The sequence below is a fragment of the Dama dama genome, chromosome X, assembly GCF_033118175.1.
Source record: "Dama dama isolate Ldn47 chromosome X, ASM3311817v1, whole genome shotgun sequence".
Taxonomy (NCBI): Eukaryota; Metazoa; Chordata; class Mammalia; order Artiodactyla; family Cervidae; genus Dama; species Dama dama.
The window spans coordinates 99696126-99768214 of record NC_083714.1 but is presented as its reverse complement, the minus strand read 5'-3'; the positions used below and the strand labels follow the sequence as shown (position 1 = coordinate 99768214).

General features: G+C 40.9%; 1 long non-coding RNA gene and 1 pseudogene across 10 annotated transcripts; one reads left to right on the top strand and one right to left on the bottom strand.

Moving 5' to 3' along the window:
* Positions 1 to 29830: 29830 nt before the first annotated feature.
* Positions 29831 to 63632, bottom strand: LOC133053169 (uncharacterized). Of its 10 annotated transcripts, none has more exons than XR_009692101.1 (7): positions 63286 to 63632; positions 62721 to 62814; positions 56944 to 57190; positions 44142 to 44304; positions 38464 to 38561; positions 35668 to 35781; positions 29831 to 34788 (listed from the first exon to the last, which is right to left on the bottom strand). It is a non-coding gene; the product is annotated as an uncharacterized LOC133053169 (long non-coding RNA). The 10 variants fall into 10 exon arrangements; XR_009692099.1 differs by having other exon boundaries at positions 35668 to 35727; XR_009692103.1 differs by lacking the exon at positions 38464 to 38561 and having other exon boundaries at positions 35668 to 35727.
* Positions 58467 to 59988, top strand: LOC133052247 (ribosomal biogenesis factor-like; annotated as a pseudogene).
* Positions 63633 to 72089: the final 8457 nt, after the last annotated feature.

Below are 72089 nucleotides of genomic sequence, written 5' to 3'. Positions count from 1 at the left end.
TTCTTGGGGAGATTTCACCAAGACAAACTTCCGTAGGAAACCACAGATGAGGCAATGACTGGCATCCGGGCTCTATTGCCCTATACTGGATCCATAATGCTGATGAAGACGACCTACTGCCAAGAGAGAAATTGGCCCCAAATATTCTAGATAAATTCTTGAGGTCAGCCCCACTGCCCTGAAAATTTTTCCTAGCCTTTATCTTAAAATTGAGCAAAAACTTAAGATATAGAGGTATAGAGGTGCTTCAGGATGTGCTACCCCCAAACATGGCACCTTGGTGTATAGAATACTCTAAGCTGAAAGACTTTGAGAAAACAGCGGAAGCAGTGAGGTCACTCCGAACTTCCCCGCTGCCCTTCTTCCCTAAAGCAGGTCATTGAACCCTCAGGTGAGTGGTTCCCTGGCTACACCCAGACTAAAAGAGCATCCTTGTCTCAGAAAACAAAGGGACCCTAAGACACAGTTTGTGCTAAGTCTCTCCCAGTTACTAAACTTACGTCATACTCTCTGACTTATCATATTCCTCCACAACCATCCAGTCTTCATCTAACCCAGCAGAGAACTCCTCAGGTCTAACTGTTGCTTTGTGTCTTCATTCCCTTATCAAGGCTCCCACACCATGTAAAACTTACAAACTAATGTGTATGCTTTTCTTCTCTTAATCTGTCTCTGTCAGTTTAAATTTCCGCTTCAGCCAGGGACCCTAAGAAGTCAAGAAAACCTTTTTCTTCCCCCACTGTAAAGAAAGTGGGTAGCACATGCCCTGAATTAAAGTGAGTATCTTTAAAAGTTGCTACTGCTCTAGTCTTCCCTTCAGGGATCACACACCATATTGAGAGTCCCTTGGACTGCAAGGAAATCAAACTAGTCAATGTTTAAACAAATCAATACTCATTGGAAGGACTGATGCTGAACCTGAAGCTCCAATACTTTGGCAACCTGATGCAAAGAGCTGACTCATTGGAAAGGACCCTGATGCTGGGAAAGACTGAAGAAAAAAGGAGAAGGGGGCAGCAGAGTATGAGATGAATAGATAGCACCACTGACTCAATGAACATGAATTTGAGCAAACTTTGGGAGATAGTGAAGGACAGAGGAGCCTGGCATGCTGCAGTCCATGGGGTCACAAAGAGTTGGATACGAATTAGTGACTGAACAAAAGCAACAACTGCACTAGTAATACCTGAGCTAGCCAATGGGCACAGCTAGAAAGCAATATGGCCATGGCTGCAGAATCAAGGCATCCTCAAATTTGAAAGAGGTGGCATCTGTCACAAGGACCTTGCTGCCCGATACAGAGCTCTGGGCATACTGAAAACATGAGATCCTTTGGTTGAGGCCCAAGCAGCTGTTGCATTGTTCAAAACTAAACATAAAGGTAAAGACCTGCCTTCTGGCATAGAGCCGCACTCTCACTCTACACGTTGTCCCTCCCTTCCCTTGCATTCTGAAATTGGCCATTTTGAAGCAATTATTGGGGTGGAACGGGGGCTCCCAGTTCCCAAGAGTGACCAAAGGCCATACACCCCCTTCTGAGTATTCTGGAGAACTTTGGAGAAGCGAGAGACTTGGACTTTTAAGGATCTTTTGGATACATGCACCTAGACCATTCTATCTGATCTTGAGGGATGAAAAAGCACCCAGATTCAGCTGACAGGGTTGAGGTATGGATAAGTGAAAAGGAATCTAAAGTCGCCCTGTTAAGTCAATTCAACGTACACTTGACCCCTGAGCAACATGGTTTTGAGCTGTATGGGTCCAATAATGCATTTTTTTTTTTTCAAAAAATCTACTGAAAAAATTCTTGGGATTTGTAACAATTTATTTGAAAAATTTGCAGATTAATCATGTAACCTAGAAATATCAAAAAAATTAAGAAAATGTTAGGTACATCCTGAATTCATAAAATATGTGTAGATAACGGTCCCTTTTGGTGTTTACTACCATAAAATATACACAAATCTATTATAAAAAGTTAAAATTTATCAAAACTTCAAGGACACGTGTACAATACACAGCTCTGTTAACAGCCAAGAGAAATGTAAGGAATGGAAAAAGTCAGTAGGACATTATAACTGCATAAATTTAACTGTAGTCCATACCTACTACTGTAATCATTTCATAGCCAGCTCCTTGTGCAATTGCAATGAGCTCAAGACATGCAGGTATCCACTTAAAACACCATGTGATATTAATCATCTCTGTGTAAACAGTTTGTTTTTCAAAAAAATTGTGTGTTGAAGTAATAAGTCATCTCCCATGGTTTTCATGTTTATCATCATGCTTAGTGCAATACTGTAAACCTTGAATGACACCATGAACCAAACCAAACCGCTAGTGATGCTGGAAGTGCTCCCAAGAAGCAGAAAAAAGCCACAGCATTACAACAAAAGATTGAACTGCTTGATATTTGCTATAGGTTGATGGACAGGGATGCCTGGCGTGCTGCGGTTCATGGGGTCGCAAAGAGTCGGAGACAACTGAGCGACTGAACTGAACTGAGGTCTGCAGCTGTGGTTTCCCACCATTTCAAGACAAATGAATCCATCAAAAGGACTATTGCTTGAAAAAAAAGGAAATTGGTGAAGCTGTCATTGCAGCTATACCAACAGGCCTGAAAACCTTGCACATTTTGTGCAACACCGTATCTAATTTTGAAAATGCAGCTTTAATGTAGATGCAGCATTGCTCTGAGAAAGGCATGCCAAAAGCCTCTATATGATTCTAGGAAAAGCAAAGTCTTTCTACAACAACCCAAAGCAAAAGGAAGGTGAAGAATCGAAAGCTGGAGAATGTAATGTCAGCAAAGAAAGGTCAGATAATTTTAAGAGAGGTTTGTTTGGCTTTTAAAATGTCAAGATAAGAGGAGAAGCAGCTTGTACCCACCAGGGGGCAGCAGATGAGTTCCAGATACCATGCAGAAAAATCATTGAGAGGGGTATCTGCCTGAAGAGGTTTTGAATACAGACAAAAGTGCCCTATTCTGCCAGAAATATGTGGGGAAAAAACATTTATTAGTAAGGAAGACAAGCAAACACCAAGATTGAAGGCAGGGACATCAGGATTGACTGACGGGCGATCAGTCGTGTCCGACTCTTTGCAACCCCATGAACTTTATAGTTCATGGAATTCTCCAGGCCAGAATATTGGAGTGGGTAGACTTTCTCTTCTCCAGGGGATCTTTCCAACTCAGGGATCGAACCTAGGTCTCCCGCATTGCAGGTGGATTCTTTACCAGCTGAGTCACAAGGGAAGCCCAAGAATACTGGAGTGGGTAGCCTATTCCTTCTCCAGCGGATCTTCTCGACCCAGGAATCGAACCAAGGTCTCCTGCACTGCAGGTGGATTCTTTACCAACTGAACTATCAGGGAAACGTTAAAATGTCAAGATAAGAGGAGAAGCAGCTTGTACCCACCAGGGGGCAGCAGATGCGTTCCAGATACCATGTAGAAAAATCACTGGGGATAGGGATAGCTGCCTGAACAGGTTTTTAATACAGTTAAACGTGCCCTATTCTGACAGAAATATGTGAAAAAAGACATGTATTAGTAAGGAAGAGAAGCAACCACCAGAATTGAAGGCACGGATGGATAAGCTAACTCTACTGTTTTCTTCAAATGCAGTCGAGTTTATGATCTGGACTGCCCTTATCTATAAAGATACTAACTCCTGAACCCCGAGTGTTAGTCGCTCAGTTGCGTCTGACTCTTGGCAACCCTATGGATTGTAACCCTCCAGGTTCCTCTGTCCTTGGGATTTATCAGGCAAGAATACTGGAGTGGGTTGCCATTTCTTTCTCCAGGGGCTCTTCCCGACCCAGGGATCAACCATGGGTCTCAGGCATTGCAGACAGATTCTTAGCCATCTGAGCCACAAGGTAAGCCTTGGAGGGAAAAGATAAACACCAGCAGCCGGTCTTTTGATTGTACAACAAGAACTCCTGAAGAACCAGAGCTCTTTTCCTGGATTGGTTGAATCGATGCTTTGTCCCTGAGGTCAGGAAATATTTGGCTGGTAAGGGACTGCCTTTTAAAGTTGTTTTGACCTTGGACAATATCCCCTGGCCACCCAGAACTCCAGCTATTCAACCTGGAAGGTGTTAAAGTGATTCAAGTGCTCCCAAACAATATACCTCTAGGTCAGCCTCTAAATCAGGTGGTCATAAGGACCTTTAAGGCTCATTACACACAGTCCTCGAAGCAAAGGATTGTCAACACTATGGAAGAGAACTCAAATAGAGAGGACATCATTAAAGTCTGTAAGGATGACACTATTGAAGATGTCATTGTTGTTTTAGAAAAAGCAATGAAAATCATCAACCTGAAACAATAAACTTCTGTGGGAGCAAAGTCTCCAGATGTTGTGTATGACTTCATAGGATTTATGACAGAGCCCATCAAGGAAATCAGGAAAGAGATTGTGGATGCCACACACATGTGCACACGAAGGCAGGTGATAAAGATTTCAAGATACAGATCTTGGAGAAATTCAAGTGCTAATAGACACCACACCAGAGGAATTCACAGAAGACTATTTGATAGAGATGAGAGCTTTCCAACCAGTACCTGACAAAGAGTAGGAAGGAGACGTAGAAGAAGCAGAGTCAGAAAACAAACTGACATTAGACAATCTGGCAGAAGTGTTCTGACTCCTCTAGACTACTTTTGACTTCTTTTATATCAGGGAATCTTCTATGATACAGGAAGTGAAACTAAAGCAAATGGTGGAAGAAGGGTTGGTACAGTATAGAAACATTTTTGGAAAAATGAAAAAGCAAAAAACTCAGAGATCATGATGTGTTTCCATAAAGTTACACCATGTGTGCCTCCATCTTCTGTCTTCCCTTTCCCTTCCTTGACCTCTGCTGCCCCGGAGACAGAGAAACCAAGTCCTCCTTTTCCTTCTCCTCTCCAACATTCTCAACACAAAGACAAGCATGAAAACCTTGATGATGATCTACATTCACTTTAGCCAAGATTCATCATGCCTTATGCTTATCAAATGCATCTGATATGTATGCGTTCTGAGTGTCTTCATGTGAAAATCTAATACCTGTATAACAAGAAACATACGGAGATGTTTTTGTGTCATTCTCATCTCCTAAGTATGCATGATATAGAATATTGTGGGCAAGATGTAATGCAGTGGATAGCCTATCCTCAAATAGGCATAAGATGAGCAATATTCAATATAAAATTATTAGTGTGTTAGTTTTCTTACTGTTTCACAACGTTGCTCTCAAAGAATTACATTATTGTACAGCATGACTTGCTCACTCTCTTGTAAATGGAGAAACTGCATATGAGCCTGTTATCAGAGGTGTTTGTTTTAAGTAAAAATGCTTCCAAAACTGTATTAAATATATGACTGTAATACTGTATGCCACAAAATGTTTCTAAAAGTTCATTCATTAGTGTATAGGCTAAACTACCATGAAGCAATCATATCGATTACATGAGGCTACCATAATGCAATGATATTGCTGCTTCTTCATTATCAGGGCATTAGTCATCATAATTGTAAATAAATATGAATTTCTTTTTCACATTATTTTTTCATTTACTTATTTTATTGAAGGATAATTGCTTTACAGAGTTTTGTTGTTTTCTGTCAAACCTCAACCTGAATCAGCCCTAGGTATATATACATCCCCCCTCTTTTGAACCTCCCTCCCATCTCCTTCCCATCCCACCCCTCTAGGTTCATACAGAGCCTCGGTTTGAGTGTCTTAGTCATACAGCAAATTCCCATTGGCTTTCTATATTACATATGGTAAAGCAAGTTTCCGTGTTACTCTTTCCATACATCTCACCCTCTCCTCCCCTCTTCCCAAGTCCACAAGTCTATTCTCTATGTCTGTTTCTCCACTGCTGCCCTCTAATTAAACTCTTCAGTACCATTTTTCTAGATTCCATATATATATGCATTAGAATATGATATTTATCTTTCTCTTTCTGACTCACTTCACTCTGTATAATAGGTTCTATGTTCATCCACCTCATTAGAACTGACTCAAAGACATTCCTTTTTATGGCTGAGTAATATTCCACACATGGACATCACCAGATCAGATAAGATCACTGAGATCAGATTGATTATATTCTTTGCAGCCAAAGATGGAGAAGCTCTCTACAGTCAGCAAAAACAAGACCAGGAGCTGACTGTGGCTCGTATCATGAACTCCTTATTGCCAAATTCAGACTGAAATTGAAGAAAGTGGAGAAAACCAGTAGACCATTCAGGTATGGCCTAAATCAAATCCCTTATGACTATACAGTGGAAGTGAGAAATAGATTTAAGGGACTAGATCTGACAGACAGAGTGCCTGATGAACTCTGGATGGAGGTTCGTGACATTGTACAGGAGACAGGAATGAAGACCATCCCAAAGAAAAAGAAATGCAAAAAAGCAAAATGGCTGTCTGAGGAGGCCTTACAAATAGCTGTGAAAAGACGGGAAGTGAAAAGCAAAGGAGAAAAGGAAAGATATACCCATTTGAATGCAGAATTCCAAAGAATAGCAAGGAGGGATAAGAAAGCCTTCCTCAGTGATCAATGCAAAGAAATAGAGGAAAACAATAGAATGGGAAAGACTAGAGATCTCTTCAAGAAAATTAGAGCTACTGAGAGGGTAACAGGCAGGAAGGCCAGGGGTCTCCAAACGGAGGAAATAGACTGCAAGTGTCAGACATTTTTATCTCTCTCAAGCGGCAGGAGGAAACAAACCAGCAATAAGGAGGTTTCTCTTAAAATACTGTGTTGCCATAATGACACCTGGTTTCACCTGAAGTTAACTATTCTCAAACCTTGAGTTAACCAATGCATGTTTCTTATGGAAATGTTTGTCTTAAGCTATGTCAATGTACTTTGCATTCACCCCAGATTCTGTCTTCAAGTCGGTTCCACCTAATGGCTCAGAACCTACTTGACAAACCATTATGTTATACTCAGATATTGTTCCCCTAATCTATGTAAATGAAACTATTTGTATGGTAATCTGCCCTTCTACAAGATTCAAGTCAATCGTTTTATGGCCCAGGATGAATCGTCTGGTGCCAAGCATATCCCAAAACACATTTTATGGATGAGGGGCCTGGTGCCATTCTGAGTTTTAAGACATTCCTTTCTCTCATTAACAGACTGTTAGTGACTATATAACATCCAGCTGAAGACTAGCAGGGGAGTACTCTTTCTGCCCCCTTCTGATGCCTATGTCAGAAGCTTTCTCTATCTCCTTTATATTTTAATAAAACTTTATTACACAAAAGCTCTGAGTGATCAAGCCTCGGCTCTGGCCCCGGATTGAATCCTTCTCCTCTGGAGGCCAAGAATCCCAGCGTCTTTTCGTTCAACAACAACCTTTCAATACCAAGAGAACATTTCATGCAAAGACGGGCTCAATAAAGGACAGAAATGGCAGGGATTTATCAGAAGCAGAAGATATAAAATAGAGGTGGTAAGAATACACAGAGGTACAATACAAAAGAGATCTTCATGACCCAGATAATTACGATGGTGTGATCACTCACCTAGAGCCAGACATCCTGGAATGTGAAGTCAAGTGTGCCTTAGGAAACATCACTATGAACAAAGCTGGTGGAGGTGATGGAATTCCACTTGAGCTATTTCAAGTCCTGAAAGATGATGCTGTGAAAGTGCTAAACTCAATATGCCAGCAAATATGGAAAACTCAGCAGTGGCCACAGGACTGGAAAAGGTCAGTTTTCATTCCATTCCTAAAGAAAGGCAATGCCAAAGAATGCTCAAACTACCGCACATTTGCACTCATCTCACATGCTAGTAAAGTAACACTTAAAATTCTCCAAGCCAGACTTCAGCAATAGGTGAACCGTGAACTTCCAGATGTTCAAGTGGGTTCTAGAAAAGGCAGAGGAACCAGAGATCAAATTGCCAACATTTGCTGGATCATTGATAAAGCAAAAGAGTTCCAGAAAAGCATCTATTTCTGCTTTATTGACTATGCCAAAACCTTTGACTGTGTGGATCACAATCAACTGTGGAAAATTCTGAAAGAGATGGGCATACCAGACCACCTGACCTGCCTCTTGCGAAACCTGTATGCAGGTCAGGAAGCAATAGTTAGAACTGGACATGGAACAACAGACTGGTTCCAAATAGGAAAGGAGTATGTCAAGGCTGTATATTGTCATCCTGCTTATTTAACTTATATGTAGAGTACATCATGAGAAAATGCTGGGATGGAGGAAGCACAAGCTGGATTCAAGATTGTTGGGAGAAATATCAATAACCTCAGATATGCAGATGACACCACCGTTATGGCAGAAAGTGAAGAAGAACAAAAGAGCCTCTTGATGAAAGTGAAAGAGGAGAGTGAAAAAGTTGGCTTAAAGCTCAACTTTCAGAAAACAAAGATTGTGGCATCCGGTCCCATCACTTCATGGCAGATAGATGGGTAAACAGTGGAAACAGTGACTGACTTTATTTTTCTGGGCTCCAAAATCACTGCAGATGGTGATTGCAGCCATGAAAATAAAAGACGCTTACTCCTTGGAAGGAAAGCTATGACCAACCTAGACAGCATATTAAAAAGCAGAGACATTACTTTGCCAACAAAGGTCCGTCTAGTCAAGGCTATGGTTTTTCCAGTGGTCATGTATGGAGGTGAGATTTGGGCTATAAAGAAAGCTGAGCGCTGAAGAATCGATGCTTTTGAACTGTGGTGTTGGAGAAGACTCTTGAGAGTCCCTTGGACTTCAAGGAGATCCAACCAGTCCATCCTAAAGGAGATCATTTCTGGGTGTTCATTGGAAGGACTGATATTGAAGCTGAAACTCCAATACTTTGGCCACCTGATGTGAAGAGCTGACTCATTGGAAAAGACCCTGATGCTGGGAAAGATTGAGGGCAGGCGGAGAAGGGGACAACAGAGGATGAGATAGTTGGATGGCATCATCGACTCAATGGACATGGGTTTGGGTGGACTCCGGGAGATGGTGATGGACAGGGAGCCCTGGCGTGCTGCACTTCATGGGGTCACAGAGAGTCAGACACAATTGAGCAACTGAACTGAACTGAGCTGAATATTCCACCGTGTATATGTACCACAACTTCTTTATCCATTCATCTGTCCATGGACATTTATGTTGTTTCCATGTTCTAGCTATTGTAAAAAGTGATGTAATGAACAATGAGATGCATGTGTCTTTTTCAATTTTGGTTTCCTCATTATATATACCTAGGAGCGAGATTGCTGGGTCATATGGTGGTTTTATTCCTAGTTTTTTTAAGGAATCTCCATACCATCTTCCATAGTGACTTTATCAATTTGCATTCCCACCAACAGCATAAGAGTGTTCCCTTTTCTCCACACCCTCTCCAGCATTTGTTGTTTGTAGACTTTTTGATGATAGCCATTCTGAATGGTGTGAGGTGATATCTCATCATGGTTTTGATTTGCATTTCTCTAATAATGAGTGATGCTAAGCATCTTTTCATGTGTTTGTTAGCCATCTATATGTCTTCTTTGGAGAAATGTCTGTTTAGGACTTTTCCCCACTATTTGATTGGGTTGTTTGATTTTCTGGTATTGAGTTGTATGAGCTCCTTGTATATTCTGGAAATTAATCCTTTGTCAGTTTCATTTGCTATTATTTTCTCCCATTCTGAGAGTTGCCTTTACACCTTACTTATAGTTTCCTTTGCTGTGCAGAAGCTTTTATGTTTAATCAGGTTCCACTTGTTTACTTTTGTTTTTATTTCCATTACTCTAGGAGGTGGGTCATAGAGGATCTTGCTTTGATTTATGTCATCGAGTATTCTGCCTATGTTTTCCTCTAATGGTTTCTGGTCTCACATTTAGGTCTTTAACCCATTTTGAGTTTATCTTTGTATATGGTGTTAGGGAGCATTCTAATTTCTTTTTTTTTTTACATGTAGCTGTCCAGTTTTCCCAGCACCATTTATTGAAGAGGCTCTCTTTGTCCCATTGTATATTCTTGCCACTTTTGTCAAATATAAGGTACACATAGGTGCATGGGTTTATTGCTGTGCTTTCTGTGTTGTTCCATTGGTCTATATTTCTGTTCTTGTACCAGGACCATACAGCCTTTGATGCCTGTAGTTTGTAGTAGAGCCTGAAGTCAGGCAGGTTGATTCCTCCAGTTCCATTCTTCTTTCTCAAGATTGCTTTGGCTGTTCTAGGTTTTGTTTTGTTTTGTTTTGTTTTGTTTTTTGTATTTCCATTCAAATTGTGAAATGACTTGTTCTAGTTCTGTGAACAACACCGTTGGTAGCTTGATAGGGACTGCGTTGAATCTATAGATTGCTTTGGGTAGTATAGTCATTTTCACAGTATTGATTCTTCCAATCCATGAACATGGTATATTTCTCCATCTATTTGTGTCCTCTTTGATTTCTTTCATCAGTGTTTTATAGTTTTCTATATATAGGTCTTTTGTTTCTATAGGTAGATATATTCCTAAGTATTTAATTCTTTTCATTGCAATGGTGAATGGAATTGTTTCCTTAATTTCTCTTTCTGTTTTCTCATTGTTAGTGTATAGGAATGCAAGGGATTTCTGTGTGCTAATTTTATATCATGCAACTTCACTATATTCATTGATTACCTGTAGTCATTTTCTGGTAGAGTCTTTAGGGTTTTCTATGTAGAAGATCATGTCATCTGCAAACAGTGAGAGTTTTACTTCTTTTCCAATCTGGATTCCTTTTATTTCTTTTTTTGCTCTGATTGCTGTGGGCAAAACTTCCAAAACTCTGTTGAATAGTAGTGGTAAGAGTGGGCACCCTTTGCTTGTTCCTGACTTTAGGGGAAATGCTTTCAGTTTTTCACCATTGAGGATAATGTTTGCTGTGTGTTTGTCATATATAGCTTTTATTATGTTGAGGCATGTTCCTTCTATTCCTGCTTTCTGGAGGATTTTTTTTTTATCATAAATTGATGTTGAATTTTGTCAAAGGTTTTCTCTGCATCTACTGTGACAATCATATGGTTTTTATCTTTCAATTTGTTAATGTGGTGTATTACATTGATTGATTTGCAGATATTGAAAAATCTTTGCATCCCTGGGATAAAGCCTACTTGGTCATGGTGTATGATCTTTTTTAATATGTTGTTGGATTCTGTTTGCTAGAATTTTGTTAAGGGGTTTTGCATCTATGTTCATCGGTGATATTAGCCTGTAGTTTTCTTTTTTTTTTTTTTTGTGGCATCTTTCTCTGGTTTTGGTATTAGGGTGATGGTGGCCTCATAGAATGAGTTTGGAAGTTTACCTTCCTCTGCGATTTTCTGGAAGAGTTTGAGTAGGATTGGTGTTAGCGCTTCTCTAATGTTTTGGTAGAATTCAGCTCTGAAGCCATCTGGTCCTGGGCTTTTGTTTGCTGGAAGATTTCTCATTACACTTTCGATTTCCATGCTTGTGATGGGTCTGTTAAGATTTTCTATTTCTTCCTGGTTCAGTTTTGGAAAGTTATACTTTTCAAAGAATTTGTCCTTTCTTCCAAGTTGTCCATTTTATTGGCATATAGTTGCTGATTGTAGTCTCTTATGATCCTTTGTATTTCTGTGTTGTCCGTTGTGATCTCTCCATTTTCATTTCTAATTTTGTTGGATTCTTCTCCCTTTGTTTCTTGGTGAGTCTGGCTAATGGTTTCTCAATTTTATTTATCCTCTCAAAGAACCAGCTTTTGGCCTTGTTGATTTTTGCTATGGTCTCTTTTGTTTCCTTTGCATTATTTCTCCCATAATTTTAAAGATTTCTTTCCTTCTAGTAACCCTGGGGAATCTTCATTTCTCCCTTTTCTAGTTGCTTTAGGTGTAGAGTTAGGTTATTTATTAGGCTTTTTTCTTGTTTCTTGAGGTAAGCCTGTATTGCTATGACCCTTCCCCTTAGCACTGCTTTTACAGTGTCCCATAGGTTTTCGGTTGCTGTGTTTTCATTTTCATTTGTTTCTACACATATTTTGATTTCTTTTTTGATTTCTTCTGTGATTTGCTGGTTATTCAGCAGTGTGTAGTTCAGGCTCCATATGTTGGAATTTTCAATAGTTTTTCTCCTGTATTTGACATCTAATCTTACTGCATTGTGGTCAGAAAAGATGCTTGGAGTGAATTCAATTTTTTTGAATTTACCAAGGCTAGATTTATGGCCCAGGATGTGATCTATTCTGTAGAATGTTCCGTGTGCACTTGAGAAAAAGGTGAAATGCATTGTTTTCAGGTGAAATTTCCTATAGATATCAAGTAGGTCTAACTGGTCTATTGTATCATTTGTAGTTTGTGTTTCCTTGTTAATATTCTGTTTAGTTGATCTATCCATAGGTGTGAGTAGGGTATTAAAGTCTCCCACTATTATTGTATTATTGTTAATTTCCCCTTTCATACTTCTTAACATTTGCCTTAAGTATTGTGGTGCTCTTATGTTGGGTGCATATAAATTTGTAACTGTTATATCTTGGATTGATCCTTTGATCATTATGTAGTGTCCTTCTTTGTCTCTTTTCACAACCTTTATTTTAAAGTCTATTTTATCTGATATGAGTATTGCTACTCCTGCTTTCATTTGGTCCCTATTTGTGTGGACTATCTTTTTCCAGTCCTTCACATTCACTCCGTATGTGTCCTTTGTTTTGAGGTGGTTCTTGTGTAGAAAACATATATAGAGGTCTTGTTTTTTTATCCATTCAGCCAGTCTTTATCTTTTGGTTGGGGCATTCAACCCATTAACATTTAAGGTAATTATTTATAAGTATGATCCCGTTGCAATTTACTTTGTTGTTTTGGGTTCGAGTTTATACCCCCTTTCTGTGTTTCCTGTCTAAAGAAGATCCTTTAGCATTTGTTGGAGAGCTGGTTTGGTGGTACTGAATTCTCTCAGCTTTTGCTTGTCTGTAAAGCTTCTGATTTCTCCTTCATATTTGAATGAGATCCTTGCTGGGTACAGTAATGTGAGTTGTAGGTTTTTCTCTTTCATCACTTTAAGTATGTCCTGCCATTCCCTTCTGGTTTGAAGAGTTTTTATTGAAAGATCAGCTGTTATCCTTATGGGAATCCACTTGTCGTTTTTCCCTTGCTGCTTTTAATATTTGTTTTTTGTGTTTGATCTTTGTTAATTTGATTAATATGTGTCTTGGGGTGTTTTTGCCTTGGGTTTATCTTGTTTGGGACTCTCTGGGTTTCTTGGATTTGGGTGACTATTTCCTTCCCCATTTTATGGAAGTTTTCAACTACTGTCTCCTCAAGTATTTTCTCATGGTCTTTCTTTTTGTCTTCTTCTTCTGGGACTCCTATAATTCGAATGTTGGGGCGTTTAACATTGTCCCAGAAGTCTCTGAGGTTGTCCTCATTTCTTTTCATTCTGTTTTCTCTTTTCCTCTCTGCTTCATTTATTTCTACCATTCTGTCTTCTACCTCATGTATCCCATCTTCTGCCTCCTCTATATTACAGTTGATTTCCTCCAGAGTGCTTTTGATCTCATTTATCACATTATTCATTATACATTGACACTTTTTTATTTCTTCTAGGTCCTTGTTAAACATTTCTTGCATCTTCTCAACCATTGTCTCCAGGCTATTTATCTGTAACTCCATTTTTTTTTTCAAGATTTTGGATCATTTTCACTATCATTGTTCGGAATTCTTTATCAGGTAGATTCCCTATCTCTTCATCTTTTGTTTGGTTTGGTGGGCATTTATCCTGTTCCTTTACCTGCTGAGTATTTTTCTGCCTTTTCATCTTCTTTCTATTGTTGTGTTTTGGGTGGCCTTTCCATATTCTGGCAGTTGGTGGTTTCTCTTTGTTGTAGAAGTTCCTCGCTGTGGGTGGGGTTGAACGGGTGGCTTGTCAAGGTTTCTGGTTCCTGGTTAGGGAAGCTTGTGTCAGTGTTCTGGTGGGTGGAGTTGGATTTCTTTTCCCTGGAGTGCAATGAAGTGCCCAACAGTGAGTTTTGAGATGTCAGTGGGTTTGGTGTGACTTTGGGCAGCCTATATATTGAAGGTCAGGGCTATGTTCCTGTGTTGCTGGAGAATTTGCCTGGTATGTCTTGCTCTGAACTTGTTGGCTCTTGGATGGTGCTTGGTTTCAGTGTAGGTATGGAGGCTTTTGATGAGCTCTTATTGATTAATGTTCCCTGGAGTCAGGAGTTCTCTGGTGTTCTCAGGTTTTGGACTAAGCCTCCTGCCTCTGGTTTTTAGTCTTATTCTTACAGTAGCCTCAAGACTTCTCCATCTATACAGCACCAATGATAAAACATCTAGGTTAGTGATGGAAAGCTTCTCCACATGAAGGACACCCGGAGAGGTTCACAGAGTTACATGCAGAAGAGAAGAGGGAGGAGCGAGATAGAGGTGACCAGGACAAGAGGGAGGATCAAAAGAGGAGAGAGAAAGCTAGCCAGTAATGAATTCCCTATGTGCTCTCCACAGTCTCGACCCCTAAGAGAGGTTCATGGAGTTACACAGAGAAGAGAAGAGGGAGGAACGAGACAGAGGTGACCAGGAGGAGAAAAGGGAGACTCAAAAGGAGAGAGACAGATCCAGCCAGTAATCAGTTCCCTAAGTATTCTCCACAGTCTGGAACCCACAAAGAGATTCACAGAGTTGGGTATAGAAGAGAACGGGGAGGGAGGAGATAGAGGCGACTTCCTCTTGAAGACAATGGTCTGCCTTTCTGGGTGCCTGATATCCTCTGCCAGCATTCAGAAGTTGTTTTGTGGAATTTGCTCAGCATTCCCATGTTCTTTTGATGAATTTGTGGGGGAGAAAGTGGTAGCCCCATCCTATTCCTCCACCATCTTAGGACTACCTCTTATGCCCATTTTTTGAAGAGTTTTAATCACAAATGGGTGCTGAATTTTGTCAAAGGATTTTTCTACTTCTATTGAGGTCGTCATATGGTTTTTATCTTTCAATTTGTTAATATGGTGTATCACATTGATTGATTTTGCATATATTGAATAATCCTTGCATCCCTGGAATAAACCCAGCTTTATCATGTTTTGTGAGCTTTTTGATGTGTTCCTGAATTATATTTCTTACAATTTTGTTGAGGATTTTTTGCATCTATGTTCATCAGTGATATTGGCCTGTAGCTTTCTTTTTTTCTGTATTGTCTCTGTCTGGTTTTTATATCAGGATGATGGTGGCCTTGTAGAATGAGTTTGGAAGTGTTCTTTCCTCTGCAAATTTTTGAAAGCAATTTAGGATAGGCATTAGTTCTGTTTTGAATGTTTGATAGAATTCTCCTGTGAAGCCATCTGGTCCTGGGCTTTTGTTTTTTGGGAGATGTAGATCACAGCTTCAATTTCACTGCTTGTAATTTGGTTGTTTATAATTTATATTTCTTCCTGGTTCAGTCTCAGAAGATGGACCTTTTGGAAGTTACAACTTGGAACTTGGAAAATTCAATCTGTCCATTTCTTCCAGGTTATTCATTTTATTGCTATTAGTTCTTCACAACAGTCTCTTATTATCCTTTGTATTTCTGCATTGTCTGTTGCAACCTCTCCTTTTTCATTTCTAATTTTAGTGACTTGATTTTTCTTCCTTTTTTTCCTTGATGAGTCTGGCCAAAGGTTTGTCCAATTTGTTTAGCTTCTCAAGGAAACAGCTTTTCATTTTATTAATCTTTACTATTGTTTCTTTCATTTCTTTTTCATTTATTTCTGCTCCTATCTTTATGGTCCTTTCCTTTTACTAATTTTGGTTTTTCTTTTTTTCCTCTTTTCCCAGTTGCTTTAGGTGTAAAGTTAGGTTGTGTATTTGATGTTTTTCTTGTTTCTTGAGGTAAGATTGTATTGCTATAAACTTGTCTCTTCTTGCTTTGCTGCATCCCATAGGTTTTGAATTGTGTTTTCATTGTCATTTGTTTCTAGGAATTTGTTTATTTCCCTTTTGATTTCTTCAGTAACCTGTTGGTTATTTATAGACATGTTGTTCAATGTGTCTGTGTTTCTTACAGTTTTTTTTTCTTGTAGTTTATATCTAGTTTCATAGCATTGTGGTCAGAGAAGATGCTTGATATGATTTCAACTTTCTTAAATTTGTTGAGGTTTGATTTGTGACCTAAGATGTGATCTATCCTGGAGAATCTTCCATGTGCCCTTGAGAAGAATGTGTATTCTTCTGCATTTGGATAGAATGTCCTGAAGATACCAATGAGATCCATATCATCCAGTGTATCATTTAAGACTTGTGTTTCCTTATTAATTTTCTGTTTTGATGATCTGTCCGTTGGTGTGAGTGGGGTGTTAAAGTCTCCTACTATTATGGCGTTACTGTCAATTTCTCCCTCTATGTCTGTTACTGTTTGTCTTCTGTATTGAGGTGCTCCTGTGTTGGGTGCATAGATATTTACAATTGTTATTTCTTCGTAGATTGATCCCTTGATCATTATGTAGTATCCTTCCTTATCTCTTGTAATATTCTTTATTTTAACGTCAATTTTGTCTGATATATGTATTCATATTCCAGCTTTCCTTTGCTTCCCATTTGCAGAGAATAGTTTTCCATCCTCTCACTTTCAGTGTATATGTGTCTTGAGGTGTGAAGTGGGTTTCTTGTAGACAATATATATATGGGTCTTGTTTTTGTATCCATTCAACCAGTCTGTGTCTGTTGGTTGGAGCAGTTAATCCATTTACATTTAAAGTAATTATTGATACATATTTCCTATTGCCATTTTCTTAATTGTTTGGGGTTCATTTTGTAGATCTTTTTACTTCTCTGTATTTCCTGACTACATAAGTCACTTTAACATTTCTTGTAAAGCTAGTTTGGTTTCACTGAATTCTCTTAACTTTTGCTTGTCTGAAAAGCATTTGATTTATGCATCAATTTTGAATGAGATCCTTGCTGGGTACAGTAATCTTGGTTGTAGATTTTTCCCTTTCAGTACTTTAAATACATCTTGCCATTCCCTTGTGGCTGGCAGAGTTTCTGCTGAAAGATCAGCTGTTAAAAGTGTGGGGTTTCCCTTGTATGTTACTTATTGCTTTTCCCTTGCTGCTTTTAATATTCTTTCTTTGTATTTAATCTTTATTAGTTTGATCAGTGCACGTCCTGATCAGTACATGGCCTGTTTCTCCTTGGGTTCATCCTAAATGGGACTCTTTGTGCCTGTTGGACTTGATTATTTCCTTTTCCATATTGGGGAAATTTTGAACTATAATCTCTTCAAAAATTTTCTCATACCCTTTCTTTCTCTCTTTTTCTTCTGGGACCCCTATAATTTGAATGTTGGTGCATTTGATATGGTCTCAGAGGTCTCTGAGACTATCCTCAGTTATTTTCTTTCTTTTTGCTTTATTCTGCTCTTCAGAAGCTATTTCCACCATTTTCTCTTCCAGCTCACAGATTTGTTCTTCTGCTTCAGATATTCTTCTATTGATTCTTTCCAGAGTATTTTTAATTTCAGTAATTGTGTTGTTTGTATGTTTATTGTTTAATTCTCCTAGGTTATAGTTAATTGATCCTTGAATTTTCTCCATTTTCTTTTCAAGGTTTGTGATTATCTTTACCATCTTGATTCTGAATTATTTTTCAGGTAGTTTGCCTATTTCCTCTTCATTTATTTGGACTTCTTCACTTCTAATTTGTTCCTTCCTTTGTGTAGTATTTCTCTGCCTTTTCGTTATATAATTATTGTGTTTGAGGTCCTCTTTTCCCAGGCTTCAAGTTTGAATTGTTTCTTTCTTTTGGTTTCTGCCCTCCTAAGGTTGGTCGTGGTTTATATAAGCTTCGTATATGGTGAGATTTTTGCTGAGTTTTCTGTTTGTTTGTTTGCTTGCTTTTCCTCTGATGGGGAAGGCTGAGTGAGGTGGTAATCCTGTCTGCTGATGATTGGGTTTGTATTTTTATTTTGCTTGTTGTTTAGATGAGGCATCCTGCACAGGGTGCTACTGGTGGTTGGGTGATGCCGGGTCTTGTATTCAAGTGGTTTCCTTTGAGTGAATTCTCACTATTTGATACTCCCTAGGGTTAGTTCTCTGGTAGTCTAGGGTCTTGGAGTCAGTGCTCCCACTCCAAAGGCTTGATCTCTGGTCAGGAACGAAGATTCCACAAGTAGTTTGTTATGGCAATAAGTGAGATTAAAACAAATACCCAAAAACGAGAAACCAAAGATAAACCCCAGGCAAATGGTAGTTACAAAATCAGGCAAATAATAATTGAAATAATAAAATATACACATGGACATATACATCCATAAGCAAAGTCAAAACAGTCCAACTAAAATAAAGTACAGTAGATTGACCCAGCAAACAAAGGAAATCAAATATCATATTTACCAGTTAAGAACAGAGCTAACTAAAGCACAAACTGGGAAACAAAAGTAAAGCAAGGTGCCAAGTAGGGAATAAAGCAATGAAAAGAAAACTAACAAATATGTTGTGAGGAAAGGAATGAAAGAAAAGAAAGGAAGAATAGATATGCAAAGTTAAATAGAAATAGATAAAGAAATTTATATACATTAAAGATTAACTGCAAGGGGAAAAGAACAGTAGGAAAAGCAAACAAGGGGATAAATGCAGAGAAAATAATAATTGCTTTAAAAATTTAAAAAAGAGAAAAGAAAGAAAAAATGGAAATCTCCACAGAACTGCAAAAGCCCAACATAGAGGCAGAGGTTTACAACAGCAATTAAACTGTGACTGAGGTGGGTAAAAAAGCTCAAAGGCTTAATTAGGTTTCATATTGCCAACAAAACTGACAACTACAATGGGTGAGGTGGGGGGGGAGGAAAACAAAAAAAGAAAAAAAAGATCCAAAAGGATATATTAGAACAAGTCAAAACATAAGAATAATAAGTGCTTTTCTTGAGTCACTGTTGTCAGAGTCCTTTCCCTTGCTGGGAGTCACAGTCCACCTCAACTCCCTAGGATGCCCTCCCACATTGCACTGATCTCTGGACCTGCTGTGTGGGCAGCTCAGATTCTAGTCTGGCCCTACTCCTGTGTGTCCTTGTGTCCAATGTCCACAGCTATTAGAACTAGTGCTTTTTCTTTTGTGGGAGCTCTCAATGTCCTTTTATATATTTCATAGACACGGGGTCTGCCTGGTTGATCATGTGGATTTAATCTGCAGCTTGTACAGTTGGTGGGAAGGTTTTCAGTCTTCTTCCTTAGCCACACTGCCCCTGGGTTTCAATTGTGGTTTTATTTCCACCTCTGCATGTGGGTCATCCACTGGGAATTGCTCCTGAGGCTGCCCTGGAGGACTTGGGCTTGCCCCTGTGAGGTCCAGGTGTGGTGGTGGTGCAGCTGCTTGAGTCACAGGTGTTCTGTCAGCACCAGGTACTCAGGGGAGTTGGAAGCTAGGGCAGCAGGAAATGTAGTGGACTAGAAGGGTATGGCAAAGTAATGTCTCTGCTTTTTTAATATGCTCTCTAGTTTGGTCATTACTTTCCTTCCAAGGAGTAAGCGTCTTTTAATTTCATGGCTGCAATCACCATCTGCAGTGATTTTGGAGCCCAAAAAAATAAAGTCCGACACTGTTTCCACTGTTTCCCCATCTATTTCCCATGAAGTGATGGGACCAGATGCTATGATCTTAGTTTTCTGAAAGTTGAGCTTTAAGCCAACTTTTTCACTCTCCTCTTTCACTTTCATCAAGAGGATTTTTAGTTCCTCTTCACTTTCTGCAAAAAGGGTGGTGTCATCTACATATGTGACATTATTGATATTTCTCCCAGCAATCTTGATTCCAGCTTGTGCTTCTTCCAGCCCATCCATCTCATGATGTATTCTGCATATAAGTTAAATAAGCAAGATGACAATATACAGCCTTGACATACTCCTTTTCTATGCAGAGACATTACTTTGCCAACAAAGGTCCATATAGTCAAGGTTATGGTTTTTCAGTGGTCATGTATGGATGTGAGAGTTGGACTGTGAAGAAAGCTGAGCACCAAAAATTGATGCTTTTTTTTTTCAATTAGTTTTATTAGTTGGAGGCTACTTACTTTACAATATTGTAGTGGTTTTTGCCATATATTGACATGAATCAGCCATGGATTCACATGTGTTCCCCATCCCAATACCTCCTCCCATCTCCCTCCCCATCCCATCCCTCTGGGTCGTCCCAGTGCACCAGCCCTGAGCACTTGTATCAGGCATCCAACCTGGGCTGGTGATCTGTTTCACCCCGGATAGTATATTTGTTTCAATGCTATTCTCTCAGAACATCCCACCCTCGCCTTCTCCCACAGAGTCCCAAAGTCTGGTCTCTACATCTGTGTCTCTTTTTCTGTTTTCTATATAGGGTTATCGTTACCATCTTTTTAAATTCCATATATATGCGTTAGTATACTGTATTGGCCTTTATCTTTCTGGCTTACTTCACTCTGTATACTGGGCTCCAGTTTCATCCATCTCATTAGAACTGACTCAAATGTATTCTTTTTAATGGCTGAGTAATATTCCATTATGTATATATACCACAGCTTTCTTATCCATTTGTCTGCTGATGGGCATCTAGGTTGCTTCCATGTCCTGGCTATTATAAACAGTGCTGTGATGAACATTGGGGTACACTTGTCTTTTTCAGATCTGGTTTCCTTGGTGTGTATGCCCAGGAGTGGGATTGCTGGGTCATATGGCAGTTCTATTTCCAGTTTTTTAAGGAGTCTCCACACTGTTCTCCATAGCGGCTGTACTAGTTTGCATCCCCACCAACAGTGTAAGAGGGTTCCCTTTTCTCCACACCCTCTCCAGCATTTATTGCTTGTAGACTTTGGGATAGCAGCCATTCTGACTGGTGTGCAGTGGTACCTCATTGAGGTTTGATTTTAATTTCTCTGATAATGAGTGATGTTGAGCATCTTTTCATGTGTTTGTTAGCCATCTGTATGTCTTCTTTGGAGAAATGTCTGTTTAGTTCTTTGGCCCATTTTTTGATTGGGTCATTTATCTGGAATTGAACTGCAGGTGTTGCTTGTATATTTCTGAGATTAATCCTTTGTCTGTTGCTTCATATGCTATTATTTTCTCCCATTCTGAAGGCTGTCTTTTCACCTTGCTTATAGTTTCCTTTGTTGTGCAAAAGCTTTTAAGTTTCATTAGGTCCCATTTGTTTATTTTTGCTTTTATTTCCAATATTCTGGGAGGTGGGTCATAGAGGATCCTGCTGTGAGTTATGTCGGAGAGTGTTTTGCCTATGTTCTCCTCTAGGAGTTTTATCATTTCTGGTCTTACATTTAGATCTTTAATCCATTTTGAGTTTATTTTTGTGTATGGTGTTAGAAAGTGTTTTAGTTTCATTCTTTTACAAGTGGTTGACCGGTTTTCCCAGCACCACTTGTTGAAGAGGTTGTCTTTTTTCCATTGTATATCCTTGCCTCTTTTGTCGAAGATAAGGTGTCCATAGGTTTGTGGATTTATCTCTGGGCTTTCTATTCTGTTCCATTGATCTATATTTCTGTCTTTGTGCCAGTACCATACTGTCTTGATGACTGTGGCTTTGTAGTATACTCTGAAGTCAGGCAGGTTGATTCTTCCATTTCCACTCTTCTTTCTCAAGATCGCTATGGCTATTCAAGGTATTTTGTATTTCCATACTAATTCTGAAATTATTTGTCCTAGTTCTGTGAAAAATACTGTTTGAAGTTTGATAGTGATTGCATTGAATCTATAGATTGCTTTGGGTAGTGTACACATTTTGACAATATTTATTCTTCCAATCCATGAACATGGTATATTTCTCCATCTATTTATGTTCTCTTTGATTTCTTTCATCAGTGTTTTATAGTTTTCTATATATAGGTCTTTCATTTCTTTAGGTAGATATACTCCTAAGTATTTTATTCTTTTTGTTGCCATGGTGAATGGCACTGTTTCCTTAATTTACCTTTCTGTTTTCTCAATGCTAGTGTATAGGAATGAAAAGGATTTCTCTGTGCTAATTTTATATCCTGAAACTTTACTATATTCATCAATTAGCTCTAGTAATTTTCTGGTGTTTCTTTAGTGTTTTCTATGTAGAGGATCATGTCGTCTGCAAACAGTGAGAATTTCAATTCTTCTTTTCCTATCTGGATTCCTTTTACTTCTTTTTCTGCTCTGATTGCTGTGGCCAAAACTTCCAAAACTATGTTGAATAGTACTGGTGAGACTGGGCACCCTTGTCTTGTTCCTGACTTTAAGGGAAATGCTTTCAGTTTTTCACCATTGAGGATAATGTTTGCTGTGGGTCTGTCATATATAGCTTTTATTATGTTGAGGTATGTTCCTTCTATTCCTGCTTTAAGGAGAGTTTTTATCATAAATGGATGTTGAATTTTGTCAAAGGCTTTCTCTGCATCTATTGAGATTATCATATTACTTTACCTTTCAATTTGTTAATATGGTGTATTACATTGATTGATTTGCAGATATTAAAGAATCCTTGCATTCCTGGGATAGAGCCCACTTGGTCATGATGTATGATCTTTTTAATATGTTGTTGGATTCTGTTTGCTAGAATTTTGTTAAGGGTTTATGCATCTATGTTCATCGGTGATATTGGCCTGTAGTTTTTTTTTTTGTTTTTTTTGTTTTTTTTTTTGTGGCATCTTTGTCTGGTCTTGGTGTTAGGGTGATGGTAACCACATAGGATGAGTTTGGAAGTTTGCCTTCTTCTACAATTTTCTGGAAGTGTTTGAGTAAGATAGGTGTTAGCTCTTCTCTAAATTTTTGGTAGAATTCAGCTGTGAAGCCATCTGGTCCTGGGCTTTTGTTTGCTGGAAGACTTCTGATTACAGTTTCAATTTCCGTGCTTGTGAAGGGTCTGTTAAGATCTTCTATTTCTTCCTGGTTCAGTTTTGGAAAGTTATACTTTTCTAAGAATTTGTCCATTTCTTCCAAGTTGTCCATTTTATTGGCATAGAGCTGCTGGTAGTAGTCTCTTATGATCCTTTGTATTTCTGTGTTGTCTGTTGTGATCTCTCCATTTTCATTTCTAATTTTATTGATTTGGTTCTTCTCCCTTTGTTTCTTGATGAGTCTGGCTAACGGTTTGTCAATTTTATTTACCTTTTCAAAAAACCAGCTTTTAGCTTTGTTGATTTTTGCTATGGTCTCTTTTGTTTCTTTTGCCTTTATTTCTGCCCTAATTTTTAGGATTTCTTTCCTTCTACTAACTCTGGGGTTCTTCATTTCTTCCTTCTCTAGTTGCTTTAGGTGCAGAGTTAGGTTATTTATTTGACTTTTTTCTTGTTTCTTGAGGTAAGCCTGTATTGCTATGAACCTTCCCCTTAGCACTGCTTTTACAGTGTCCCATAGGTTTGGGGTTGTTGTGTTTTCATTTTCATTCGTTTCTATGCATATTTTGATTTCTTTTTTGATTTCTTCTATGATTTGTTGGTTATTCAGCAGCGTGTTATTTAGCCTCCATATGTTGGCATTTTTAATAGCTTTTTACCCCCTGTAATAGACATCTAATCTTACTGCATTGTGGTCAGAAAAGATGCTTAGAGTGAATTCAATTTTTTTGAATTTACCAAGGCTAGGTTTATGGCCCAGGATGTGATCTATTCTGGAGAAGGTTCCATGTGCACTTGAGGAAAAGGTGAAATGCATTGTTTTGGGGTGAAATGTCCTATATATATCACATAGGTCTAGCTGGACCATTGTGTAATTTATTTATTTTTTCATTTATTTTTATTAGTTGGAGGCTAGTTACTTTACAATATTGTAGTGGTTTTTGCCATACAGTGACATGAATCAGCCATGGATTCACCTGTGTTCCTCATCCCGATCCCCCCTCCCACCTCCCTCCCCATCCCATCCCTCTGGGTCTTCCCAGTGCACCAGCCCTGAGCACTTGTCTCAGGCATCCAACCTGGGCTGGTGATCTGTTTCACTCTGGATAGTATACTTGTTTCAATGCTATTCTCTCAGACTATTTCATCCTCACCATCTCCCACACAGTCCCAAAGTCTGTTCTCTACATCTGTGTCTCTTTTTCTGTTTTGCATGTAGGGTTATCATTACCAGCTTTGTAAATTCCATATATATGCATGAATATACTGTATTGGTCTTTATCTTTCTGGCTTACTTCACTCTGTATAATGGGCTCCAGTTTCATCCATCTCATTAGAACTGATTCAAATGAATTCTTTTTAGTGGCTGAGTAATATTCCATTGTGTATATGCAGTTTCCTTTGTTGTGCAAAAGCTTTTAAGTTTCATTAGGTCCCATTTGTTTATTTTTGCTTTTATTTCCAATATTCTGGGTGGTGGGTCATAGAGGATCCTGCTGTGATTTATGTTGGAGAATGATTGGCCTATGTTCTCCTCTAGGAGTTTTATAGTTTCCGGTCTTACATTTAGATCTTTAATCCATTTTGAGGTTATTTTTGTGTATGGTGTTAGAAAGTGTTCTATTTCCTTCCCCATTTTAGGGAAGTTTTCAGCTATTATCTCCTCAAGTATTTTCTCATGGCCTTTCTTTTTGTCTTCTTCATCTGGGACTCCTATGATTCGAATGTTGGGGTGTTTCACACTGCCCCAGGGGTCCCTGAGGTTGTCCTCATTTCTTTTGATTCTTTTTTCTTTTTTCCTCTCTGCTTCATTTATTTCCACCATTTTATCTTCTACCTCACTTATCCTATCTTCTGTCTCCGTTATTCTACTGTTGGTTCCCTCCAGAATGTTTTTGATCTCATTTATTGCATTATTCATTTTTAATTGACTCGTTTTTATTTCTTCTAGGTCCTTGTTAAACATTTCTTGCATCTTCTCAATCCTTGTCTCCAGGCTATTTATCTGTAACTCCTTTTCAAGATTTTGGATCATTTATATTATCATTATTCTAAATTCTTTTTCAGGTAGATTCCCTATCTCCTACTCTTTTGTTTGACTTGGTGGGCATTTTTCATGTTCCTTTACCTGCTGGGTATTTCTCTGCTTTTTCATCTTGTTTAGATTGCTGTGTTTGGGGTGGCCTTTCAATATTCTGGAGGTCTGTGGTTCCTTTTTATTGTGGAGGTTTCTCCTAGTGGGTGGGGTTGGATGACTGGCTTGTCAAGGTTTCCTGGTTAGGGAAGCTTGCGATGGTGTTCTGGTGCGTGGAACTAGGTTTCTTCTCTCTGGAGTGCAATGGAGTGTCCAGTAGTGAGTTTTGAGATGGGTCTATGTGTTTGGTGTGATTTTGGGCAGCCTGTATGTTGACACTCAGGGCTATGTTCCTGCGTTGCTTGAGAATTTGCGTGGCATGTCTTGCTCTGGAACTTATTGACTCTTGGGTGGTGGTTGGTTTCAGTGTAGGTATGGAGGCTTTTGGATGATCTCTTATTACTTAAAATTCCCTGTCGTCAGGAGTTCTCTGGTGTTCTTAGGTTTGGGGCTTAAGTCTCCTGCCTCTGGATTTCAGTCTTATTCTTCCAGCAGCCTCAAGACTTCTCCAACTATACAGCACTGATAATAAAACCTCTAAGTTAATGGTGAAAAGATTCTCCACAGTGAGGGACACCCAGAGAGGTTCACAGAGTTACATGAAGAAGAGGAGAGGGAGGAAGGAGGTAGAAATGAGCAGGAGGAGAAAAAGGGGGACTCAAGAGGAGAGAGACAGATCTACCCAGTACTCTTCCCTAAGTGTTCTCCGTAGCCCAGAACACCCACAGAGATTCACAGAATTGGATTGAGAAGAGAAGGGGAAGGGAGGAAATAGAGGTGATCTGGGGGAGAAAAAGGAGAGTCAAAAGGGGGAGTAATAAACCAGTCATTACACTCCTGAGTAAAAATGGGTACTGAAGGTTGGATTCTTAAAGTCCAAAATTGATATCAAATACTGAAAAACAAAGATTAAAAATCTAGAGTAGAGGTTAGACTCTTAAAAATACAATATTAAAAACAGAAACAAAAACACAAAAAATTTAAGAAATATATTTGAAGTTTGCTTTAAAAAATAGGGTCTTTTTTTTGCAAGGTTATAGTGAAATGAAAATGAAGATTAAGGGGTAATAGATGAGTAATAGAGGACTTTATAGGAAACTAGAAAAAAATTTAATTTAATTAAAAAGAAAAAGAATAAAAATATATGAAAATGAAAATTAAGGAGTAATAGAGGGGTAATAGAGGACTTCAAAAGGAAATAAAAAGGAAAAGAAAAAAAATTTTTTAATTAAAAAAAGTAAAAATATATGAAAATGAAAATTAAGGAGTAATAGATGAGTAATAGAGGACTTTAAAAGAAAATAAAAATTAAGGAGTAATAGAGGAGTAATTGGGAATTTTAAAAGAAAATAAAATAAAAAATAAAAATAAAATAAAGAAAAAACATTTTTTTAATAAAAAAAAAAAGTAAAATTATATCTAGGAAATTCTCAGAAGCTGTTGCGGGCAGTGTGTGTTTGGTTCAGTTTTAGATAGCTCCTTGTTCCAGCTTACACTTCTCAATAGCTATAGGCCCCTTCTGGTGTAGTCGGTGTTAACTACAGGTATTTTAATCTGTTGCACCTGTCACTTCTGAAGCAGTTCCCTTTGCTTATTTGGCTTCTGTTTGCAGGTCTGTTCAATGTCTAATTTCCGCCCTGACACAAGTGGGTGGAGGTGGTCTCTTGTTTAGGTTCGCTTGTTCAGTCGTGCTGCGGGGAGGGGCGGGCACTGCAGACAAATATCACTGGCCTGTGTGAGGAGTACTCACAGTGTTCCGGCCACACTGGGTTTGCCCCTGCTTGCAGCGTGTGTGCTTTCCCTGTCTACACTGCTCAGGCTCCAGGCTGCTCTATAGGGAGTGGGCCCTGTGTTGCATGTGGTTCCAGTTTTCAGGAACTCCACAAAAGCGCAGACTCGGTTGGGCCTGCATTTTGTGCCTTCCCCGGCCTGAGCAGCTCAGGCAACCAGGAGCTTGATGAGTGCACTCTCCCTGGGTGCAGTGTGCCTTATCCCCTCCACGGTCCCAGCCTTAGTTTCCACACGCGCCGGTCTGGTGCGCCTTGTGTCTGTTCTGGGGAGCTGGTCTCTAGCTGCAACCCTCCCGGCAGATGTCAACCATCCAGAATCTCAGGAAGTCTTTGGTTAGAAACTGGAAGCCTGTTTGCAGTTTGGTAGGGGATGTCTCTCTGGGGCCTAGTTTGCCCCTTTCCCCTCCCCCCGCCTCCTGCCTCTGGCGGGGGATGGGCCAGTCCGCAGCCGGCTAGCTCTTCTCTGGAATTGCTCAGTCCTTCCTTTGTTTCTAAGCAATGCCGCCCGCTCCTCTCCATTCAGCCCCCACTTGCTGGTGGTGGATGCGAGCGTCTGGGGTACTTTTCTGCTGGGAGTTGCTTTTAGGTAAGTAATCTGTGAGTTTTATTTATTTTTCCTCCCAGTTAGTTTGCCCTCCGAGATTCGAAAACTTCCCCCAGACCCGCCAGTGAGACAGTTTCCTGGTGTTTGGAAACTTCCTCTATTACGACTCCCTATCCGGGATGGGTCTCCATCCATAACTCTTTTGTCTCTCTTTTTATCTTTGATATTTTGTCCTACCTCCTTTTGAAGACAATGGGCTGCTTTTCTGGGCACCTGATATCTTCTGCTTGCGATCAGGAGTTGTTTTGTGGAGTTTGCTCAGCTTTCAAATGTTCTTTGATGAATTTGTAGGGGATAAAGTGGTCTCCTCGTCCTATTCCTCCGCCATCTTAGCTCCTCCTCCCAAAATCTTTTTTTTTAAACGGGTAGGGCAGCAAAACCTCCTGCACCACAGCTGTAAGCTGCCTGTGCCTGAGCGTGCATACTTGCATCTAACTCTTCGCAACACCATGGACTGTAGCCCACCAAACTCCTCTCTCCACGGTATTCTCCGGGCAAGAATATTGGAGTGAGTGGCCATTCCCTTCTCCAGGGGATCTTCCCGACACAGGGATCAAACCTGCATCTCCTGTGTCTCTTGCTTGAAGGTGGATTCTTTACCACAGAGCTACCTAGTGAGCACTAACTCCCCTCCCCCAAGTAAATAAACAGAACACCAAATACAAAAGCTACCCAAGGGGCTGGAGGCTTGGGGGCATAGAGTTGGACCCACAGCAGGGCAGAAGGAGCAGGTGAGAATGTGCTGGAAAGGTGGATTCTCCCACTTTGCCTTCTCAGGGGCCCCAGTTCTAACACTGCCCAGGGTGGCTGGGTCTATCCTGTCTGATAGGTCAGAGGTAGAAGCTGAACCCAACTCTCAGCTTCTACATGTGTTTCTAGTAGGGGAGGAAGGTGATGGCTTCAATCTCTCTGCCCCAGGTCAGAGGCAAGATTCTCTGAAACTCAGACAGACGGGATGTGTGGGAGGTTGAGCATCTTCTTGTGGAGGATGAGTGCAGGGACTCGTAGAAGGTCAGTTCTCTGAGCACGTGGTCTGGAAGCTTCTACCACCAATATCTCATTGATTTTTGTCCCCTCTCCCTGATGAGGGGAGGGAGCCATGGAGGCCCATGAGCTCTTTCCTGGTTTCCAACCACCACAAGTGTTCCCCAGAGAAGGCGAGGACAGGTGTGGGCCCCGCCCATCCCAGGTTTTCCTCTCTCACCCGTTTCCGTGCAGCTGGATGAAAGCTTCCAGCTCTTAGGGAGTGAAGCCCTTGTATGGAATCTTGTTCTTGTCCAGGGTGGAAGTCGCAATGCACTACAGGGTCACGTGGTTGAAGGGCTGAATGGTGCTCTTGGCCAGTAGCTTCTCGTGCAGTAATAGCTCATAGACTGTCTTCTTGAAAGTTCTGATGGCATCCATGTGTGCCCCCGCCTCTGTCAGGGCATTCGTGATCCCCAAGCAGTTGTTCTGCTTTACGATGTGCACTGGCGAGTTGTTTTCAAAGTCCTGGCTGTCTGGGTCAGCCCCACAGTCGAGGGTACCTTGACCACCTGGAGGGAGGGGAATCTGCCCACCTAGAACTGGCCCTCGTTTGTGGTCTGTGCCCACTGCCATGTGCAGGAGTGAAGCCATTCTAGCTGCGATTCTTGTGGCTCACCAAGCCCCCCCCCCCCCCCGCCCTCACCCAGCACAGCAGGCTCTGCACCACGTCCAGGTGATCAGCTGCTGAGGCGGCCCACGGCAGCTGCGCACCCTCGATGCTCTCGTCATTGAAGTGTATGGAGCCGCCAGCATCCCTGCTGGCACCTCTCCGGTCTTCCGGGTACTCAACCACATCTAGCTGGCTGCAATGGGAGGTGATGACAAGCGGTGTCCCCACCTTAACCCCCCACCCCTGTCCCCCGCTGGCCAACGAGCCCATCAGCTCGTCCAGCTCCTCCCTGCTCTGGCTGCTGGGCAGCCTCTGAAGCATCTGAAGCTTGTCAACATGGCCTGTGTTGTATATGATGGTGTACAGGTCTACCATTTGGGCCTCCACCAGGACATGGGCTGGCCACCCAAAGGGTTGGGGGGACAGGGGCCCAAGGACTAGAGCCCAGAGGGGCAGGCTGCAAATTTCACCATCCCTCCCGCTGCCATCCAAGGTGTGTCTCCTTATGAATTTTCTTAATAACATTATTTTTTCCTCTGGCTTACCTTAAGAATACAGTATTTAGGGGCTTCCCTGGTGGCTCAGTGGTAAAGAATCTGCCTGGCAATTCAGGAGTGACTGGTGTCATCAATGATCTGAGAAGATCCCACGTGTTGTGGAGCAAATAAACCTGTGTGTGCCACAACTATTGAGCCAGTGTTCTAGAGCCTCAGAGCTTCAACGACTGAGCCCACAAACCCTAGAAGCTGAGATCCACTACAACAGAAGCCACCACAATGAGAATGGTGCGGCCCGCCACTAGAGAGTAGACCCTGCTCATCCCAACTAGAGAACACTTCCATGCAGCAACAAAGACTTAGCACAGTCCACCCACCTCCAAACACAAAACAAATAAAATCATTTTTTAAAAAAGAATACAGTATATAAGGCATGAGTGAGTGTGCATTGTCAGTTGTGTCTGACTCTTTGTGGTCCCATGGACTGTAGCCTGCCAGGCTCCTCTGTCCACGGGATTTCCCAGGCTAGAATACTGGAGTGGTTTGCCACTTCCTCCTCCAGGGGATCTTCCCCACCCAAGGATCAAACCCACCTGTCTTGCTTGTCTCCTGCCCTGGAAGTCAGCTTCTTTACCGCTAGGGCCCAGGTAATGGATATAACATAAAAAATATATGTTAATCAACGGTTTATGTTAACCGTAAGGGTTCCAGTCAACAGTAGGCTATTAGTAGTGAAGTTTTGGAAGAGTCTAAAGTTATACTTGGATTCTTAACTCAGAGCGGGGGTTGGTGCCGCTAACCCCCACATTGTTCAAGGGTCAACAGAACTGTCATTGTTGCTTCCACAACCTAATACTTCACTGGGACAGTGTTTTGCATGCTTGTTCTAGGAATGCTGGATAAAGACCAAAGGGAATTCTCTGGTTCAGGGACTGCCACGTGCAGAGAAATGACAGCAGAGCATGCAATTGACTACCCAACGCATCTCCCTCATCCTCTCCCAGGTGTCCGAAAAGAAACAGCAGAGAATCCCTGGAGGACAAAGAAGTCACAGCCTTGATTAGGACTAAAATGCAGCAGGTAGATGACGACAGTAAAGCATCAATACAATGGCCCAGTATGGCCAGTGGAAAAAACTAGCAGGGGGTGCAGGCTCACTGTGGATTACCTCCAATGGAATGTATGTTGCTCCAGTGGCCCTGGCCACGGAGAGTCTGTGGCTGTAAACGAACGCACAGCACAGACTGACGGCACTGGGAGTGCTGTGTCACTGCCTAGGCCTTCTTTTCTGTCCCACTGGACTTGGAAGACACTCCTCCATGGCGCTCTTGTGCTCCTACACATCTTGCTGAGTGTGACAGGAAAGCAAGGCCCCGAGTGCTGTTTCCCTGGCATGTCTCAGGTTTGTGCTCACAGCAAATGACTTGAAGGCTGGTTTCCAGGCTGCTCTTAGGCAGCAGGTTGCCCAGGCTCAGGTTCAGGCAACTCAGTGCACATACTGGCATTTGTCAAGCATGATCTGCGTCACATCTGTGGGGACTCAGGCTTAGGAAACTCACAGCCTTTTAAAACTCACAGCCATTTTAAAAAAAGGGAATCTTCCCTGTGGCTATAAGAGAAAGAGACCTTTCCCTCCTTCCCTTTTCTTAGAATATTTCCTTGAGAAAACTGGTATTTGTAAACCCTTCCTCTGCCCCTTGGATACATATGTAAATCTTAAAAGGGTAAACAAGCCTTCTGTCAGCAAAACAACCCAGGAATAATTTTCTTTTGGGACTAGGAGACATCTCCTTGAAATATAAACACCAAAGAAGACAGTGTTCTGTCTCTCTGTCATCCTGGGAGCTTAGCCTCACTGCCTGGCTCTAAGCTGGAACTCAGTTCAGTTCAGTTCAGTCCCTCAGCCCTGTCCGACTCCTTGTGACCCCATGGGCTGCAGCATGCCAGGCTTCCCTGTCCATCACCAACTCCCGGGGCTTACTCAAACTCATGTCCGTCAAGTCAGTGATGCCATCCAACCATCTCATCCTCTGTTGTCCCCTTCTCCTACAGCCTTCAATCTTTCCCAGAAACACAGTCTTTTCTAATGAGTCAGTTATTCACATCAGGTGGCCAAAGTATTGGAGCTTCAGCTGCAGCATCAGTCCTTCCAATGAATATTCAGGACTCATTTCCTTTAGGATGGACTGGTTTGATCTCCTGGCAGTCCAAGGGACTCTCAAGAGGCTTCTCCAACACCACAGTTCAAAGGCATCAATTCTCTGCCCCTCAGCTCTCTTTATGGTCCAACTCTCACATCCATACATGACTGCTGGAAAAACCATAGCTTTGACTAGACAGACCTTTGTGGGCAAAGTACTGTCTCTGATTTTTAATATGCTCTCTTGGATTGTCATAGCTTTTCTTCCAAGGAGCAAGCACCTTTGAATTTTGTGGCTGCAGTCACCATCTGCAGTGATTTTAGAGCTCAAGAAGCCAGCTTTTTCACTCTCCTTTTCTACATTCATCAAGAGGCTCTCTATAGTTTCTCTTTGGTTTCTGCCTTAAGGGTAGTGTAATTTGTGCATCTGAAGTTATTGATATTTCTCCCGGCAATCTTGATTCCAGTTTGTGCTTCTCCCGGCAATCTTGATTCCAGTTTGTGCTTCATCCAGCCAGGCATTTCCCATGATGTACTCTGCATAGTTTTTTTTCTGATTTTATAAAATTACCACAGATATTTAATATGAAATGCTCAATATGCAGATTACTATATAATTCAATAAGTTATTTAAAGTGTTTTATATTGTAGAAGCAAGAATTGGCAGTTTTTTAAATAATCTTATTTAGATATCATCTAGCTAATGGGAATTTCTGTTTTAAAATTATTTTTTGGAGGCTAATTACTTTACAATATCATGGTGCTTTTGCCATACATTCACATGAATCAGCCATGGGTGTACATGTGTTCCCCATCCTGACCCTCCCTCCCACCCCTTTCCCCATCCCATCTCTCAGGGTCATCTCAGTGCACCATCCCTGAGCACCCTGCCTCATGCATCGAACCTGGACTGACGATCTAGTTCACATATGGTAATATACATGTATCAATGCTATTCTCTCAAATCATCCCACCCTCACCTTCACCCACAGAGTGCAACAGTCTGTTCTTTACATCTGTGTCTCTTTTGCTGTCTCGCATATAGGGTCATCATTACCAGCTTTCTGAATTCCATATGTTGCATAGAAGTTAAATAAGCAGGGTGACAATATACAGCCTTCACGTGTCCTTTGCCAATTTTGAACCAGCCTGTTGTTTCATGTCCAGTTCTAACAGTTGCTTCTTGACCTGCATACAGATTTCTCAGGAGGCAGGTAAGGTGGTCTGGTATTCCCATCTCTTAAAGAACTTTCCGCAGTTTGTTGCAATCCACACAGCCAACGGCTTTAGCATAGTCAATAAAGCACAAATATGTGTTTTTCTGGAATTCTCTTGCTTGTTTTATGATCCATGCATGTTGGCAATTTGATCTCTGGTTCCTCTACCTTTTCTAAATCCAGCTTGAACATCTGCAAGTTCTCAGCTCATGTTCTGTTGAAGCCTGGCTTGGAGAATTGTGAGCATTACTTTGCTCGTGTTTGAGATGAGTGCAATTGTGTGGTAGTTAGAACATTCTTTGGCATTGCCTTTCTTTGGGATTGGAATGAAAACTGACCTTTTCCAGTCCTGTGGCCACTGCTGAGTTTTCCAAATTTGCTGACATATTGATTGCAGCACTTTCACAGCATCATCTTTTAGGATTTGAAATAGCTCAGCTGGAATTCCATCACCTCCACTAGCTTTGTTCATAATGATGCTTCCAAAGACCCACCTGACTTCACTTTCCAGGATATCTGGCTCTAGGTGAGTGATCACACCATCGTGGTTATCTGGGTCATTAACATCTGCTTTGTATAGTTCTTCTGTGTACTCTTGCCACCCCTTCTTAATATCTTCTGCTTCTGTTAGGTCCATACCATTTCTGTCTTTTGCTGTGCACAATTTTGCATGAAATGTTCCCTTGGTATCTCTAATTTTCTTGAAGACATCTCTAGTTTTTCCCTTTCTATTGTTTCCCTCTACTTCTTTGCATTCATCACTTAGGAAGGCTTTCTTCTCTTTCCTTGATACCTCCTTGTCATAAAAGAGAGGAGAAGTCTGACTTTGCCTTTGGATAAAGGCAGTTAACTGGCACAGATGCCACTCCCATTACCAGCAGAGCTTAGGATGAACTATGATCGAATGTAGAGAAAATGGTGGTCTCAGGTCCTCTTGCAGGACAACTAGTTGTCATTCTTCTTAACAACATTTAGGTACTGGACTGTATCTGCTCAGTTAAAAGGTTGATTTCTTGCTACTTTTGCAGTCTGATTACCAGATTGCCCATGATGCCAATCACAACCTGGTTTAATACTTAGTAATGAAATCATTCTGTTTCTATTCTCCATCTGTGGAGAAGATGTCCTGGGCTTTCAGGAGACTGTACTTTTAATTTTCTCAGTTTGCTGATAAGGATGGGATGGCCTGAACGTTCCTGAACTGAGCAGACCAGTGAACGTGAATTATAAAATGCCTCCCTCTTAGCACTTTGCTCTTTTCAAATATGACCTGGATAGATCTCACTCTCCAAATTCTAGATTGTCTTTTTGAGTAAGCACGCATAATACAGGACCTAAAAATCCATCAGGGCCACCATCAGCTTTAATGGTGGGAAAGATGGGAAGCCCAGATATTGCCTGCAGATCTTCTCTCTTGAATGGCCAACACAGCTCTATATGACATTTGGAAGGACATCCATTTGAAAGGAAAATGCAGGCTTATATTGGCCTGAGCATGCTTCCATTAATTTGGATGAATTAACATATATGGTGGTTTTTAGAAGAACCTCTTGCCCAGGTTTCCCTGGTGGTTCAGACGGTAAAGAATCTGCTAGCAACGCAGGAGACCTGAGTTTGATCCCTGGGTCAGGAAGACCCCCTGGAGAAGGGAATGGCTACCCACTCCAGTATTCTTGCCTGGAGAATCCCACGGACACAGGAACCTGGCAGGCTGGGGTCCATGGTGTTGCAAAGAGGTGGACACGACTCGTCGACTAACACTTGCACTTTCATCTCCAGCAAAGGACATACTTGTGTTTACAGGTTGAATATCATCCTAGGAAGAAGGTTACATTATTTGGGAAGATGTAGGAAAATGGAAGAGGAAATGGGAGAACTAAAGTCACTTTCTCTTTCTCCAAACCCTCCTCCTCCTTTCTCAGCTGTCTCCCTTTATTTTGGTCCCTTTCCATGGCATCTCTTCATCTTCACACCTCAGTCCGACTTCTAGTAAGGGCGAAACGATGACCTTCAAGATAGGCGTTTAAGTAGATTTCCCTGCAATGAAGGACAAGGAGACAGTAATGAATTATCTGCCCTGTGTGAGATGTGTGTGTCTCATGCCCTAGCTGTGATTCCATTTCAGGCTTAGCCTAGATCTCGACCTTCAAGAGTATTTTCTTATCTACAAACTATATAGCCAGGAAAGCAGAGATGATAAAGCAATACTATTAAGGAGTAACTGGGAACTTTAATAAAAGACTGTGTCCCCACCCCACCTCCCATGGTGGCTACAGGATGGAGAGTGGTTGCAGCAGTCACTGGAATAGACAAACAAAAGTGGTGTTAGGCTGAAAAACACAATATGGGAAAGGAAACCCAAGAGTCATCTAATTCTACATTTTTCCTGAGTCAGTGAAAAGACAGTTAGCCTTCCCTCACCACTTTGCCAATAAAGCTGATGCCATTGACTACCCAGACTTGAAACAGTACAAATCGACATGCTCTTCAACTTCCCTACATTATTCACTGAGGGATTTTTTTCCTGGGCCTGGGAAACACCCACAGAAGTTTGCACAAGTACCTGGCAGTGTGTTTTCAGTTTACAGCCCCAAACATGGGGATGTGCCCTGATAGCTGCACAGAATTCTGCATGCAGCAGGCTTTGGTTGTTTGATGGAGCAGGCATGTCAGGGCCGGAAAGCAACCCACCATATCAGGGGGAAAGGTGGCCAAAAGACTCAGACTATATGCCACATCCCACAACCATGGAAGAACTAACGGCTTGAGGGACCCACTGAGAGGCCTGCAGGTGGCCATATTTTAAGCCCTTTGATGAAAAGTGAGCTAGGAGAAATCACAGCAGTGTATTCAGAAGACTAGTGATTTCTTTGGTGATTTTCATTGGCAGTTTGTTGAGGCTTTCCCACAACTTACCGGCATGGATCCAGAGGCAGTTCAAAATCATGCACTAGTCTTATCTACATTTGTTTCAACCTAGAACAGATTATTACATAAAACTTAGCAGCAGCTGCTCAATTTGGGGGCATGCTAGAGAAAAAGGAAGGAGAAAAGGAGCAGTTAAACATCACTGTGTTAGCCACTTGGTTACACCTATTTTCTAAGGGAAGAACCCCTACTCTGGACAACATGTGAAGGGAGCCAAGTTAGGTGGGAAGACTGTATGTCATTATTACATTATGTCAAGACACTGCAAGAGGGACTGGAGAGAGAGACTCCTGAGAATGCAGACCCTGCAGGAAAAAGGGAGTCAGGAAAGCCCAGGATGAAACCCTCAGCTAGGGAATAATAGGCAAAAGACTCAAAGTCAACAGATTGAGGGAATTTTGGAGGTGGAAACTGGTGAACCACAAGTTTCAATAATTTGCCCTGAGGCTAATTTATGCTTGTCTTTTCTGGTAAATATTCATGTTACAGAAGACTCTTGAGAGCCCCTTGGTCTACAAGGAGATCAAACCAGTGAATCCTAAAGGAAATCATCCCTGAGTATTCACTGGAAGGACTGATGATGAAGCTGAAGCTTCAAAGGCATGATGTGGACAGGATCAGGAGCAGGGTGGGCAAGATCAAGGGTAGGATGTGGGTGGGCTCAGAGGCAAAAGTGGGTGAATTTGGGGCAGGGTTTGTATGAGGAGCCGCTAGGGAAGCCCACTTGGGTGGGGTTGGGAGAAAGGGTGGCCTGGGTTCAGGGTGAAACCACCCTTCTCTTCATCTTTAGCACCTCACTTTCAATCTCTCCCCAGAGCCACAAGGCTCTTCTGTGATGTTTACAACCCACAGAGTAAGAGGTACTATAAGCAACTCCCGGTGTTAGGCCCCGAGCACTCAGTGGACCCCAAGGTGAGACTTCTCCTTCTCTATCTCATGACCTTCCATTTCCCCTCTCCCTTCTCCCTACCTGACCACCTTCTTCTGGTTCTCCATGTTTGAATTGCCTCCAATTCCTTCTTCCCTCTGCCTGACTGCTTTCATACCTACTGACCAATCTCAGTGGGTCCCCTCCTCTCTTTCTGACCTCCCCTACACTCACCCACCTTAGTGATCTATCATCTTCTAGTCTCACTTTTCTTTCTGTTTCTTCATTGATAAGCTCCTTGCCTGACCACACCCCCAACGTTTCTCTTTCTGCCTGTCTCTCTCTTTCTGCCTGTCTAGCCTCCATTCCTCTGCTCCTCAGTATAACCATCCCGTTCCCCCTGTCTCCTTGCTTGCCCATCTACTTTCTTTTCCCAGCCCCTGCCTGACATTCCACCCCAACCATCCCTGAAAGGCCACCCTCAATTCCTCTTTTGAATTTCTGACTTCCCTTCATTTTTTTTTATTCTTCCTGCCTCACTTCCCCAGTCACCTTCTCACCACTACCCATCTCCAAAATCCCTTCTTCTTTGTTTGATCAGCCCTCATTCCTCCACACTCCTGACCCCATTCCTCACCTCCTCTATGTTTTATGGACCTCCATTCATCTACTGTGGTCCAGCTAGTAAAGAATCCGCCCGCAATGCGGGAGACCTCAGTTCAATCCCTAGTTTGGGAAGATCCCCTGGAGAAGGTAAAGGCTACCTACTCCAGTATTCTGGCCTAGAAAATTCCATGGGTCCATGGGGTCATAAAGAGTTGGACATGACTGGGCGACTGTCACTCACATTCATGTACTTCTTCCTGTCAGACTTCCCCTCCATCCTTCCTCTCCTTCCTGTTTGATCTCTTTCTACTCTTCCATCCATCTTACCTGATCACACCCTTTCCTACATCCCAGCTTAACTTCTTCCTCCATCCTCCATGCTTGATCATACCCCCTGTGCCCCCTTCTTCTTTACCTAGTAATCAATGAATTCCTCTCTTCCTTCCTGCTAGGTCACGTCCCATCCCTCTCCTTCTGCCTGACTGCCCTCCAATCCCCCTCTTCCTCTCAAACCTGCCTGATCCCCCTCTAACCACCCCCATCCATACTTCTACATCATTCTTTCTGCCCACAGGCTCCAGATGATGAGTTGTGTGGTTGTCCACTATGCACAGTGTCTTTGAGGTCACTGATGATTTCTGTCATCTCCCCAAATGCTTCTGCAACCTCCACTATTGCTGGGCGAAGCTGAGGTGTGCTGAGGTAGACCTAGAGTGGGTTCGTGCAGTGGGTTACAAGGCTGAGTGTGGCTGAGGGGCAGCATGGGATCCTACAAGCCCCTTCTCACACTTACCCCCACAGTTGCACGAGCTGGTTGAGAAGGAGCAGAGGTGCGCACAGCCATTATGAATCGGACAGGGCTGCTGGCCCTGATGCTTCACCAAGCAACCCAGCATGATCCACTCACCACTGACCTACACTCCAGAGTAGACAGCTGAGCTCTGCTCAACTGAGGTGCTATGCCCGATACCTGGTGCAAGGGAGCCACTACGAACTTCTCACACACCCGTTCCTCTAACCATGTCTTTCTCAGGGCATCTCAAAGTTTCTCTGTGCTTCTCTGTTCCCCATTTAGTATCCTGTCTCTATGCCTCCTTAAGGTGGACTGGTCTTTACAATTTCCCCATTTCTGTCCTTTCTCTTATCCCCTTTCTCTCTCTTTCCTGAATCTGGGCAGGGCCAAGGGATCTGCCATGTGCTCATCTCCCACTGGCCAGAGTTTTGTTTAGAAACTTGAGATTGGCAAGACATTTTGGTATCTCCTGGTGGCCCCTAATCCAGTCTCTGTGCCCACAAACCCAATTCCAAACCTCCAGCGGTGGTGGGTGACAGTGCAGCTTTACTTGGGTGGCAGGCCCATTTGGAGTTGGCTGAGAAGTGCTCCACACTCAGCTCAGTTTGTCCTTTTCTGTCAAGGGAGAGGTGAGGTTACAAAGTGGGTACCAGTGACCCTGAGTCCCCCATCCCAGGCCATCAGGTCTGTCACTGTCATCTGATTTGTGCACTTTGACCGACTTCTGTATAACTGTTGGCATTTCCCAGGCCAGAGGTGCTGGAAAAATGTTGCAATGGAGGGAAAAGGTGATGATTCCATTTTGGGACACTGAGCAGAGTTCAAGGTGTCAATGCAATCGTGCCCTTGCCCCTGCCCATCTTGTTCCACCCCTCACCATACCATGATGTCCCAGCCCTTCTGTCAGCCTTGGCCCCTGTCAGTGCAGTCCTGGTCTATGCACATGCCTCAGCCCTCCCCTCCCCACCCCACCCCAGATCTCTGATCCTGTCTTGTTCTCCTCTTCCCACTACCCTTCTCTGGGTCTACTCTCTCAAGCTGGCTCTGTCTACCTAATGCTGTAAGGTTGCCAGAAAGGGATTGGGACCTCTGCCACATCTGCCTTTGCAAGAAACTGCCAGGCCAGTGGAGGTGTGTCCAGTAAGGCTGCCTGTGGGGACTGGTATGCCGCAAATGAGAGACTTCAACTACTCTTCCTGTTCTTTTTATACTCACTAGACCCTCGGAGTTTGTTTTTTTTTTCCCATATTTGCCTCAGGATGATGAACAGTATTATTTTTGTGTTTTTCTAGAAATATTAAAGATGCTCTTTTGAAGACTGTATTTTTCTTTGGTTAAGTCAATTCTGCTTCAAGAAAACTTAGTAATTGTATTCAAAGTTCCAAATTATACTCTTTAATCATAATTTAACTCTAGCTATATGAGTGTGCAATTGCAGGTCTATGTTTTACCAAAACAGTTATTGCTAACCATTTTTTTGCTCTCTTATTTTGAGATCTATCTTCTCATTCACTATTCATTTGTTTAGAATACTTCCTTTAGTGTTTTCATCAAATAGAATAAACTGGTGGAATAGTCTTCAAATTATTTAATGTCTGAACCTGTTGTTCTTTTGCTCTAAGGAGTGTTTTCTTGGGAGTGGGTATAGGATCGCTGCATTAGAGTCCTTCTTTTTAACTACATTTTTATTTTTGTATTGGAGTATAGCAGATTAACAAGGTTGTGATAGTTTCAGGTGGAAAACAAAGGGACTCAGCCATACATATATGTGTATCCAAGAGTCCTTCTGTATTGATGGCCTATGAGAAGTGGCTTCTAAGATGGCTCCCAATGATCCCAGACTCCTGGTATTGAAGGCTTTGTGTAATTCCCTCCATTTGTGTAACTCACTTCTAAGCAGGAGCATACCTTTAACACTGAGGAGATGCCACCTTTGTGATTAGCTTACAAGAGATTGTAGCTTCTGTCTTGCTAACAGGCTCTCTTCCTTGTGGACTTAATGAACCAACTTGCCATGTTGGGGAAGCCTATATAGCAGGGAACTCAGGATGGCCTTTGACAGATAGTATGAAACTGAGGCTCTCAGTCCAACAGCCCAAATGAACTGGATCTTGCAAACAACCACATAAATGAGCTTGGAAGAACATCCTTCCCCAGGTGAGCCTTCGGATGAGGCCCCAAGCCTAGCTGAGAGCTTGATTGCAGCCACATGAGAGACCCTGAAACAGAAGATCAAGCTACGCTGTGCCTAGGATTTTGACCCACATAAACTATGAGATAATCAGTGTGTGTTGTTTTAGACAATTACGTTTATGGGAATTGGAGACAGATAGGGACTAACAGGTCAGTGATTTTGTGAAAGGTACTAGGTTGGTTTCTGAAATGAAAACCATAGCATCCATCAGGAAAGTCCAGTGTTTGGCTGCTCCATGAGTCCATTTTAGAAACTATGTGGGTCATTAATTGGCAGTCTGGAAAGATGGACAATTGGAAACCTGCATGGGATGTGGCACTGCTGTACTTGTGCTGGTTATTTTTCAATGTTGTCATAGTCACCACTGTGGAATACTGTTTATTGGGAGCCGACCCAGTATGGGGTTCAGAATCACAGACTAACTTTGGAGTCAGCTGATCTTGGCTTCAGTATTTCCTGGTCTTTCTACTTGCTAGTAGTGGGACCTTAGGATGACGGACTTAGCCTCACTGTGCTTCAACAGCTTCTGCTGTCAAATGGTCCTAATGATAATCATTGTCGTGTAGCTGACAAGGTTACAGTGAAAATTAAATGAGGAGCCTGATATTGATCAGCAGGGCCTCAGGGCAGGGCAAGTGTGTCACAGGAGGGGCAGATTCCAGACTTGTTGCCCCAGAGATGAATCACCATCCCACTGCTGAGCGTGAGTACCACATGGCTGGTGTCCCACATCTAGAGCCCTGCATATTTCAGTGAAAAATGTGACGTAGTTGATGGAGGAACGGTGGGATGAAGGGTGAGCACCATAGCCTGGGAGAGGGGGAAGTTCAGGGTGTCTGCAGGCAGCAATGTCCTGGTAGGGGTGACCACCAGCCCCAGCCTGGGAGACATTGCCCCCTGATGTCCAGCACTCCCCACTGGCTCTGTGCAAATGCTCAGCTGATCACCACCAGATCTTCTGTTTTCCTGATCCTTGGGGATTTGATAATTTTCCCTCTACCCTGATCTAGGACAGAAACTGCCCCCTCTCCTTGTTTTGGAACTTAGAGGATGGCCAGGTCGTAGGGTGCACACAGTCTCTAGGGCCCTTCTAGTTCTTCCTCCTCTTCTCAAAGATGAATAAAGTGGCCTGAGAAGGTACATGAGTTGGCCAGGTTCCTGGGGTTGTGACAGTAATGGACTGGAGCCAGGTCTCCTGACTGTGTGTTCCACCCTCCCCACACTCCAGCCAAGACCAGCTTTCCCACTAAAAGTTCCCCTTGAAATTTTGCAAACACAGGAGGATGAGGGAGCCAGACCCTACCCCACAGCTCCCTTCTTCTGAGAGTCCTGAGTCTGCTGTCAACTCCGGGGACAGGCTGGTTGTCACAGGGGCTCAGTAAGACACTATATATTATAAAACTGCCTTACATAGTTTTATTATATGGATTTGAAATAGTTAAATGTATTTTATATAATTATATAAATTCGTATATGTATATAAATATGTAAAATGTATATTTATTTGTGATTATATAAAAAAAGCTTTATTTTTGAAACAAGAAGTCATACACTCTAAGTAGAAAGAAGAAAATTAAAGTGACCTCTAACTCTATTGTCACCTAACTATCAATTCTATTAACATTTTGATGTTTTTGGTTTCAGATATTTTTTTCTGGGTATGTGCATGTGTGTCTGTTCGTGAGTGTTTAATTTATTATTAATATATGCACACTTAGTTTTCATGAAAACTAGAATTGTTTACCTTCATTTTTTGCTCTTTACACTAACTTACACATTTCTCCATGTCGGCAAATTTTTTTATATACAATTTGAGCAGTGGCATAATATTCAGTTTTTGCATGTATCACCATTTTTATAACCAATATACTGTTCATATAGGAATCACTTTAGGAATCAGTGAACTAAAATAGACTGGAATGGGTGAATTAACTCAGATGACCATTATATCTAACACTGTGGGCAAGAATCCCTTAGAAGAAATGGAGTAGCCCTCATAGTCCATATAAGAGTCTGATATGGCCGGTCTTGTCCCGCGCCATTGATTATCGAGGCGATTCTGATCTGGAAAAAAAAAAGTCTGATGTGCAGTACGTGGATGCAGTGTCAAAAATGACAGAATAATCTGTTCATTTCAAGGCAAACCAGTCAGCATCACAGTAATCCAAGTCTATTCCCCAACCAGTAATGCTGAAGAAGCTGAAGTTGAACAGTTCTATGAAGACGTACAAGACCTTCTAGAACTAACACCCAAGAAAGATGTCCTTTTCATTATAGGGGACTGGAATGCAAAAGCAGAAGTCAGGAGATAACTGGAATAACAGGCAAATTTGGCCTTGAAGGAGAAAACAAAGCAGGGCAAAGGCTAACAGAGTTTTGCCAAGAAAACGCACTGCTCATAGCAAACTCACTCTTCCAACAACACAAGACTCTACACATGGACATCACCAGATGGTTAATACCAAAAGCAGATTGATTATATTCTTTGCAGCCAAAGATGGAGAAGCTCTATATGGTCAGCAAAAACAAGACCAGGAGCTGACTATGGCTCAGATCATGAACTCCTTCTTGCCATATTCAGACTTATATCGAAGAAAGTAGGGAAAACCACTAGACCATTCACATATGACCTAATTCAAATCCCTTATGATTACAGTGGAAGTGACAAATAGATTCAAGGGGCTAGATCTGATAGAGTGCTTGAAAAACTATGGACAGAGGTTCGTGACATTGTACAGGAGGCACTGATCAAGACCATCCCCAAGAAAAAGAAATGCAAAAAGGCAAAATGGTACTCTGAGAAAGCCTTACAAATAGCTGAGGAAAGAAAAGAAGCTAAAGGCAAAGGAGAAAAGGAAAGGTATATCCACTTGAATGCAGAGTTCCAAAGAATAGCAAGGAGAGATAAGAAAGCCTTCCTCAAGTGATCAATGCAAAGAAATAGAGGAAAACAATAGAATGGGAAACACTAGAGATCTCTTCCAGAAAATTAGAGTTACCAAGGGAACATTTCAGGCAAAGATGGGCACAATATAGGACAGAACTGTGATGGACATAACAGAAGCAGAAGGTATTAAGAAGAGGTGGCAACCATACACAGAAGAACTATACAAAAAAGATCTTCATGACCCAGATAACCACAATGGTATGATCACTCACCTACAGCCAGACATCCTGGAATGTGAAGTCAAGTGGGCCTTAGGAAGCATCCCTATGAACAAAGCTAGTGGACATGATGGAATTCTAGTTGAACTATTTCAAATCCTGAAAGATGACGCTGTGAAAGTTTTGCACTCAAATGCCAGCAAATTTGGAAAACTCAGCAGTGGCCACAGGACTGGAAATGTTCAGTTTTCATTCCAATCCCAAAGAAAGGCAATGCCAAAGAATGTGCAAACCACTGCACAATTGCACTCATCTCACACGCTACCAAACTAATGCTCAAAATTCTCCAAGCCAGGCTTCAACTGTACGTGAACTGTGAACTTCCAGATGTTCAAGCTGGATTTAGAAAACGCAGATGAGCTAGAATTCAAATTGCAACAACCGTTAGGTCATAGAAAAAGCAAAAGTGTTCCAGAAAAACATCTACTTCTACTTTATTGACTATACTAAAGCCTTTAACTGTGTGGATCACAACTAACTGGAAAATTCTTCAAGTGATGGGAATAGCAGACCACCTGACCTGCTTCCTGGGAAATTTGTATGCAGGTGGAGAAGCAAGGTAGAACTGGACATGCAAGAACAGACTGGTTCCAAATTGGTAAAGGAGTACGTCAAAACTGTATACTGTCACCCTGCTTATTTAACTTCTATGCAGACTACATCATGGGAAATGCCAAGCTTGATGAAGCACAAACTGGAATCAAGGCTGCCGGGAGAAATATCAATAACTTCAGATGTGCATATTACACCACCCTTAAGGCAGAAACCAAAGAGAAACTAGAGAGCCTCTTGATGAAAGTGGAAAAGGAGAGTGAAAAAGCTGGCTTAAAACTCACCATCCAAAAAATGAAGTTCATGGCATCCTGTCCCATCACTTCATGGCAAATAGATGGGTAAACAATGGAAACAGTGAGAGACGTTATTTCTTGGGCTCTGAAATCACTGCAGATGGTGACTGAAGCCATAAAATTCAAAGATGCTTTCTCCTTGGAAGAACAGCTGTGACAATCCAAGAGAGCATATTAAAATTCAGAGACATTACTTTGCCCGCAGAGGTCCGTCTAGTCAATGCTATGGTTTTTCCAGTAGTCATGTATGGATGTGTTTGGACCATAAAGAGAGCTGAGGGACAGAGAATTGATGCTTTTGAACTTTGGTGTTGGAAAAGACTCTTGAGAGTCCCTTGAACTGCCAGGAGATCCAACAATTCCATCCTAAAGGAAATGAATCCTGAATATTCATTGGAAGGACTGATGCTGCAGCTAATGCTCCAATACTTTGGCCACCTGATGTGAATAACTGACTCATTAGAAAAGACTGTGTTGCTGGGAAAGATTGAAGGCTGTAGGAGAAGGTGACAACAGAGGATGATTTGGTTGGATGGCATCACCAACTAGAGGGACATGAGGTTTACCAAGCTCCCGGAGTGGGTGATGGACAGGGAAGCCTGGTATGCTGCAGTCCATGGGATCACAAAAGTTGGACACGACTGAGCAAATGAACTGTACTGATACTGTTAGTAAACACGTATGAAGGACAGTCTTGAGTTGACAATTAATACCATTGTAGTTACATTTCTGCATCTAAATCTTTGTGCATCTACATGACTGATTTCTAGAAATTGAAGTCCTGGGTCAGGGTGTAAGGAAAGATATTTAATGACTTGGGATGGGATAGTTGGTACACTTGCTCCTGGTGAGAAACCTGCCTTTTCTAAGTGTCACACAATCATATCAGTTACAGATACACAGCTTGTGGCCATAGAAATGTGGTGCTCCTTGGGTCTCCCACAGGGTGCGACCCCCAGCTGAAGTGTGGGTGTTTTCAGGCCGGTGGATCTGATATCTACAACGATTCTGACTTCACAGACCAAGATCCTTCCCAATAAAAGCAGGAAATAACCAAGTTTTTAATGAGTTATCATTAATTCATGTATTTGGTTTTTTGCATCCATTGCTTTCCCAGCGTTTTTAGGGGGCCTTTAAGAATCCCTGAAGCAAAATGTCCAGGTATGACTCTATAAATTGAGGTCAGAGGAGATATAGAGAGAATGAACAAAGTCAGCACCAGGATCTATTTTGACTGTAGACATTTGGGCCTGACAGTCCTAAAGAGTAAATAAAATTGAGCTATAAGTTTCTTTCTTACCTTCCTATTAGATGCAGCTGGAAAAGAAATGCAGTAATTTGCGAGATTTACATTGGTCACAGGTACAAAATATGCCAATTTTTCCAGGGTAAATGTTTCCTGATAATTGAATTTCAGATACATGTTTGATCTCCTTATGGAGTGTAGCTGAGTTAACCTTATACTTTATCATCTAAACCAGGACACTTTAGAATGGGAAAGGGGCATCATTAATAACTGTGTTGGGGGACTTCCTTCCTGGCAGGCCAGTACTTAGGACTCTGTGGTGTCACTGCTGGGGATCTGGGACCAATCCCTGGTCAGGGAACTAAGACCTCACAAGCTGTGCAATGCAGCCAATAATAACGGTTATACCAAACAACAGGTGTAAACTGGACAAGGGGTCGGCCTAATGAAAAAGACAGAGTGTTATCGACAGTAATCTTGTCGAAAGTGTATTATAGTAACATCTGCCACAGCCGTCTGCTAGAAAATGGTTCTCACATATATATGTATCTCACATATTCTCTATTCATTCATTTGTCTATGTAGCCCTCATTTTTAGTAAAGAACAACTATTACTGCATGAACACTAAATTTCAGAAATCTCGATTATATTTTCTCCTACAAAATGTTATTTCATATTAGGCATTTAGTAACAGGCACACTATGTTTTATACTAGGATTAAAACTCATTAAGGACTTCGCAAGTGGCACAATGGAAAAGAATCCACTTGCCAACACAGGGGACACAGGGGACATAGGTTTGATTGCTGGTCCAGAAAGATTCCTGGAGTAGAAGTAGGGGGGGTGTTTGGATCTGAGTATAGTGATCAGTGATATTTATAGTGCCACAGTGGTATCCTCAGTATGGCATGGGAGCAAGACAGAGAAATTATCTTCTAAGACATACAACTATGTGAGAGGGTGGAAATTTAGGATGGAACAGTCCCCCTTCTGAGATGTACCACTGGATGACTTGAGGAACGGGGAAGTCAGAGAGTTTCACAAGCTACCAATGATAAGATAGCATCTTCTGAATGGGGAGATGTCAGAGTGGTCATGAGGGACTTCAGGGTATTTCACATTCAGTACATGCAGAGGGTTTCCTTCCAGTAAGAACATTCAGGTGTACTATGAGGTGTGACTTCTGGGTAAAGATTTTCCCACAGTCACTGCATTCATAAGGCTTTTCACCAGTATGAATTCTCTGATATGTAATCAAGACTGACTTTTAAGTGAAGGCCTCTCCACATTCAGTTTAAACATAAGCTCTTTCTGCAGTCCGAGTCTTCTGGTATATAAGGAGGTTTGATCTTTTGGTGAAGACCTTCCCACATCCTGTACAGGTATGGGTTTTTTCCCTGTGTGAGTTTTTCTATGCTCATGCATTTGATTTGGAAGGGAAAGATGTCCCATAGTCACTGCATTCACATGGCTTCTCTCCACTATGAATTTTTTGATGTGCAAGCAAGTGGGTCTTCTGGATAAAAGCCTGCCTACATTCAGTGCATATGCAGGGTTTCACTCCTGTATGAATTCTCTGATGCAACCTCACTATTGACTGATGAGTGAAACTCTCATCACATTCATTGCATTCATAGGGCTTTCCCACAGAATCAGCTGGACAAAGAGGTGTGGCTTCTGAGTGAAGACCTTTCCACATTCACTGCATACATAGGCTACCTTCCCAGGAAGAAATTTTCAATGAGGAATGTGTTCTTGTTTCTGGCTGAGGGCTTTCCCACACTGATTAGGTTCACAGAATTTCTCATTTAGATGAGAATTAACATAGTTAGTACAGAAAAAGGAATCAGTAAAATTTGACTACACCCAATAATCGTCTCAAGGTTTTTCTTATGTTACATGTGAGTTTAACCTATACTTCAATTTCCTAATGAATCACCTTTAAGGGGTTGTTCTTATGAACTAACAATGGGCTCATATCAGTTATTTTTCCAGTGTACTTACATTCACAGTCTCCATACTTATTCAATGTGTTCTTATTGATGAAAGCAACATGACACAAAGGTCTATTTTGGTTTTCCTTATATTTATCTGGTCATCATATTGTCACAATTTTTATTTAAAATGAATAATCATTTTAATTAAAAAGAAACAATGAATAATTCCTCTTGAATTCATCCAGTTTCTCATTGTGAAATGAAGCTTTTGCAGTAATCTACTGTATGATTTCAATCTCAGGTTTCTCTCTTAAAAGGAGAAAAAGAAGGCAAAATTGAAACTTGGAACAGTTAGCCAAATATAGAGGAGCTACATGCAACCGATCCAGGTTGGACACAGGGAAAGCTGATGATGATGATGATAGCAAACACTCCTATGGTTCTTCATTTATGCTATGTACTTATAGTTTTGAAGACATGCCAGGCACTGTTCTATGTGACACAGAAGTATGTACACACATATGAACTCATTTAATTCTCTCAGAAACCATATGAGCTAGATACTATTATACATTATTTAAAAGAGGAAACTAAAGCCCAGAACAAGTAAATAATATTCTCAAGATGATACGGGTCATATGCAGGAGAGAATAAAACAAGGCAGCATGTCTCCACTTACATAGACTCTCTGGTATGCATTTGGTGGCTTCCCTGGTGGCTCAGATGATAAAGAATCCACCTGCTGATGCAGGAGACACAAGAGACACGGGTTCCATCCCTGGGTCAGGAAGATCCCCTGGAGAAGGGAACGGCAACCCACTCCAGTATTATTGCCTGGGAAATCCCATGGACAGAGCAGCCAGGTGGGCTACAGTCCACGGGGTCACAAAGAGTTGGACACGACTGAGTGACTAAACATGCACCTACATAGTACCCATGTAGTTCTTCCAACAGCTCAGCTTTACCCTAAGCAACGTACCCACTCACCTGGAAGGGAAAATCACTGATGCTTTGTACAGAAGATGAAATACAATAGGTTTTAATATTAAATGGAATGAAGAAGTTATGCTATTATCCCATTATACCAAATTTTAAAATACTGAGCCTGATCAGATCATGAAATCCAGTTTGATTCCCTCTTTGAGTGAGGCTAAAATAGTGAAATCTAGAACTTTGTCTTGTCCCTGCCAAACTTCACTATTCTTTCACTCCTATGCTGTACTCTTTATATCCACAAGCCTCATTTCATTTATTCTATAGATCTTAAGCATCCCGATTCACAGGCATGGATTGAGACTTTCCCCAACTTTCTACTTCATTTAGTATGTATGTACAAAATTCACTAGAGCCAATATTTAGTTACAGCCAACACTATTCAATGGGAACAGTTAATGCCTGTGCTGAAAATAATTATCTTTAACAGTCTTAGCCCATAGATTTCCTCATCAGCACATAAACACAGTCGTCAGTCTGGAAACATAGCTGTGAATGTGAGTTTGTATTCTGCCAGTCATGAAAGTGAAAGTCGCTCAGTCGTGCCCAACTCTTTGCAACTCCATGGACTGTTCATGGAATTTTCCAGGCCTGAATACTGGAGTGGGTTGCCTTTTCCTTCTCCAGGGGATCTTCCAAGCCAAGGGATCGAACAAAGGCCTCCCACAATGCAGGCAGATTCTTTACCAGTTGAGCCACAAGGGAAGCCCAAGAATACTGGATTGGGTAGCCTATCCGTTCTTCAGAGGATCTTCTTGACCCAGCAATCAAGCCGCTGTCCCCTGTATTGCAGGTGGATTCTTTAACAACCAAGCTATGAGGGATGCCACTAGTCATGAATGTGTCCTCAAAATATACAGCTTATTCCCCAACCCAATAATTATTGACATACACTCCTTCCATTAATTTGGCTCTTTCTGCTCTTTGTGCCAGTTCAAAATATACATGTGATTCATAGGTCAGTTAAGAGCACTATGCTCTGAAAACTAGTCCACAGTCTCACCACAACTTTAGGGAGCCATAATTGTCTCTGCATTTTAAAAGCAGACATTATCTATGCTGCCCACCTTGATGTTTTCTGAGTGAGAGTTGTCTGCTTCACTAGAGTGATTAATGAACAAGGCTGAATTCTTTTCTGTTTTCAAGCCATTTCCCCCCTTCCTACTAACAATCTGTTTCTTTGAACTCTCTTTAACATGCTTTTTAAAAAAAAACTCACTGAAACATCTCCAGAAAACTATCGATGTCAGCACTTGAACTGGTTTCTCCATTATTCCACTAGAGAATTTAAGGATAAAATATTAATAATTTTTTATTGTTAAAGTTTTCTCATAGGTATAGGATAGAATATAATCATGTACCACACAATCTAAAAGCATTATTTTTAAAGATATATTTCTGGAAAGAAAGTACAAAGTGTTAATATTAACATTGTTAGGACCCGGCGAAGAGAACTGGGGAATAGAGGTGAGAGTAAGATGTTTTAGTGTCTACTCTTTCACACATCTGCATTTCCACGTTTGTCAATGTGTCATCTCTCCAAAAATTTTAAATTGAAAATTAAAATAAAGGGGGAAAAGTTTTTATTTGCTCTGAGTTCTATGGGATGGTGGGGGTGAGAAAAGGAAAAGAATATTAGATATTGGAGTGATTAAGGGCCCAATTTTATGGAACAGGTGAAGCCTTTATCTAAATAGAGCCCTACAGCCCTAAATAATCAATAGCTTAGACACAGAGAGAAATTTCCTATGTAGGAAGCTTTAAGAAAACTCTAGTTAAACATGAGTTGTGGAAGATATACATATATACATTTGAGTTGCCAATAAGGGGCCTGCTGTCATTAAGAGGAAAGTTTAATTATCATGTGCTACATAATAGGTAGTAAGTGCAATTTTATTTCATAAGGCTAGTACAAGATAAATGTCATGGTTTAGGTAATGAAATCTGTCAGAAGCACCTAAAATGAACTTGTCAAAAAATGGAATTAGTTATCCCATTAAAAACAGAATAATCCAACCAGGATACAATATGGACTTGGTTTGTGGTGACATAGATGGGACTTAAAAGGGGCGGGGGCATTTAAATAACACTTACAAAAAGAGAAAAAAAGAGGAATTGCAGAGTGAAGAATATTGGAGAACAATATCTGATTTGGGCAATGATGATTCCAGTTGATAATATATTTAGAAAGAAGGAAGTGCACAGCTGTGAGAAATGTCACTCTACACAGGTAAATTCTGGTACTAAGGTACAGTCCTAATGCAAGACTAAAGGGATCACTATATGAGTCAGTAGAATAGGAAAACAAAATGTGTTCAGAATGGATGGAAGATTCCCTTAAGGAAGGGAAGAGCAGAGGACAGTAGACAGTGCCCTTCAGTTAGAGGGAATGGAAGGGAAAAAGTTTGTAAAAAGAAAACAAGGTACTCATCAACAAGGAAAACACAAAATATCTACAGTAATAATGGATAGAACAATAACAACAAGCACTTCACAGAATGGAATCCCACATGGATAACAGATACCATTAACATTCAAAGTAGCTGATTATAAGAGAAATTGAAACACCACAAAGTTAGCAGCTGAGGACGAGGTATAGGGTGATGAGCAAGAGTATAGGATCTGAAGTCAGAGTTGAGATATGTAAAACAAAATGAGGTTGGTGTTAGATGACATTGAGAAGCTGGAGAGGAAATGGAAAGGGATTGGCAGGAGCAAGGGCAGAATTGGTTCTTTGCAAGGAAGCAGATCCATGAAATCCAAATACATGAGGTCAAAAGCTATGGTGGTGGTGGGGGGGACAGGTCAAAAGCAGCACAAAATAGTAGGGAAGGAAAAAAATAACTAAGAAAGCAAGGTCCTGAGACGGTAGTGTGGCATATGATCTAGACTACAGGGCTGGGGGGAGAAGGGCAGAATACTCTCCTGCCAGAAAGCCAAAGAAGACAATGGGTACTGGTAAGGGTCATACTAGGAGATGGCATTTAAGTATTAAAGGGGCTTCTGTCAACTCTGCCTAAGCAACTCTAAAAGTTCAGAGACTTTTTTTTACAGAAACAGTTTACAGTTTTTAATGAATCTGTAAATCATAAAGCTCTCATTTCCAAATAAAAACAAATTCCAGATCATGTAATGTTTATAGTGACTAGTTTATCTAAACATATACAGGTTCAGTTGTAAGATGTTAACTAAAATTTTGTGACAAATATGTTTTATCTTAAATACCAAGAACATTAGAGAATTAACGCACAGTCCTAAGGATAATCTAGTAGTCACTAAGTTTTTCTTAAGTCTTCACTTAAGAGGCTGTTATTTCTAGCACAGGCAAACATCAAACACTGGAATCTTTGATTGCTGCCATAAGAGCTAGCTTGCAAACAAGAAGCCAACCATATTAAGAATGTTTTAAGTGAACAACTTGCAAACCCCAGGGATGGACAAACCCTCAGAATGCATTAACAACCATAGCAACTGCACAGGCTATTCTTCTGAAATGAGACCTCTCAAAGCAGTATAGTTCCAAAATAAAGGATTTTACTTAAAATTGGCATAGGCACAATTTTCCCACCAATTTGTGTAAGGGACGTGTTTGGGCCTGTACAAGAGCAAAAGGAGGCTTATTAGAATACAATCCTGGAAGAAACAGGAACAGGCACAGGTACAGCTAACTCTTTTGACAGAGAGACTTTGAATAATAAACTTAAGTGTTTCGGAATAATTAAAAAAGCACATAATACAACTGCAAACTGGATGGAATCATGTCATGCAAAATGTTTAAAAGCTGTGGAACCTCAAGTCAAATAAAAATTGAGAACATATGGGAATTGGACTGATTTGGACTACTGCAAGCAGTGGCTCAGAGGCTGGGTTGTTCCTTAAGACTTAAAATAATTAAGTGAATGTGAAAGTCGCTCAGTCATGTCCAACTCTTTGCGATCCCATGGACTATGCAGTCCATGGAATTCTCTAGGCCAGAATACTGGAGTGGGTAGCCTTTCCCTTCTCCAGGGGATCATCCCAACCCAGGGATCTAACCCAGGTCTCCCGCATTGCAAGTGGATTCTTTACCAGCTGAGCCTCAAGGGAAGCCCCAAAATAATTAAAGCAAATACATTAAGCACTACAAGTTCAATCTGTACCCTTCAAAGAGTGTTTCATAATAATATACTAGAAATGACTATGGGTGTCTTTGTGTTTTGCATCTGGGAAATATTATCTGGGGAGATGGAACCATTACTGCATTGCTAAATTATGCATGTGTGATACTAATTATTGAAAGACAAGAATTCAGGAGAAATTCATTGGATCTTATAAGAAAAAACTCAATTAAAAATTAACTATCAGGCCTCCAGAGAGCTACTCCTTGGGCTTGGATTGGGTACGACTTCATAAGTTTTATTTTTTTTTTTAGTTGTTCAGTCAGGTCCCACTCTTTGTGACCCCATGGACTGTAGCCTGCCATGCTTCTCTGTCCATGGAATTTTCCAGGCAAGAATACTGGAGTGGGTTGCCATTTATTTAGGAACTACAAACTAGTACTTAAATAAGTAATCATTTGAAAGAGCAAGCAACAAAGATAACATAACAATTTATAAAAGTAACATATGTGTAACAGAGAACTTCTTCACAATTGCTAATCAAGAAATGTGCTATAACCACTGGTAAGACATATTTAAAGGTTTTTTCCTCCAACATGTATATTGCACTTTGTAAAAAATTGCGGGACAGTTGCTTTACAATGTTGTATTAGTTTCCTCTGTACAACAAACTGAATCAGCTATATGTATACATATATCCCCTTCCTTTTGGACCTCGCTTCCACAGCCTTCCCCCAATCCCATCCATCTAGGTCATCAGAGAGCACCGAGCTGAGCTCCCTGTGCTATAGAGTAGATTCTTTGCACTGACTTTATTTTTTTATTCCCCCCCCCCCAGTGTAAACTTCATTATACAGCTTTCCTCCTTACACCTAGTTGACACCTGCAATATCTGTAAACAAAAACCTTAGTTAACAAAGATAGGAGTGGACAGACAGTATTGTACCATAAGCTATCGTAGTGGAGGTCCCTTCAAACATTAGACATATTTGTGCTGTCAGAAGAGAACATGATGTTTCTGATCCTTGCAGCTGTTGGAAGAGAGGTATCAGGAGGTGCAAAGATGCCTTAGAAACGTAAACTTTCTCTCTGGTTTGTCAACTATTTTCAATCTGAGAAAGGTAAATGGTCTCTCTTGTTTTTTTCTTTTCTAAATTTATTTAATTGGAGGCTAATTACTTAACAATATTGTAGTGGTTTTGGCCAAAAATCGACATGATTCAGCCACAGGCACATATGTATTCCCCATCCAGAATCCCCCTCCCAGCTCCCTCCCCATCCCATCCCCCAGGGTCATCCCAGTGCACCAGCCCTGAGCACCCTGTCTCATGCATCGAACCTGGACCAGTGATCTGCTTCACATATGATAATATACATGTTTCAACACTACCCTCTCAAATCATCCCACCCTCGCCTTCTCCCACAGAGTCCAAAAGTCTGTTCTGTACATCTGTGTCTCTTTTGCTGTCTCACATATAGGGTCATCGTTACCATCTTTCTAAATTCCATATATATGCATTAGTATACTGTATTGGTGTTTTTCTTTCTGAATTGCTTCACTCTGTATAATAAGCTCTAGTTTCATCCAACTCATTAGAAATGATTCAAATGTATTCTTTTTAATGGCTGAGTAATATTCCATTCTGTACATGTACCACAGCTTTCTTATCCATTCATCTGCTGATGGACATCTAGGTAGCTTCCATGTCCTGGCTATTGTAAACAGTGCTGCAATGAACACTGGGGTACACGTGTCTCTTTCAATTCTGGTTTCCTTGGTGTGTATGCCCAGCAGTGGGACTGCTGGGTCATATGGCAGTTCTATTTCCAGTTTTTTAAGGAATCTCCACACTGGTCTCCATAGTGTCTGTACTAGTCTGCATTCCCACCTACAGTGTAGGAGGGTTCCTTTTTCTCGGCATCCTCCCCAGCATTTATTGTTTGTAGACATTTGGATAGCAGTCATTCTGACTGGCATGAGATGGTACCTCATTGTGGATATGATTTTCATTTCTCTGATAATGAGTGATGTTGAGCATCTTTTCATGTGTTTGTGAGCCACCTGTATGTCTTCTTTGGAGCAATGTCTGTTTAGTTTCTTGGCCCATTTTTTGATTCGGTCATTTATTTTTCTGGAATTGAGCTGCAGGAGCTGCTTGTATATTTCTGAGATTAATTCTTTGTCAGTTGCTTTGTTTGCTATTATTTTCTCCCATTCTGAAGGCTGCACTGACTTTTAAAATTCACCCTATGATGATTTTCCTAACTGCTTTATTTTGCTATTATACGGACTTGCTAGATATTTAGGTGGCCGCACACTGCCCAAAGGTAGAAATTACAATGGAGATAATTAGAAAAATGTGCTGTTATTATAAAAGGGAAAGTGCAAGGATTTTTAAAAATGGAATTTTCCCTGTTACTGAAAGAGATCTTCTCCCTTTTCTTAGAGTATTTCCTTGAGAAAACTGGTATTTGTAAATGCTTCCTCTGCCACTTACACGTATATCAAAATATATGTAAATGTTTTAAACAGTTAATAAGCCTTTTGTCAAGTCTACAAGCAAGAAATGCTGGAGAGGGTGTGGAGAAAAGGGAACCCTCTTACACTGTTGGTAGGGATGCAAACTAGTACAGCCACTATGGAGAACAGTGTGGAGGTTCCTTAAAAAACTGGAAATGTAACTGCCATATGACTCAGAAATCCCACTCCTGGGCATACACACCAAGGAAATCAGATCTGAAACAGACATGTGTACCCCAGTGTTCATCGCAGCACTGTTTATAATAGCCAGGACATGGAAGCAACCTAGATGCCCATCAGCAGACGAATGGATAAGGAAGCTGTGGTACAGATACACCATGGAATATTACTCAGCCATGAAAAAGAATTCATTTGAATCAGTTCTAATGAGATGGATAAAACCGGAGCCCATAATACAGAGTGAAGTAAGCCAGAAAGAGAAAGACCAATATAGTATACTAACGCATATATATGGAATTTAAAAAGATGGTAACGATAATCCTATATGCAAAACAGAAAAAGAGACACAGATGTACAGAACAGACTTTGGGACTCTGTGGGAGAAGGTGAGGGTGGGATGTTCTGAGAGAATAGCATTGAAACAAGTATACTATCAAGGGTGAAACAGATCACCAGCCCAGGCTGGATGCATGAGACAAGTGCTCAGGGCTGGTGCACTGGGAAAACCCAGAGGGATGGGATGGAGAGGGAGGCAGGAGGGGGGAATCGGGAAGGGGAACACATGTAAATCCATGGCTGATTCATGTCAGTGTATGGCAAAAACCACTACAATATAAAATAAATAAACAAATAAAAAAGTAAAGGTAGGAAGTAAAGTGTTATTAACTTTTTAGAAAAACAAAAGAGTTGGATACGACTCAGCAACTAAATAACAAACAACAGTTTCCCCTTATATAAAATGAGAATAAAAATGGTACCTACTTCTCCAGATTGTAACAAAGATGACTTAGTAGATGTAGTGTGTGTTTAACAGTGCTGGGCTCATAGTAAACATGGTATGAGTATTTATAAGTGATGTCACTATGTGTGTGCCTGACTCTTTGCAACCCCATGGACTGTAGCCGCAGTGGGTTGCCAGTCCCTTCTCCAGGGGATCTTCCTGACCAAGGAATTGAAAGTGAGTCTCACACTGCAGGCAGATTCTTTAACGTCTATGTCTGAACATACAGAGAGGAGATTTAAATAACTAGAAAGAATTTGGAGTTGATTTATTGATATGTATACAGTAAAGCAAAGAAATGATCAATCCATTGAAAAATAGTTAATTCCAGGGAAAAGTAAAAGTTGTGAAGAAACAGTAAGCATGGATACTACATGACTCAACTATAAACAGTCACAATAATAAACACGATACATCTAATCAGAACAGTGATAGGTAGAGGCAAATGTGTAAATGAGTGGAGGTGCGGGGAAAAGCTAAATCTCTACCTTTCATAGTGGAAAGTCAATAGATAATGTTCAAAACGAAAAAGAAATCCATTAAAAAGTTTAAGAGAGCTTGCTTCTAGGGAGCTGGAATCTGGGCGAAACAAATCAGGGAAGAGTCATTGTTTTAAGAAGACTTTGAGAACTCTTTGGCACCTTTTGTCACTTATAACTAAACTAGAGGCTAATTTCAAATTACAAAGTGGCAAAAAATATTCACAGAAATATTGGGTTAACCAGAAAGTTCATTTGGGTTTTTTCCATAACATCGTACAGAAAACCCCAAACAAACATTTTGGCCAACCCAATATATAAGAATGATAAAAGTTTATTAAACTTACTCTTCAAAAAAACTCTGTAAAAATCCTTAACTTAATATAAATAAATCAACAATGGACAGAAAGAAATTCACATACATAAATCAGCAATAAAAGTCCCCTGATTATGTTGCTTGATTAAAAAAAAAAAAACTCATACAAATTAAAATAATGAGATACTATCTTTCATTCTGGAGAATTTCTGTCCCTGGGTGCCTCTTCCTACTCCTTACCTCACAGGAGTTGTCACGTCCCCCTGTAGTCAGGGTCAGGGACGGCCCAGCAGCACTCCGATTGCCTGGCATCTTCCTGCTGGGCTTTACCCCCAGGTTCTCTTGCTGACAACTCTGCCCTTTCCAGGAACCCGAGGTCAGGTGGGCACCTGTGGACTTAACCACAGCTGCTGATGCTGGAAATGGAAGATCTTGCAGCCTTCACCACAGGGTCTGTCCCAAGGGCTAAGCAGAGATTCCAAGAAACCTGGAAAGACAGTGTTCACGTGGCCAGTTATTCTGCATTCACCCCACAAGTGCTTCCTGAGAGCACCAAAGTATTGTTCATGGCACGGAATACTGTGGAGTAGACAGTCACATCAACCTATTCAACCTATTGAACCTATTCACACCGACCTATTCAAGTCATTCATCAAAAGGGAATATGAGTGTGACCATGAGACTTAGACTAAAACTAACAAAAGCTTCATTTTTAGCTCTGTCATCCTTTAGCTATATGAATATGAAAATGTTTCTTCAGGTTTTCTTTTTCCCTAAAACAAATCAAAAATATTTATTTCAAGGGACTGTGAGAATTAAATGAGTTGATGTTTTTTAGGAACTCAGCAACAGACTGGCCCAGATAAATATTTAATTCATATTAGCAAGTACGTTTATTACAAGGAATCATGTAATATGAAGAAGGAGGTATCTCATTTAGTGTGTACATCAATCACATTATTTGTGTCCTGCTGTAATTATTATTATCTCACAGTATGCATATAGAAACAGAGGTTCAGTGATGTTAAATTGAAGTCAGTCTACCTGGCTTCAAAGCTCACATTCTCAATGGTATACCACATGGTACCTTATATGTGGGAGGCTCAAAATAAACATGGTTCTATTATTAAACACATGTTGAAAACATTATAATTTGGAAAAAATTATTAAGCAAAGTTTCTTAAGACAGAAGATATATGCCATAAGGAAAGTACTAACAGTCTGGGACTAAAATTTTTAATTACCACAACAACATCCAGAAGGAGAAACTGTTTCTCCCGTTGAGGGAACTAGGGAGGGGAAGGTGTCTCCCTGTCCAAGTTGAGGTACAATTTCATTATGATCAACTAATCCAGGCACTAAAGATTTAGTCATCCTTGTTGGGAAAGGGAAAGTACCACATAAAATGAGGAAGAACTTAAGAGAAGTTAAGAAACAAGATGAAAAAGAAACAAGAAAGTAAACAAAATAATAAGTAAAATAAAATGAAAAGTATGAATAGGTTAAATTTTAAACACGTAAAGAAGACGTTGTGTCAGAGAAAGAGAGAATATGCTTTCTTTTCTTATGCTTATAGAACTTTTTACACAATTCTATCAAATAACATGGCCAGAAAAAAAACCTGGTAGATGTCTGAATGTTATAGTATAAGATGTTATACTGTAGTATATACTTATATACTATATGTATATATAGTATATATAAGCATATAGTATATAAGATGTTATCTTCTAGTATAAGATATTCAACGTCATTATGCCTTAGGAAATACAATCAAAACCAAAAATGTTCTATTCATTAGCAAACCATTTCATATACACTAGGATGGCTAAAAAAAAAAGACAGTAACTAACGCTGGTGAGATGTGAATAAATTTGAGCTCTCAGACATTACTGGTAAAATTTTAAAATGGTAGCCACTCTGAAAAATAGGCTGGCAGTTCCTCAAAATGCTACCCATATACAGTCATCGTATGACCCAGCAGTTCTACTCCTAGTATCTACCAAGAGAAATGAAAGGCCATGTCCACTCCAGAACTTGTGCACAAATATTCACAGCAGTATTAGTCATAGTAGCCAAAAAGAGGAAACCACTTAAATGTCGACCAACTGATGAACAGATAAACAAAATTTGCTGTGTGCATACAATGGAATATTATTTGGCAATAAAAAAAGAAGTACCAATACATGCTGTAACATAAATGAACCTTGAAATCATTATCTTAAGGGAAAGAAGTCAGTCGCAAAAGACCACATATTTTATGATTTCATATATATGACATGTCCAGAATAGGCAAACACATGAGACAGAAAACTGATTAGAAGTTCCCTAGGGCTGGGGATGTAGGGTGGCATGAATGATGAATGTCTGCTAATGCGTGAAAAGTTTCTCTCTGGGGTATTGAAAACATTCTAAAATTATACTGTGGTGTTGACTAAACAATTCTGTGAATGTACTAAAAATCACTGAACCGTACACTTCAAATTCATGAATTTTAAGGTACTGAATATATATATATATATATATATATATATGTATGTCTCTTTTATATAACTAAATAAATAAATCTGCTTTAAAAGAAAAAGAAAGTGAAAGTCCCTCAGTCGTGTCCAACTCTTTGCAACCACATGGACTATCCAGTCCATGGAATTCTCCAGGCCAGAATACTGGAGTCGGTAGCCTTTCCCTTCTCCAGGGGATCTTCCCAACCCAGGGATCGAACCCAGGTCTCCCACATTGCAGGCAGATTCTTTACCCACTGAGCCACAAGGGAAAAAGAAAAAAGAAAAAGAACACTTTCCTAAATAACCCAGGATCAAAGTCAGAAATCAATACAAAGGCTACACAATTTTTACCAGAAGTCATGGAACATGCTAAAGTTGTATACAGAGTGAGATGTATATATTTTAATGGCTTTACTTTTAATTAAAAATAAATATAACAGGTGCAAATGGCGTCACCTGGAGCTTGAGCAGCTGCATGAGGGTCTCTGATACCCATGGCCATGGACAAACCAAAAGGGCAGAAGTCCAAGAATGTATTCCATAGAGCAAGGTAAAAAATACAGCAAAACCAGTTACCACTAATTTAAAGAAAATACATATTGTGAGAGATGAAAAATCTAATAGAGTGGGAAAATCTTCTGTAGGTATACAAAAGGAACTTGCACATTTCTCAAGAAGTTTTTATCTTTAATCTCTATAGAAACAGCTGATTTTTCAGCAGTGTCATAAAAATGAACCAGTTAACAGTGGTGAAGCTACAAGATTAATGGCTCAGCTGTAATACACTGGTGATGTATCAAATTGCCCCCAAAGACCAACAAAGTAAATATTCTATACAAATAAATAGATAAAACAAAAGAGAGATAGATACATGTCTTTTTCAACCCTGGTTTCCTCAGGGTGTATGAGGTGGATGAACCTAGAACAAAGAGAAAGATAAATATCGTATTCTAACACACACATACAGAATCTAGAAAAATGGTTCTGAAGAATTTGTTTACAGGACAACAGTGGAGAAACAGACATAGAGGACAGACTTAAGGACATGAGGAGAGGGGAGGAGAGGGTGAGATGTATGGAAAGAGTAACATGGAAACTTACACTACCATATGTAAAATAGATAGCCGCCAGGAATTTGCTGTCTGGCTCAGGAAACTCAAACAGGGGCTCTGTATCTACCTAGAGAGGTGGGATTGGGAGGGAGATTCAAAAGGGAGGGGATGCACATATACCTATCTATGGCTGATTCATGTTGAGGTTGAGGTTTTCTCATGCTGAGAAAACAACAAAATCCTGTAAAGCAATTACCCTTCAATAAAATAATAAATAAAAAAACGAACAAGAACAAAAGAGAGCTAAGTATTCACTCTAAAACATAGAAAAAAAAACAAAATTAAGCAACCCCCCCCTCCCCGCAAAGGAAAATAGTAATTAAGAAAAGCCTTAAATAAATCAAAAGAATATAATAGGAGTTTAAAGAAAACAAAGAGCTGGTCCTTTAAAATGACCTACGTCATAGATAACTCCCTAGCAAATGAGATAAAGAAGAGTTAAAAGACATATATATTCTCACACACACACACACACACAGGCACATACGCACACATATACAGAGAGGGAAGACAGAATGAGAATCATTCCCAGATAAGGCAGTGTTTCAAAGTAGTTATTGTAGGATATTATGCATAACTGTATAGCAACATAGTTTGTATTGATGTGAAACAGGTGCTTCCCTAGCAAAATTTAAATTTACAAACTTAATACAGGAAAATACAGATGGAACAGAATAATGAATGTGGAAGAGACCCGGGAGGGGGAGGGGGGCGGGGGAAATGACATAACAACAAATACAAATAGAAAGACTCAAAGTTAAAAAGAAAAGGCCCGGTCCACAGATCTCAGGGCCTAAGGAACAACTGTAGTGAGTTCCCTGGGTTTCCTTATCCCTGACATGTATCACAAACAGGCCACTAGAGAAGCTTATAACTCAGAACCATCAACAGGCACAGACAACAAAGCTCTAAGAAAAGCCTGCACCCCTTAATCAAAGGACCAAGAAAAGAGTCCTAACTGAGCATATCCATCCTACTCCAGCCAAACACTAATAGAACACGCATTCTCTTCAAGCACCTGTGTGACACTCTCCTGGGTCACAAAACAAACTTTGACAAATTGAAATCATACAGCTTATGTTCCCTGATTATAACAGCATCAAACTAGAAATCAATAACAGGTAACAGGAAAGTTGCCAAACTTTGGAAATTAAACAACACATTTCTATATAACCCATGGATCAAAGAGGAAGTCTCAAGGGAAATTAAAAAGTAATGAATGAAAATGAAAATACAACATATCACAATTTGGGATGCAGATAAAGCAGTGTTGAAAGGTAAATTTATAATCCTAAATGTTTATATCAGAAAAGAATTAAGGTATTAAATCAATAAGGTAAGCTCCCACCATAAGATACTAGAAAAAGAAGAGCAAAGAAAACCCAAAGCAATCAAAGGAAGCAAGTAATAAATGTAAGAGTGGAAATCAATAAAATTGAAAATAGAGAAAGATCAATGAAACTAAAAGCTGGTTTGTTGAAAAGACAATCAAATTGGTAATCCTCTAGCAAGACTGACAAAGATAAAAAGAGAGAAGACACAAATTACCAATATCAGAAATGAAACAGGAGATATAACTATAGATTCTGTAGTCATTGAAAGTAAGGGAATATCGCACACCACTTTATGCACATAAATTCAACAACATGGATGAAATAGTCCAATTTTCTCACAAAACATAGACTCCTACAATTTACCCACTATTAAATATGTAGGTACTCTGAACAGACACTAAATAGATAACCTGAACAGTTATTTAACTACTGCAGAAATTGAAGCCATAATCAAAAGCTTCCAAAAGGAATCTCCAGGCCCAGATGGTTTCACTGGAGAATTCTACTGAACATTAAAAGAAAAAATACCATCTACATAATCTCTTTCAGAAAACAGAAGAGGAGAGAACACTTCCTAACTCAGTTACTGAGATAAGTATTATCCTAATACTAAAACCAAAGACAGGACAGAAAAAGAAAACTACAGACCAATCTCTGTCACAAACTTGGACACAAAAATCCTCAAAAAAAGCATTAATTAATAATTCCTGCAATATATATAAAAAAGAATTATACACCACAGGCAAGTGAAGTTTATTCCAGGAATGTAAGGCTGGTTCAATATTCAAAACTCAATAAGGGGATTCCCCCATATTAACGGGCTGAAGAAGAAAAACCATATAAATTCACATGGTATTGACAAAATTCAACGTACATTCACGATAAAAGCAAACAGACACATAGACAAATGGAACATAACAAAGAATCTAGAAGTAGCTGCACAAAAGTATGGCAAATTTATTTTTGACAAAGGTACCAGAGGAGTCAGTGGAGGAACTGCAGTCTTTTTAACAAACAGTGCTTAAGGAACTGAGCATCAAATATATGCACCTCGATCTAAGACTCACCACTTCATACAAAACAATTCAAACTGGATCATGGACAGCGGAAGAAGAAATGAATAAAATCCTTATCACAGTGAAGACTTAATCTCTCCCTTCTCTGTAAGAGAATAAGCAAACAAAAAAGTACAAATTTTGTACAACACAAGTGATAGCTAAACAATTAAATATTATTTTCGAATTATACATGGAACATTCATTAAAAATTCACCAAGGACTAGGCCATGAGTCCCCTCAGATTTCAAGAAATGAGCTTCATGCAGACATTTTTCTAACCAAAGAAAACTTAGAAGTCTAGTAAAAAGATAAACTTTTGCAAAATGAAAGCACACTTCTAAATAACTCATGGACCCAAAAAAAAAAAAAAAAAATCCACTCTTAGAAAACACTTAAAATATAAAGCACCCAACCCTGTGGGTCTCTGAGTGAACTTTAAGATCTTAACATTGATATGAGAAAAGAGGAAAGCCTGAAAAATAAAAGGCGAATCACCCAGCTATATCCAGACAACCGACTCCATCACTGACCAGACAGAATTCCCCAACACTCACCCTCCCCGGGTCCCCTTTACCTTCACACCGCTCGGACACAGAGCACCGGGATCCTCTTCACAACAACTATTAACCCGCGGCCGAAAACTGCAGGCGCTTCCGGTCACCACCCCTAGCACCGCCCCTTCTCGGGGTTTGGGTGGGAGGTTCACACACGAAGGGGCGTGGCTCTGCACAGGCGCAAAACCGCGTTCGAAGCCGCAGTCAACCAACAGTCAACATCGCCATGTTACGGAGTCGAAGTTCTGGGGCCTTCAGTGCCCATCGGCAGCGTGGTCAGGCGGGGAACGTGGCCGCGCCAGAGTTGCGATTCCCCGTGGGGTACGCCATGTTGGAGGAGTGTCCATTCCGTACAGAGGATGAGGAAGCCTCTACTCACGTTGCGGAGCGGTGGCCCTGTCTCACAGGTGGTGGGGAGCAAGAATGGGGGCGTTTCTCTGGCGGGCTTCTTGGAGAAAGGGTCTTTGGCTCTGAACTCTATGGATCTGTGTAATGATGTTCAGAGAAGCTGAGAGGCCTCTGGAAAGACACGGAGATGCCAGTGGCTATTGTCTCCTGGCAGATAACAGGGGATGAGAAGTCGGACTGCTTGCAGGCTCCTCCTGGAACATACCACGAGGGGCGAAAGGGAAGAAATCAGGGACCTACAGGCCCTCCTAGGATACAGCACTGGAGGAAAAGGGGAAGGAGTCAGTGTAAGCTTCCCCTCTGCTGGGCTTGTGGGGTTGGCTGTGGGATTTGGATGCTCCCAAATCGACATTGTCGACATACCCACTCCAGCCACCCCAGCTAAAAGAAGTTTATACCAATTTTTAAAAAATTTTCCCTTACTCTAATACAATATGTCAATAAAAATATTTTAGGAAAAATTGCTTTTATTTTTTCATAAAATAAAATGTATATAGCAATAGTGCCCTTACTTTGCAAATGTAGCTTTAAGACAAGACCGTCGGGTGGAGAGGGAGGTGGGAGGGGGGGGATCGGGATGGGGAATACTTGTAAATCCATGGCTGATTCATGTCAATGTATGACAAAAACCACTTCAATATTGTAAAGTAATTAGCCTCCAACTAATAAAAATAAATGGAAAATAAAAAAATTAAAAAATAAGACAAGACCGCTTCTGCCGTTGAACCTGTTTGTTGCCCCTTGTCACTTCCAGTAAGGAAATCCTGGAGATGCCCTTGCCCTCTGGGAGATGTCACTGGGGCAGATGAAGAAGAAGTCATGCTGCCTTTCTCCTGGGAATGCCTACATATTTTTCAAAACCAAGTTCCAATATCTCCTTCATGGAATCCTCCTGACAGAGGTAGAGGGCTCTGTATCCCACTGCAGGCCCTTCTGAATCCTCAAGTAAGGAAGGTGTTTGGAGGAGCTCAGGTGTGAACTTGCTGGATGCGCTCAGTCTAGTGACATTCCATCTGGGCCTCGGTTTAACAATCTGGAGTATACGGGTGTCCTATTCCAATTATCCTAAGAACATCTGGGATTAATCTGTAGTCTGACAAATTTATCAGTCAGTGAGGGAGACCACACACCAGAGGAACCAAGGAGTGGTTCACTGAACAAAAGAAAAAATGGAGTTATGAAATTCTGAGGAATGGTGAAGTTCAGATGAAATGTGAATGAAGCAGTGTTTTGGTAAACTCAAAGCAAAGCAGGGCTGTATGTGGACTATAAAGTGAATTGAGAATCCTGTTTCCTTGGAAACCATAAAGTTAAGATAGATATGGAATTTTCTATCTAGATACCCCCTGTCTCTGCACTGGGGTTGGAAACCTTAGCTGCTCTTTTGTGTGTAAGTGACTTAAAATCTTCAGCAAGAGTGGGATGTTTTATCTATACTGATATCAAACAGTTTCTGATACTTTATGATTGTACAGAACAAAGTTTCTCAGTGAGTGAAAAAGCAGCAGTCCCTCAAAGCAGGAGTTCTTTATGGCATTACAGATACAGGACATCCTTGAAAGAAATAATGTTTCCTATTAATTTTCATCTGACTTTATCTGTGTCTGTTCCCCCAGCCTTACGAATGGCAGAGCATACTTTTACATTCTTAGCTAATTTTTACTTTCTTAGATGGTTAGAGTCTCTGATTATCCCAGATTCTCTTTCTGCCCCTATAGTCCTGGTCTGGGTGTTTGTTGAATGAATACATGAAAGAAGAAATGGAATCAGTGGAAGCATGTTTGGTATGCATACTAGTCTAATCACAGCACCAGGAATCATTGTTAATGTCAGTGTGATAATAGTACTATGGTTATGTTTTTAAAAAGCTAAGTCTATTAGACTATTTCAGAGAAGAAAGACGGAGCCAATAATCATATGAAGAGATGTTCAAAGTCATTAGTGATCAGGGAAATACAAATAATGAGGTAACATTTAACACCCATTCAACTTGCAAAAATTATGTCTGACAAAACAGACTGTTGGAGAGGATATATAAATACAGGATCTTCTTGCCCTGTTGAAGGAATATAAATCAGTGTGACCACTTCAGAAAATAGTTGGCATTTCCTCCTGCAGTGAATATTTACAGTCCTCACATTCTATCCTGTCCGTGCTCAGGAATATATCTAAGAGAACCACTTGCACATGAAACATAGAATATGCTTGGTATCTTGTTCACGATAGCAAAACCTGGAAACAAAAGTGAATGGAGTCAAAATGAATGAACCAGAACAGTACCCAACAATAGGGATGAATTTAAGGGGAAAAAAAAAGAAACTGTGATTCCCGAAATAGTATAAAAAGCGTAACACACTTCTATAAAATTAAAAAGAATTATTTAGCATGTTGTATAGTTGTGATAAAATTATATTAAAAGGAAATAAAAAATCAGTGAACTTGGTATTTAGGATGATGTTTACCTCAGTTGAGGACAGGCAGGGCCAGGAATTGAGGAAACACGTGGTTAGATGGAATTATTGTTAAGGCCATACCTTTTCTTTTGGGTGGTAGGTGCCATCAGTGCTAATCATATTAAAACTAACTTAATGTTTCAGTTAGTCTGGAAAATTAAACTGTGGATGGTGAGATGGACAGGGAAGCCGGCCATGCTGCAGTCTATGGGGTCGTGAAGACTCAGGCATGACTTGGTGACTGAACAACAACAACAAACTTAGATAAATATCTAAATGTAAAAAGAAATGGAGAAAAGTACAGTCCTGTCCTTGAATGGGCTAAGAAAATCTTTGGCCCCAGCCCAGAGACGCCACCCAGTGGTGGGATGACCAAGAAGGCAGGTACTCCATGGCCTTGACACTTACTGTGGCCCCTGCCAAAGGTGCTCTGCCTCTAAGGCTCACCCCGTCACACCACTCATGTACTTGCTCAAATGTCTTTTTTTCTTTTTAAACAATTTATATTGAAATGCAGTTGATTAGCAATGTTGTATTAGTTTCAAGTGCACAGTAAAGTGATTCAGTTATACAGTCATTATTTTTACATTCTCTTCTATTACAGGTTATTACAAGATACTGAATATAGTTAGTTCTCTGTGCTATCTATACAGTAGGTGCCTGTTGTTTATCTATTTTATGTATGGTAATGTGCATCTGTTAATCCCATACTCCCAATTAATCCCTCCCACTTCAAAAGTGAAAGTGAAAGTCACTCAGTGGCGCCAACTCTTTGCGACCCCACAGACTATACAGTCCATGAAATTCTCCAGGCCAGAATACTGGAGTGGGTAGCCTTTGCCTTCTCCAGGGGATCATCCCAACCCAGGGATCAAACCCACGTCTCCTGCATTGCAGGCGGATTCTTTACCAGCTGAGCCACAAGGGAAGCCCTCCCACTTTGGTAGCCATTAATTTTGAATCACCTGGTAAATAGGCCAGAGTAGCTCATCCAGATGAGGACTGTGTTGCTTCTGATGTCCAAAGAGGCCCTAGGTGTTGTCCCTCCTTTTTGCTTATGGACGAGCCAGATGCAAAACTTATTCTTCAAGAGGTTAGAAGGAGTATCTCCACAAGCCCCCCCCCAACCACTGGACCCCTAGTAATCTCACTGAGATAGAAGGCCCCTACGTTTATTTTCAGATTCATTTCCCGTCTTCTGACACACAAATATCTTATCCACAAGTCTAGAGTAGTCGCTCACTCTTGTCCGTTAGGTCTAATCAGCATAATATCCATGTAATGGACCAATGTGGGGTTCCCAGGTGGCCCCAGTGGTAAAGAACCTGCCTGCCAATGCAACAGATGTAAGGGACGTGGGTTCGATCCCTGGGTTGGGAAGATCCCCTGGAGGAGGTCACAGCAACCCGCTCCAATATTCTTACCTGGAGAATCCCATGGACAGAGGAGCCTGGCAGGCTACAGTCCATAGTGTCACAAAGAGCCAGACATGATTAAAGTGACTGAGCATGAAGACATGTGATGTGATGTCTTGTGGAAGGGAAAGTGGACCAAAATCCCTACAAACTAAATTATGACATAGGCCTGGAGAGTTGATCTACCTCTGAGGTAGGACAGTGAAGGTATATAGCTGGCCTTGCCAGTGGAAGAAAACTGCTTTTGCTGGTCTTTACTAACAGTACTGATTTTTAAAAAGGCATTTACCAGGTAAGTATCTACATGCCAAGTACCAAAGGATGTGTTCATTTGGTCAAGCAACAAAACTGTATCTGGTATAGCAGCTGCTGTTGGAGACACTACCTGGTTAAGTTTTTGATAATCCACTGTCCTTCTCCAAGATCCGTTTGTCTTCTGCGCAACGTGACAAATAGGCACATTGAATGAGGATGTAGTGGAACCACCATCCCTGCATCTTGTAATAACATACAATGGAAGAGAATGTAAGAATAATGACTATATAACTGAATCACTTTACTGTGCACTTGAAACTAAAACAACATGGCTAATCAACTGCATTTCAATAATTTTTTTTAAAAAGAAAATAAAAGACATTTGAGCAGGTGCATGAGTGGTGTGACGGGGTGAGCCTTGGAGGCAGAGCACCTTTGACAGAGGCCACAGAAAGCGTCAAGGCCTTACTTTTCTCAATTGCCTTCCTCTATTAAGAAATAAAAGCTGTCTTTATTGGTAAAAAAAAAAAAAAAAAAAAGAAGAGGAAAACAGAGAAAGAAACTGTCAAGGCCACGGAGCACCTGCCTTCTTGATCATCCCACTAGTGGGTGGAGTATCTGGGCTGGGCCCAAAGATTTTCTTAGCCCATTCAAGGACAGGACTGTACTTTTCTCCATGCAGACTTTTTCTTTTTACATTTAGATATTTATCTAACAGTTGTCATTGTTCAGTCACCAAGTCGTGTCCAAGTCTTTACTACCCCATAGACTGCCACACACCAGGCTTACCTGTCCATCTCACCATCTAACAGTTTAATTTTCCTGATTAATATAGTAGAGCTTTGTTCTTTATTTCACTTATGCTTTGTGTATAATTTAATCTCAAACTTCCAATTTAACCCTCTTCCCCACCTCCCTTTGGTAACCATAAATTTGTTTTCTACCTCTGTAAGTTTATTTCTGTTTTGTAAATAAGTTCATTTGTATCATGTTTTTAAAATCCACATAAAAGATATTATCACTCAAATGCATTTTCCTCAGATGTTTTTCTTCCCTGACCTACCCCACAACTCTCTAACTCCTCACTATGCATTTGTTTTCTTCATAGCCTTCCTTTTTATCAGACATTATCTTATTCATTTCCTGTTTGCTCATTTCTGTTCATGCTGATACTGCAGTGATTTCTGCTTCTCACATATGTATTCAGATGCTTTATTTTTAGTATCTTTACCACACATGTAGAGTGCAACAAAACTCTGTATGTGCTGTATTCATTTTGTTAAAAGATTAATTATTCCCTCTAAAAGACTCTGCGAGCATCTCTGGATGACACGACTAGTTATAAATTTGATTTTGTAGAGTAATGCAGAAAATACTAGAGATGGAGAACTTCTGAGTATATAGGACCCTATTTATTCATTCAACAATAATCTGTTGATCACCAGTCACTGCTCTTGATACTTAATGTTTGGTTGAACAAAGCAACCCCCAAACTCCTAACTTCCTGGACCTGACATTCTGATGAAGAAGAAAGGCAATAAACATTGTTAAAAGGTGATAACTTCTAAAGAGAGTTGGATGGGGCAGAGTGATGTGACTTGAAAGTGCTGGAGAACTGCCACTTTAAATAGGAAGAGCAGTCTCCTCTTAAACTCTACCACCGGCTGCCCTGCATTCTGGAGCAGGCCAGTCTCAAATCTTCACGAGTATGTGGGTATCTAGTTGAAAACAAGGACGAATACAAGGTCAGAATATTTTCACATCTGCAGCTAAGGATGTAACAATGAGTACCTTTTTGTCCTACAGTAGATGCAAGGAGTGGGCTTATCCAATGACTCAGTGGTGAAAAATCCACCTGCAGTGCAGGAGACGAAGGAGACTTGGGTTCGATTCCTGGGTCAGGAAGATCCCCTGGAGGAGGAAATGGCAACCCACTCCAGTATTCTTGCCTGGAGAATCCCACGGACAGAGGAACCTGGTGGGCTACAGTCCATGGGGTCACAAAGACTCAGACACAACTGAGTGACTGAGTACACACACACACACACACACACACACACACACGCAAGGAGTAATACCCAGTCTTCTGATCAGTCTTGTCTTGCATGCCTTCCTTTAGTAGGTGGAAAATATTTTACAGTATTTACTGAGCAGGGTTTCCTGGTGGCTCAGTTGGTCAAATATCCACCTGCATTGCAGGAGAACGCCTGCAGTGTGGGAGACCTGGATTTGATCCTTGGGTTGGAAAGGTCCCCTGGAGCAGGAAGTGGCAACCCAGGCCAGTATTCTTGATGGGGAACCCCATGGACAGAGGAGCCTGGCAGACTATATTTCATGGGGTAGCAAAGAGTCAGATACGACTTAACAACTAAACCACAACCACTGAGCAGGGACCTCTGAACCAACAGCTATGATTATTTACATGTGTCAGTAGATACAAAGCAATGATAGTTTATTTAATTTACACCCAGATTTCTAATGGAAAAATTTCACACTATTATTGGGTAGTCACAAAGTCCAGCCCTCTACTGCCCAGAATGTAGAACTGGGGCCCAAAACAGATGTGACTGATCTCAGGGCACAAAGATATAAAGAACACCAGAGCGCAGGGCCAGATCATTTCAAATAGGATAATTATTAGATTTCATTTTATGAGGAATTATGAATAATAAAATGTCCTAGAAGATGTTTTTATTGACACATTACATTAGACAGAGAAAACATCCATTGGTCGTATCAATTTATAACTAATTTTGGGGGAGTTCCCTGGTGGTCTTGTGGTCAGAATTCCAGGCTTTAGCTGCCATAGCCCAGGTTCAATCACTGCTTGGGGAACTGAGATCCCACAAGCCACACAGCGGGGCCAAAACATAAATAAATAAACTAATTTTTGTTGATAGCACTTAACTATTTTGTTTGGAGGGACTGGTGTTGATCTTGGCAAGGCAGAAGAGAACGGTGGCATGAAGTGAGATCTTAATTCCCTGCCCACGAATTGAACCTGGGTAGCCTGGATGAAAACCAGGAATCCTAGCCACCAAACCAGCAAGGGCTAGAGGCTAGAAGCTAATTTTCCCTGGATCTTTGTCCCCAGTGGAAAACACGTTTATCACGGAGGCAGAAACTGTAAATGCAGGTGTAAAGCTTATTATTAGAGACATAGCACAACAACAAGTGGGAGAGCACATAGAGAAACAGTTTGTTTATTTGAGCTAGAAGCAAGGCAGAGATGCATACCTGGAGAGAAAGGGTGTGGGTGTCCCCCCTAGTGAGGAGAAGCACAGTAAAGAGGTGGCTAAGTCATTTATATAGGTCAGTTCTTCTGGGTCCTTGGTCTTCCTTCAGGCCAATTACCTGGTTCCTTTTTTCACACCTGAGGTACCCTGGAACCCTCTTCTGGGGTGTGCACATACCCCTCAGCCAAGATGGATCTTGAAGTGAAGGCTTCTGGAAGGAGCAAGACTCATTATGGCCTGTAGTTATCCCCCTGACTTTTGACTTCAAGGAGCCTTTCTGCGCATGTGCAGTGTCTCCCTTATCCTTTACTCAGAAAGGGATTTTGCCTCACTTTGTCCTTGCCAAAGTTTTTCATGAGAAACGCTGGGCTGGAGGAAGCACAAGCTGGAATCAAGATTGCCAGGAGAAATATCAATAACCTCAGATATGCAGATGATCCCACCCTTATGGCAGAAAGTGAAGAAGAACAAAAGAGCCTCTTGATGAAAGTGAAAGAGGAGAGGGGAAAAAAGTTGGCTTGAAGCTCAACATTCAGAAAAACTAAGATCATGGCATCCGGTCCCATTTGTCCCATGGCAAATAGATGGGGAAACAGTGGCTGACTTTATTTTGGGGGGCTCCAAAATCACTGCAGATGGTGATTGCAGTCCTGAAATCAGAAGACGCTTACTCCTTGGAAGGAAAGTTATGGCCAACCTAGAGAGCATATTAAAAAGCAGAGACATTACTTTGTCAACAAAGGTCTGTCTAGTCAAGGCTATGGTTTTTCCAGTGGTCATGTATGGATGTGAGAGTTGAACTATAAAGAAAGCTGAGCGCCGAAGAATTGATGCTTTTGAACTGTGGTGTTGGAGAAGACGCTTGAGAGTCCCTTGGACTGCAAGGAGATCCAACCAGTCCATCCTAAAGGAAATGAGTCCTGAATAGTCATTGGAAGGACTGATGCTGAAGCTGAAACTCCAATACTTTGGCCTCCTGATGCGAAAAGCTGACTCATTTGAAAAGACCCTGATGCTGGGAAGGATTGAGGGCAGGAGAAGGGGACGACGGAGGATG